We start from the raw sequence: 72089 nt of genomic DNA on the forward strand, positions 1-72089 counted from the left end.
AATTGTATATAAAAAGATCTATATTCTAGAAGATGCATGTTAAAAGCAAAGCTTTGACTTGGTAGTTCAAAGATTTCAACTCTGGTTTTGTTTATTGTGTTGTTTTGGTTTTTTTGCATCAGGAGTTTTTCATGTACACTGGCACACATTCAGTTATAGTGAATATGGCACTGTAGTGGGTTAAGCCTGACTGGATGACAGGCACCCACCAAAGCTGCTCCATCACTCCCTTTCTCAGATGGATAGGGGAGAGAAAATATAACAAAGGTTCAGGGGTTGAGATAAGGACTGAGAGGCATTACTCACCAAATACCATCAAAAGCAAAAAAGACACAAATTGGGGAAATAAGCTGAATTTATTACTAACCAAAATCAGAGAAGGATTATAAGAAGTAAAATAAAACTTAAAAATATTTTTCCTTTACTCCTCCCTCCTTCCCAGGTTCTACCTTCTCCCCCTCAGCAGCTCAGGGAGACAGGGAGTAGGATTACAGTCAGTTCATCACATATTGTTTGTTGTCCTGCTGCTCAGGGAGACCTAATGTGGTGTTCCTCCTACTTTTCTTCCAGGAGTTTCTTCCAGAAACTCCTTTAATGTGAGTCAATCCCACAGGCAACAATTCTCCATGAACTGCTCCAGTGTGGGTCACTTTTCCATGAGGTGTGGTCCTTCAAGCCCAGCCTGCTTCAGTGAGGGTATCCCTGGGGTCACCAGTCCTACCAATAAACCTGGCTCAATGTGGACTCTTCTCTCCACAGGGCTACAGGTCCCCCCAAGAGCCTTCTTCAGCACAGGCTTCCCATGTGTTCACAGCATACTTTCAGGCATGAGTCTCCTCCACAGTCTGCAGGTGAATCTCTGCATTTCCATGAATGTGTCAGGGAGACTGCCTGCTTCTCCATGGGCTTCTCCATGGGCTACAGAGGAATCTCATCTCTGGCAGCTGGAGCACCTCCTCCTCCTCCTGTGCTGACCTTGGTGTCTGCATGGCTGCTCCAGTCATGCATTCTCAGCCTGCTCTTCTCGACTGTAATTAAAAATTATAACAGCAGAATATTTTTTTTTCCTTCTTAAATATCTGTCTTATCTATCACAGAGATGGTACTGTCATTCCTTATTGGCTTGGTATTGGCCAGCAGCGTGTCCGTCCTTGAGCTGGCTGGCATTGGCTCTGCTGGATGTGGGTGAAAGCATCTGGCAACTTCTCACAGAAAACAAACCTTTTCCCTCTCTGCTACCAATACCCAGCCACACAAGACCAATACAGAAACCAAAGAGAAGGGGTTCTGTGTGTGGCCTTAATTAATTTTTAAAACAGATTATTTCATTCTTAACAAAGGTTGTTCTCCATTCAGTCTCAGATTAGTATGCAAATTGCATTACACATTTTTTTTTTAACTGAAACCACAATGCCTTAATTTAACTAAATGTCAGGAAAATAGATTTATTTTCCTGGAAGGAAGATGGATAATTAAATCTTTCATGAAAATGATTAAGTCTTATTGAAAAAAACTAGTGCAAAACATTCAATTGTAATTGATTGAAAGAGTGCTGTACTAAGAGACTATAGATCAAAACATTTGGCATTCACAAGTGAGATGGGCCAAAGAAGAAAAAAATAGTACTTAGACAAGAGGTAGACATCCACATATAGTAAGTCAACTGTACTCTTTTGTGAGTCTTCAAGAGCATGACAGCAAATATCATTAGGAATGACACTGCCAAATCAACATGTCCTTATAATTCCAGTTTTCATCATGCGGGGTTTCTATTACCATTTCCCCTAAAACAGATATAAAAACAGAAGGAAAAAAACCAAAGCTAGTAAAAAATTATAATTGTCATGATCTCACTCATAACTCCTATTAAAAAGCCTTCTTGCTTCTATGGCATAGTAAGAATATACTGATTCGCTTATTCTCCTTTTATCCCCTTCTTTGCCTTTGCTGTTGGGCAGTGTCAGGCTACTGCTGCTCTGGGAGTTAGCTTACAAAGGCTGCTTTATTGCTCTTCACTGAACACCTTCCCACAGGGACCTTTAGTGTCACCTCGGTAATGCAACTAGCTGCCCCCAGTCCAGTGCCTGGAATACAACATTTATTTTCACCTTTGATTTTATTTCATAGTCTCATGATGTCAGAAGACATTTGCAAAAGCTTGGCTTGAATTCTCATTTTTGTTATGTTGTGTATTCTGACTGACATAAATTAAAGTTTAGGTGGTGGAAAGAAGGAAAAGAGAGGGAGTCTGAAAAAAAAAGTACAGATACGTTTTCAAAAAATAACTATGATTACTTTTAAGTTTGACATGTATTTAGTTAAACTAATAGTATTCAGACTGGTTCTAAACAAAGCACAAGTTATAGTGCCCAAGGCAAAAAGCATATCAGTTCCCTCATTATTGCACATTGAGATAGAAGCAGAACTAAGTAAGGGTAGCATAGAGGCATCCTTTTGAATTTAATTCTGAGTACAATCTGTATCGCTTTTAAACCACTGAATTTAAACCACACACAAGGGAACCTAGCATTGGATTGAAACTGGATAAAACACAGATAGGCATAAATATTCTTAGATAAGTCTTTGGATCAGTTGCAATCAGTTCCTTGATCATGCCAGAAGGCAGATATTGGAATTGTTTTTGATTTGGAGGCTGATATTTATAAAGATCTCCAATTGAATTAAAGATGATAGAGTAGTTCTCTTTATCATGCAAGATATTAATTTGAAACTCGCAAAAGGAAGAAGCTTCACTGCAGAGAGAAGTTAGATCAGTCTTGGTGAATACTTAGTGCAGAGAGTCACAGAATATCCTGAGCTGGAAAGGATCCACAGGGACCATTGAATTCCAGCTCCTGGCTCTGCACAGGACAGCCCACGAGTCACACCATGCACCTGAGAACATTGACTGAGTTAGGAGAGATAAAATCTTTGTTAACTCTTTGTTATAAAAACTTTGTTAAGCTTACAGTGTTGATTTTGGGTTCCCAGCACTGCCCTTTAGGTTTTTTGTTTGCTGTTTGGATTCATCTGGTTTCAAAACAATTTTTTAATGGGACTATATTGCATTGTACAGAATAACCAGAGTCCATACATCTATTATTCACTCTTAGTGGTCCATAAAAGTTAGTGACCATGAAATACATCACTGCAACGCTGGCTTCATCCTGACATTTCTGACATTTAGAATATGTGAGATAGTGCAGCACTTTTGTCTGACAAGGGGTCAGACGTTTTTCTCGCTCAATTTGAAAGCACCTTACTTCAGCAAGACTGTGGCATCTGCACAGTCACTTTCCCTATTCCAGTGTCCTTTGTTTCAGAGGGGTCAGGGCGTTCCTTTCCTTTTTGTGGTGGTTTGACAGGAAATATGTTTTCTGGGATGCTGTGGTTAGGCCAATGGATGCTCAGATTTTAGTATTGGCACCTACTGTGGCTATTGGGACATTGGGCCCGCCTCTGAGCACACGGGGTTAAAGCAGGGCTCTCCCCTGGCAGGCTCTCTTGGGTTCCAGTCAGTGAAAGGTTCAGAGCTGCCCTGCCCAGCTGCGGGCTGGGCGGGGCGGGGGCAGCCATGGGGCCGGGTGAGGTAGGCCCAGGGGCAGCCATGGGGCCGGGTGAGGTAGGCCTAGGGGCAGCCATGGGGCCGGGTGAGGTAGGCCGGGGCCTGGACAGAAGGGAGGGAAAGGCCCCTGCAGGATGGAAGGGTGGAGGAGCACTGAGAGGCAGCGGGCAGCCACCCCCCCCTCAGGAGAGACAGAGAGAGCCTGTGCCTGTGCTTGTGCCACCTTGAAATTTAATAGTGGCTGGCCCAGAAGGAGAAGGGGGGGGGCGGTGAGAAGGTGCCCGGCAGGGCAGCCATGGGAGTTCTGGACAGACAGAGCCTCAGATTTTTACCCTTTTCTTGGATGATGGAATCCTTGCGAATGCTAATCCTCCTAGAGCTGAATGAGAAGAGAGATAGAGATGAGATAAGAGGAAATGGGCCACGAGAGAAATAGAGAAGAACTCAGGTGGAAGAGATGATGGAGTAGCTTATGCTGGACTCTTTTTGTGTAGCCATGGACAGAGCCATGTTTCCTTGTGATACAGAGACTGCATTCTAGGGGGAGGCAATGCCTCAGGACCAAGAGGGTTCAGTGTTGGTACCCCTCGGCCCCAGGGGGTGGAAAATATGGGGGGGACAGATGTCCCAAAGTTGAGACTGTGCCTTTTTGGAGTGGGACGAAGTATCCTTAAAAGTCGACCCTAGAAGCAGCTCTGGTCTGTGTTCAGTGGTGAGAGCGCTGGAGATGAAAGGAAGAGGTCACCATAGGCACAAGAAGGACTCCTTCTCCTCTTGATGAACTGAGGATTGAGTATTCTGAAGGGTGGTGCCGGACCTAGAGTCGATGATTTGGGGGATGTATTGTATTGGGAATTTGGTGGGGAGGAGGAGGAGATGTATTTGTGAAGTTTTCATTTTCCTTGTGTGTTTCTTTTGTTTTTTTCTTTCCCTTGCAGTTTAGTTAATAAATTTTTTTCTAAGTGGGAGCCTGCTTTGCTTATTCCTGGTCACATCTCACAGCAGAAACCAGGGAGAGAGTATTCTCATGGAGGCACTGGCATTGTGCCAGTGTCAAACCATGACACTTTTTGATAATTTTCACTCACTCCATTTTCAGGTATGTGGTACAGAAAGTCATGCAATGTCCTGGTTTACTCTCCATTCACTACAGCTGAAATAAGAATTAAGAGAAATTATATTCTTTCACATATCCAGGTCAAGGTAGCGGCAAATTAAGAACCTCTTTTTATTAGAGTAATACTCCCAGAGTAAGCTCTTACTGCTGGTATACATGATGATAGAATTAATGCTGATAAATTTTAGCACCTACTGTATGGAGACTGTATGTGATTATAGAAATGTTCAATCTTCATTTCCAGATCACAGAATATTCTGAGTTAGAAGGGACCCAAAAGGATCATCAAGTCCATCTCTTAAGTGAATGGCCCATACAGGGATTGAACCCACAACCTTGGTGTTCTTAGCACCATGCTCTGACAAACTGAGCAAATCTCTTGATTTTTAGCCTCCTCTTACAATTAATGAAGAGGAACAGGCCATTCTAGGTTGCAGTTCACCTTATTAAAAAATAGTTGGCCAAAATAAAAAAGATAAATGATGCTTTAGGATAATCTATTTGTCTGTAACTTATTTTCTATAAAAAATTAAATTACTATCTCAGACGAAAAGTTCCAAGTCCAAATAATTCCAGTATTAGGGCAGGTGAAACTCACTTTCATCCCCTTGATCTTATTTTTCTTCACTGAAGTAAGAATTTTTCTTAATTTGTCAAATGCATAAATGTTGCATATTTTTGATTTAGTGAGAAATAGTTTACATGCCTTTCCATAATGAAATGATGCTTCTGTAGTAATAGGGTTTTGTTAAGCACATGGTTAATGACAGTTTTAATGTTTGACAAAACCACAATCCATATTTTACCTTTTATTTTTTTTCTGTTGTCATTAATGCAGACACTACAACAATGTAGCCTTAATCTATAAACCAATTTTTAATTCTATTTGTGGTAAAAACAGTTGAATAGTTTAGGGGATGGTCTATTATTCTGTTTTAGTACAGGTAAAAATGGCTATCTTTTATATTTAGCCAGATATATTGCTGAGAAGTTATAGCAAAATGTTAAAAAGGAATCTATAGACACCTGTTGTTCCTGTGTGGTAAAGAACATTCCACTTCAGACTGACGTGCAAAGCATCAGAAGGGCACTTCTTTCCTTATACAGGCAAGCTCCTCATAAAGCCAACATTTTATCTGTATTTCATTAGCTTTTTTTTTATGGATGACCTGCAGGTGTTTTTATGTACCCAACAAAAGATCTATTTAGCAGGTACAGTAGCTACAAACATTAAGAGGGATTGAGGACAAGATTACTGAAGATGCGCTTCAATGCATCCATTTGCTTCAATGTGTTCTATGCTTAACTGTGTATATGATGTTTTTTCAAATTCAGAAGTCTTAATTAACATTCAATGTTAATTAGATAACATCTAATTAGTTAATTAGTTAACATCTAATGAATCTTTCATGTTACATGGAAACCTCATATACACATGTAGAATTTTATTTGCAATACCAAATTTTCATGCAAATTTGGCAATTACTGAAATCTAATTACTCATTTCCACTCAGCCAAGCCACCTTGTGATTAAAGAAGTCCAAGGCTACGGACTTATTTTATAAGATTTATTAATGAGCTATTTATAGTACCAGGGGTGTTCTTAGGAACAGTTTTCCCAGCCTATGAAGTTGGGTCGGCCTGATATTAATGGAATGTTTGTGATTTACTTGGCAAGCCACCAAATGTGTCTGAGTAACATTATCAAGTTACATATTTATGCAAAATTCCAAGACATCTGAACTCAATTTTTTCTCCCTGATTGCTGTCCAGAACACATCAAACAGATTTACTATACATAGGGAGCACATATTATCTAAGCACTTCATAAAGATCAATACCTGAAACATGCCTATTGAGAGACATCTCTTCCTATCAGGCTCATATAAATCTGCTTATTACAGTGGAGTTTTTTCTAATTAACTCCTGAGAAGAATCAAAACCTTAATGTAGACATTAAAAGGAATGCACTAGTAGTGAATTGTTTGCAATCTGTTTAAGCTCTGGTTATCAACTTCATTGCAAAATCATGGGATATTCTCACTTATGTGAGGGGTACACATGTAAAAAATGTGAAAAAAATAGATTTGCAAAAAAAGGAAAGGATGTAGGCTATGAAGGTAATGTAAAAAAAAAGACAAAATATTATTTATTTAAAATATAATTCAGTTAAGTTTAAAACAACTTTTATAAATGCAGATAGCATTTGATTCTATGCTTTATCAAATTTGTCTTTGAAAAAGTTTTTAAACACTATATAATTTACAAGTCTTCATACATTGTGCAGCTAAAAGGACTGGGTAATAAAAAAAATTATTTGATCTTTCTTGTGGCAGGCAGCTTTCCTGCAATAAGTGCAACATGCTTTTTTTTTGAAATATGATCTATCTACTGGACATAGAACTTATGTCTTGTTTCCTCACAATCTGCTGAAATGACTAATTATCCAATTTAAAAATCTACAACTATTGTAATAATTTTGATTTATTTTATTTTCTTCTGCTTCAGCTGCTAATATTGTTTTTCTTTATGCAGTCTCTGTTAATAAAAAAACGTTATTAGATATCATCTTCCTCAAATAATATGTTTAGATCAGTGTTTCATATAATTTTAAAATAGTATATATATTTTTATCACATTTTTGTTGTTTTCAGCATCAATATTTTAGAAACTTGTCTAGATTATCTTAAAAGCTTACAAGAAGTTAGAGGTCACTGCAGAAACAATAGTGCCAAAAATATTGTACCCAATAGTAGATGTCATTTATCTCTAAAAAACTGAATTTGAGATTTTAAATTATTTTTATAATGAATGAGACTTCACCTCAAAAAAATGTTTAGAATTTTTTTTGATAAATTATTTCCTTTGTGCCTCTTAGCAAAAGAAGTAAGAGATTTGGTTTTCAAATTATTTGATTTGTAAATATTTACACTGTCTTTGTTGGATGGCATATTTTTGCATAATTGTTAGGTGCCATATTATCAAAATGAATTCTGTTTCTTAGAAGCACTATTCATCTTTACCAGAGTTTAAGAGGAGATATTTTCAAATGCTTATATGATGAACATGTGTAAACAAAAGTTTGGAAGACAAAAGGACCCGATTCAGGTGAACACATGTCGGTGTTCAAAGCTATTTAAGATGATGAACTTTCTCTGCTGCTCCAGATGGATATCAGCACTCTGTTGAATTTGTGTCATAGATAACTACCTGCATGTAACCAAAGTGTTGAAATTCTTGATGGTTATAGATTGAAAAGAAAACTTGTAATACCTTTGATGCTTATAGCAGCATTTTGTATTTCATGGACTAGAAATCTTAGAAAGCAAGGGAAGGCTCCAAATGTGAATATGACACAATTCTGATATGAAGAAAAACATTGCTTAGATCAGTTATTAATACATTGCATCCTTTCAAATTTTTACATGAAGCACTCACAAAACTGTTGTGAATTACTGTGCCTTGAAATGAGTCAACAGACTAGCAACAATAAAAATACACAGAAATTAACAATTTTTTGTCATTTGGTCCTTAGTTTATGTTTCAAGATATTTTACATGAAAAGATAAACATTAACAAGAGAAAACTTGCTTACTGTGTTAGTTATTACTATTTTTTCTGTCTTGAATAGTGGCATTGTGCAGGTTTGTCAGATTTTAAAAGACATGTATTAACATTGCCTTCATAAAGAAAATAAGTTGGTTGACTTGTTTGTTTTTGATGTGATTATAGAATGATCCATTGTATAGAAAATTTCAGAAAACTAACTTTTCCTCCTGAGGAAAAATATGTAAGAATTCATTATGTAGTTTATGTCATCATTAGACAGTGAAATACAGTGTACAGTTATGCTATCCAACCTATAGGACAGTGGAAACCCCCCCCCAGATTTTCCCATTCCCTAATATGTGGGTGGGAATTAAGACCTTGATCATTTCAAGTGCTTTGGATAAAAGGCTTGATCCCAATCCATCACTGTCTTCTGTGTTATGAAGTGTAAGTCAGTGATTTAATGCTATAGATGTTGATACTGTTCATTGTATGTACTAAGAATGAAGAAACACCTGTCATTTGTGACTGCTTTGCATCCCCAACTGCATTTGTATGTGTGCATATATATTGACATGGAAGGGCAAGGGAAGTAAGGGGAAGTCTGTGCTGTTATGATGCTCTCTGTGTATGCAAATTCAGAATAAAACTTGAGAATATTATTTCCATGAATGTTGCATCAGTGCTCCAGCTTATCTTTCATTGCTATGGGGAAACCTCATATAGTAATAGGGAAATTAATCTTAAACTGAATATTGTTAATATTGTTCAATGCTGCAATTTAGAAAAATAAAGATGACAGAAATCAAATTCATGTTAGAATTCCATTGAGACAAAAATTTGAATATCAGTTTAGAAAACAAAAAAAAGATATAAAGCTTCTTTTTTTTCTCAGGTTTTTATACAAATATAAATGTAATAAATATTTCCACTGAAGGTAACAGTGTAGAAAATTATGGTTTTATTTCTTTGGCTCATACTATACATAAAGGTGAGGAGGGTGCCCAGCCACACTAAGGAATAGATTGCTATGAAGATATGAGCATTAACCAGGTTTGTGAAATCTTGCTTGTGAAGGATACATACTTTTATTTTAAAACAACTTTTAATTTGACAAATACCCCCCCAAAAAAAACCAAACCCATAAATCCTTCAAAACTCAGTTTTTCTTTTCACTTGTCATGAAAAAATATTTAACACAACATCCAAGTAGGCAACTCACCAAAACACAATGTTTTTGAAGTCCAAGGTTGAAAGAGATTGTATTGTAATTAGAACATTCCCAAATTCAACTCCATAGAAGTATTTTGCCACTATATTGATTTTGTTTCCAATTAAAATAACTCAAAAATCACATGTAAGCATCCTAAAGGAGCTTTAAGTAGCCATAGCAAAAACGCTTTTCACAGTTTTCCAATGGTCTTGGACAGGAAACTTCTTGAAAAACAGACAGTTGAGTAAAAGACCCCACAAACAAAAAACAAACAAAAAAACCTACACAGAGAGCAATAGAAATACAATATTTCAGCATGAACATGTATGTACATTAGACTAAATTTTCTGCAATTTCATTTGAATAGAATTTTATATACACAGATTTTAAAGTTTCACTGAATCATGAGTCCACACCAGGAAAAAAGATTTAGGTGATGTTGGCTGGCTGTCACTTTTCAAACTTCTATCACTTTTATAAAAGGAAAAAAGATCCAAGATGGAAAACAGTAACTATTAAAAAAATAATTTTAGTACACCTCACATCCCAAAAAAAAATATTTAGAAAAAATATCCCCAAGAACCATTATGCATGGTAGATGAAGTTCCAAAAATGAAGATCTTATTAACTACCACAGTAACAACTGTCTTGATTGCTTCACAGTATTACTGCTCACTTTTAAAGCACCCACCGATATTTGACCTTGGTTTTCAAATGACCATTTGAGTGTCAAAAGAAACACTTGGAAAAAAGTCAGAAATAATCACCATCATGAGCACATCTTTCCTCAGTGAGAAAAGTGATATAAAATGTGACTAATTAAAAACATTTATCATCTTTCTGTTCTCTCCTTTTTTTGTCCTTAACTACAATACAATCACTTCAGTGATTGATGTCTTTAAATTCATGTGTTTAACTTAGTCATATGACTAAAAATGAGTTAAGTATTTAGTGGATAAGAACACTTCACTGAATGTTAGAATATTATCATGTGATAAATTATATTAATTCTTTTAACTCTTATAACGCTTGTCAAAATTGTATTAAATTTTCTCTTGAAATACCTCTGTCAAGTTCAAATATACTAATCCGTATGGAAAACCCACAAATAGTGTACGTATCACAGTATTTCAAGTTTATATGTATTGAAATTAGTTTTCTTAGTAAATGATACAGAACAAAAGTTGAAATCTTAACTTTGAGCTAAAACCAAAACAAATGTTTGATCTTGATTGAATCTTTATTCTACAGTCTCCACCTTCACTGAGGAGTTAGAAGTAAGGTTAGTACTTTAGGAAGAATCTATTCAGTATGTAAATAAAACTGAGAAGCAAATTATATGGACTAAATTTTTCAAACAGAATACCAGGTTTTTCTGAGTTGGAAGGTCCCCACAAGGACCAACCACCAAGTTCATTTCTTAAGTGACTGGCCCATATGGAGATCAACGCCACCACCTTGGTGGTATTAGCACCGCGCTCTAAGCAACTGAGTTAATCTCAGGGTCTTATTCAGCATTATTTGCAGAAGATATGGGAATTGAAATGGGATGCAACAGAAGACAGAAATTAATTCTCAGAAGTGAAACCATTTATTTAAAAGGACACAAGAAATTTCCCAGATAAATATGTAATTGAAGGATGTGTAGTACACTTTAACAACTCTCTTCACAAAATCTGTGGTCATTGAAATGAACCTATCTAACTGAAGACTTAAACCACAGATTTGATTCCTTTCTAATGGATAGCTCTTACTAAAAAATATTGAAAATTAAAAAAAAAAACTTGCTTTCAAAAAGAAAGTAGAAAAGTTCATAAAAAATAATTCAAGAACATGATTACTTACATAAAAATCATATTAAGAAGTTTTTGAGCCAAAAGCCGTCTGACCTTAGAGAACATTCTGAACATTATCATCATATATTTCTCCTAATCTCACATCTGGGCAGATGTGGTGCATAGGACATGGTTCAGTGTTAGCCTTGGCAGTGCTAGGTTCACAGTTGAACTCCACGGTATTAGAGTTCTTTTTCAACCTAAATGACTTGATCATTTCCCCCAAAAAATTTTGGCCACTGTAATAAACAAGATCTAAACCTATACTTGCTGCTTAACATGGCTTAATTGTAGTGCCTGCAGCAGTGTTAGCAGCATGGCCAAACCAAGTCCATCTATTACTTCTTTTCCAGGTCATATTAGTCAAGTAGTGCTGGGAGGATGTAATCAAGGTCTTTTTTTGGGAGAGTGTTTTACTGCAGGCTTCAGCTATGACACTAATTCAACCTGAATTCATTCATGCTTTCAAAATAATCATTGAAGAAATATTTGGCATGATTTTAAGTCAAGAGTTTAGTTGGTTTTTTTTTAATTTCATTATGTTCATTGATTTGGAGTGCTCATTCTAATAATATGCTTCTTAGACGTCTATTTCTGAAAATAGACTTTTAAGTTGCATATTTGTATTACATTGTATTTATTGTGTAAGAAAACAACTATATTGAGGCACAGGTTGGGGATAGCTATGGAATTTGTAGTACTTCACAGTGTAATCAATTCTATACTCTTATGATTCAGAGATATGTAATAAAAATAGCTCTATTACATAAAAATACTTCTTTTAACCTGTATGGATTTGTGACCTGGAACTAATGAGATTTTAACCTTCAAAAAATGGTGAAGCTCTCGATTCTGTGATGCAGCCTACACACTGCAGTGTCCTGTTTTGATGTGCCTTTTCTTTGCAGTATCCAGTGTCAGTATTTCATCCCATAACTGTGATACCCACACAGTTGAAATAATTTTTTTTATCTTCTAAAGAAGTATAAGAAATATCCTGTGGAAAACTCTGTATTTCATGCATATACTATTGAGTGATCATACTTTTGCCCAAATTAACATAATATACTTGTATATATTATATTAATTATGATTTAACACCATAATTATAAATATCTAATTTTGATTGTTTAATAGACTAGAAATTTTTTTAATCAAGTGATTAATATCTCCTTAAAAAAGTATATTACTAGGTTAAAGTCTCAATCTGTTTTGAATTATTATCAAGCCCTCTGGCAGTTTATTTGTTTGTAGAATAAGAGGAGTGCCTAAACACCAAGCACTGAGTAATAGCAATATCATAGTTGTACTGTGCATCCTTGTACCCCCATAAGATTTTCAAGGTATTCCTCTGGGTCTGTTTTTGGATTTGCCTGTTTGTTTGGCTTGGATTAAGTACTCAGAACCTCAGGAATACATTCCCTCCAATACTTCTGCTTGTTACCTCTGCTCTTCTCTCACAGGCATGAGCAGATTACCACAACTCTGGCTGTAAGATGTTGAGATATAATTGCAGCATGCTGAGAAGGTGGGGGTAAAACTGCTTCTCATACTGTTCTACTGCTTCTGTCCACAAGTTACCCATGTCCATTTTGCCCATGACTGTGTCCAATCTGTGTCTCAAGTTGTCTCAAGTTGCCTTCAAGTACCCAGTAATAACATTGATACAATTAAAATGTGAACTCTCCGCATGGCATTTTATTCAAAGTGTAGGGAAGTCATTCTGGAAGGCTTATGAGCCCTGAAAAGGAGGATCTTTATGAGATAAAAATGTATCTATTTCACTTTTCTTTGTAAAGTGGCTTAGTTCTTCCAATTTTATTCATGCCCAGATATTCATTAATTTGAAATAAATTATAATGTAAGTAGTGAAAACATATAATGGTAAAATGTATTATAAACAAGATGTAAATAATATTGAGGGGTTCTAGAGTTTTTGTCCAAAATCAAACTAGATATTCTTCAGTAAAAAATGTAGCTCTTCCCCTTAGAGAAGGAATCTGACAAAACTATATCCCTCCTAAAATCATTAAAAATATAAAATTTATATACAAAATAGTTCAATTCATACAATAAATCAAATAAGAAATAGTGAAATCAAGCATTTTAAAGTTTAAATGAAATATAAGCTTTTTCCAATTAATTTCTACAAACATTGAAAAATACCTGGAATATATACATGCAAAACAAATATTTTGTCTTTATTGTATAAATCGAGAAAGTGACATTTTATATAATTAAGATTCTCTAAGAGAAAACCTAACTCAAGAAGGAAAAAACAATTAAGCTTCTCTTCTTTTAGTTTGTGTCACATGTTCATGTATACTTAGTGAGTTTTGTGGGGAGGCCATTGTTATTAAGCAGCCTTTTGAAATTCCAGTTTGTACCTGCCTACTTTTTTCATACCTCCGACACTAGAAGGTAAAATTCGTAGCAATTCTTTTGTCTAGCACCATTTCCAGTTAAAACAAGAGAGCACTTGTAACTGTATATATTAATAATAAAGGGTTAACAGCTGTACCCCTGCCAAAAGTTAGACACCAAACCTGATCTCTTCAGTTTTACTTTAATTCCAGGTGACATCTTTATTTGATTTTTTTTTTTTTGGTTGAGGCTTTAGCTTTTGGGTGTTTTGTTTTGCTTAAAAATATTTTATGGTATTCATTGTATGTATGTATTAATTACATTTTCCATAGAATTGTGGAAATAACAGCTCAGGAATTAAAGTAATAAAAATTTTTAAATTTTTGAACTTTCTCACATAGTTTCTAATTTTGTATATAATTTAAAAGATAATATTGCATTTCAGAATAGGTCCATATTTCAGAGTTCAGTACTTTCAGTTCAATATTTTCTTGCAGAAAATTATTTTAAGGATTTTAAGGTGTTCAAAAAACAAAGCTTTGCTTTCACACAACATAAGTTTTATTGAAGATGATAAGTTCAACTGGGACATGAAAAAATTCATTAAATAGAAATCAAAGTCATTGTCGAACAAACTTCTTTGCACAATCCTCTCTCTTGCTCTCTCCTTTCCTCTTGCTCCCTCTGCTTTGAGATTATTTTGATTATTTTTCAAAGAGAGTAATAAAACTTTAAACCGCTCAGTAAAACCACACAATGACACTCAAGTGTGCATGCTTATTTATGTCCATATTCTTCATTCACAACATCCAAAAAAAGTCTTAAAAAATTTCAAAATGTAATTTACATATAATTTATTTTTTCTTTGGTATTTCATTTTTTTCACAAAATCGAAATATTAATTTTTGGAATAAATGTAACTTGAAATGGAATTTTACCATTGCACAGTCAGCTGTGATGCTAATAAATTATTTTTTATATTTCTTATTGATTACACAACTTTGATCACATTATATGTCTCAGGGGAAAAAAACCCCACCTGTTATATTATAATATAATTCATAGCAATTAATTACATTAAACAACTGCATTAATAGTTTGCTAAACTAATTCATAGGGAGTGCAATGAAAAATAGTAAAAGTTTTCTGTGATTACTGACATAACTTGTGATTATTGACATAAACTTAATTAGTAATTTTAACACTGTAAAGTCTAACTTTTTTCTACTTTGTTAATGTTAAAATTACATTTATAATATATCTGTTACTCTCACTCTACCTCTTTACCCAATCATTTTTCCATATATAACTAATGTAAATACTATGTTCACGTGTCACTATTTGTGTATATATACTGTCTTTACAAAAATATGTGTGTGTGTGTGTGTGTGTGTGTGTGCGTGTGTATAAACAAAAAAAATATTCAGTATATTAGGCATAACTCTTGTACAATATAAATAATTATATGATTTTATTTAAAATTAAATTAAAACTTACTTATTCCAAATGATTAAAAAAACCTACTGTGAACTTAAGAGGAATGATTTCATAAGCATTTAATATGCAGTCATATTGTGTAAGTAATTTTGCAAGAAAAAATATTAACAATCTATCTAACATTTTAGAAGGACCAACTCAATGATAATATTGCTATGCACATGTTTAAATCATGAAAAATAAAGATACACAATGGAAATACAGGAAGACCTTTAACACCAAAGTGGTTTGGGTTTAGCTAACATTTACCTCCAAATATAGGAAATATCCTGACTCCCTTCCTGAACAGGTGACATGTTTATCTTACCTCATGCCCTCCTGTTCCTCAGTAGTCTTTGACTTATCATAATGTGACCTTTATAATAGCTTTATAGAGGATCAATCAGGCCAAGACAGAACTGTAATACAAAGAAGTATTCATTATTTTATATTGGCTTAAACTAATAGAGATGACAAGTAAAACACAGGTGATTGATTTCCTGACCTTTGGAGTGTTTTATATTTAAAGTGCATAAGTTCCAGACATACAAGATATTTAATGTTAAAAAATGAATTTTAATGTTTAACTATATTTGTTATATGCTGCCAATGGAACTCAAGTTTCATGACAGCAAGATCTACTGTTTCATCTCTTTGCAAAGAGCCTTCATGAACTTCTCTGGTACTTTTCCAGTTCTTTTGAGCATATATTGGATTTTCAATGAATAAAATCTCTTTTAAGAGCTTTTCATTTTACATGACTATGAACTGAATTGGAATCAAGCCAAAATCAAGTTCAGAAATTTTTCAGAGGCTAATTTTCCAAACACCTACATAAATTACTATTGTGTCTTTGGGACTGAATATAAAATAACAGCATTAAACATTGTGTGGTGACAGGAAAAATTGGTGAAAAATCCATGTTTTCTTGTTTTGACAAAAATTAGAACCCATTTCAGAAAGAAACAAATGATCTAACAATATAAATTCTATAAGGAATTTATTGAATCTTTATGCATTTTTATACTACAAAAGTAATTTTTGAGCACCCGCTCATAACTTGAGACTTTGTATGTAGTTCTTGAACTCCCTCCTATATTCTCTGAATCTTAGCTTTCATGATCTTCAAAAAATCTGTACTTAGGCTAACATCCAACTACACTGATTCTCCCTAGAGACCAAAATATGGATCTCATTATCAAACAAAATCCAAGTGACTATCCTCATCTGCTCCCTAGTAAAAGAATTAATTTTTGGCTTTTTGTTCTACCACTACTGTGAATCTGAATAGAATCATATTGATACATATATATATATATTTTAATGAATGCATTTCAAAGTTTACCATTTTTTCTCTCTACTAGCTAGTGTCATCTGCAATTTATCTTTTTGATGCTTTCAGTAAGCCAAAAGAGTCTTAATTTTGCTAAAAATACAACAGGCTTTAAAAACAGCTTACGTGGGTCATTTAACCATGATAATTTAAACAATATCTTATCAACTCCCTCCACCCAAAACCAAAATCAAAACACCAAATAATTTACATGGCCACAGATTAGAATGGACTCTTCTAACCATGGTCCTTCTTTTTTCTGAATTAAAAATTTCTTGTCACTAAGTTAACTATAGATGCAGAATGAAATTTTATTTATCTCAAAGTAAAAACTGCTGTCATTTATGCAAAAGGAAGAACAAAATTCTGTCCATCAATATTAGGGAGACTAGACTTAAGTGGATTTCCTCAGCTTGCTTATTATTATTTTGTGCTAGTATTCTAATTTGTAGTAGATATATTGCCATCTCAAGCAATATCTATCAACCATACCACATAATTATACAAATTAAACACACATTTAGCAGTTCTGATGTTTAGTTGGTGACTAATACTTAACTAATGAATGTTAAATAATATGGTAAATACGTCCGTTAAATGCTCTTTCCTGGGACAAATTGGAATATTCACGTCCTACACAGTGGTAAAAGAATACACAAATAGCACATGAAGTCTAAGAGTCTCTGTATTCATCCTATGCCTAGATGTCAAAAAAAATAAACCTGCAGGAATGGGGTTGAAATTACCATGATTGTCTGCTGTCTCCATATTCTGAAACTTTCTTCCCCCTTTTCTTTCTTCTTTTTTTTTCCCCCCAGTTTTTTCTTATTAAAGTGTGCTTTAGGAAAACTAAAGAAATAAAATCAATGTGCCTTTCAGAGACTCATACAATCTGTAATGTTAGAAGTGACCACAGTGGGCCACCTGGTCCAACCTCGCTGCTCAAGCAGCATCATCCAGCAGCACATTGCACAGGATTGCATGCAGACAATTCTTGAATACCTCCAGGGATGGAGATTCCACAATGGACACAGGAATCCATCATCCACAGGAGATGTTGTCTCCTTTCTTGAAATCTGGCAGGATTTGATCAGAATTATTATTGAGATAATTATTTCTTAAGCAGTGGAAAAAATTACAAGGATTTCTGATTTCAATAAGCATTTTCTATTGTCTATTTAAAATTTAGACCTCCTGGAATTTTCTCTCATGTCTGTTAAATTAGTATTGACTATCCTTGTCCTCTTTATGATTCTGTTCTCTTTCAGGATATTGTCTCTATCCTCAGAGCAAGCAAATGTTACATTTTCAGACAAGAATTTGCAACTGATATATTTGTGCATTTCCATGTCCTCTAACAGAATGCTGACTTAATATTCCTTAATATCATTAACGGCATATTATAGTTATCTGTAATTTTCATTTTCTTTTTTTTTTCAGAATAGGAAAAGATCAGAGCTTGTAACTGTAAGCAACAGAAGTCTTTCAGTTATCAACATTTTTCTTGGCATCTCAGTCTCACTTAAATTAAATTCTTTAGGCAATTCCTACTTGAGTGTAGGTTACAGAACAGGAGTCTTAGATTTAGTATTCTTTACAGAAATATCATGAAAAGCACTTTAAAAATTACTATAATTATATCACATAATACATGATTGGACATGGAAAATCTGTAGTCCCTCTAAGAGTAAGAAATAATAAAAAGTGTCTCAGAGGACTAATACATGAGGAAAACGTTAAAAAATCCCAATGCAGAAGAAGAGAACCAAAAAAAAATTATAATGGAACATATCTGCTGTTACAAAACATCAGTCTTTAGAAAGGTACTAAATTTTTTTTCATATTCAAACATTCAATAATACTACTATCTGATTGATAGTTCTCCACATACAATATAGTTTCATAAAAGAAAAAATAAAATAGTCATGCAATAATGATAAATATAGTAAATGATTTCTCCACGACCATTAACAATCAAAACTCAAGATCAACCTGACACTACTGATCATTACCAAATATAAAATTCAAATTGTACTGCTAATAAATCTTTAATTTTATGTGTATGTGTATGTTTATGGATTGGTAGCATGTACTTCATCTTTGTCCATAAGAAAATATTTTTATCAAAATTACACCAACAAATTAATTTTTATTGCACATTTATTTGTTTAATCTGAAATATTTACAGAATTCCAGTTTCAGGAAATTATATTGTGGTACTTATTAATCTTTTAGTCTTGTTCAACACAAGGTTTTCTGAAAAGTAAGTACTGACTCAGATTGTTTGTTTTCCCATCTTCCCAGAAGAAATCTAGATCATGCTGTCACGGGTTTAAAAGAAAGATTAGTATTTGTGATATGTACAGGTATGTCGTGTATTATCTGATATGAAATATATTGAGTATCTTAAACTTCTTTTCATCCAAATATACTTTCGTATGAACATATATGTACATATATATGTATATACAGATATATGTGCACATATACATATGTATATATGTATATTTATTTCAATCTATATAAATATATATTTTGCATGTATATACATGAAAGCTGTCCTATACTTTCACACCTAGTCCCCCTTACCACATAAATCTTTTTTATATCCTTCTAAAAATCTTGCTTTGTTCTATTGTCAAAAGCTAGTTGACAAAAAATTCATACAAGGTATTTTCTCAAGATTTTTGTAGTCCAGATTTTTCAGGTTTAAGAGTCTTGTTTGATTCTCACATTTTCTTTTCTTTGTAGCACTGGGGGTTTTAGTTGCATTTCTACAAATCCGAGGCTTGGACTTCTCTCTATAAGAGGTTTATTATTATTTTATTTGAATACATTTTAAGTCACACTAACCATAGTTTGCAAAGCTGGAAAGATGCACTCATTATTAATTAAATATATTAACACCAGGTACTTCAGAGAATATTAATTTTGTGGAAAACCTAGATAACAGCTTCAGCCAGTGATTTTTTAAAAATAATAATTATTATTATTAAAAAGAATTATTTATTTACTATAATTGAAGCATAATTTTAGTTTTCTGTAACAAGACACTTAGTTTTAGTTTCTTGTTTACAAGAGACTTGCTTTACTTTACACTTAGCTTTTGGTATCAAGACTAAGAACACCCTTCTGAATTTTAGGGTGAATAATTAAGATAGACTTTTCAGAAAAAAACTATTACTTATATTTGAAATGCATCCTATCTTGTAACTTTAGAAGTCCACATGCCTGTCGCAGACATCTTTTCATGAAAAATCCTTTCCTTAGGATTTTCCCTCCTGAGAAGCTGAGAGGCCTCAGGAACAAAATGCAAACAATGGTTATCTGCTGCTGTGGAATGCAACAGGTGCATCTGTGATTGGCTCATGTTGGTTTGTTGTAATTAATGGCCAATCACAGACAGCTGGCTCGGACTCTCTGTTATCATTCCTTTCTATTCTTAGCTAGCCTTCCAATGAGAACCTTTTCTTTTATTCTTTTAGTATAGTTTTAATGTAATATATATTATAAAATAATAAATCAAGCCTTCTGAAACATGGAGTCAGATCTTCGTCTCTTACCTCATCCAAGAACCCCTGTGAACACCATCACACATGCCCAAATTGTGTCATTTATGACATCCAAACCACGAGAAATAAATACTGGATTTCTTTAAAATCTTTAATCTCTCTTTCCCTAAACCATTAACTACAATAAATAAATAAGTAAAGAAACTATATCTAAGAAATCACAGATAAAGTTAAATAAAAGTTAGTCTCTGTGCTAACCATATTTCAGTTGAAAAACTGTAAGAGGAATTTTTCATTCAAGAAAGAAATAAGGAAATAATAATGCAATAGTGGAACATAAAAATCTATCCAAAAATCATGTAAAAGGGTGACTCTGATCTGATAAAAAGGAAAAAAAAAAAAAAAAGAATTTTAGTTGGTTGACTAAAAGAATTTTTAGTGGTTTAGACTCTGTTACTTTGCTCACAGTCAATGAAGAGAAGTAAACACTTCCAGAGATGATTTATTTCATCCTAAGATCAGTCAGGTCAACTGTGACCTAAAAGAGTAAGTATTCTTTTTCCCGCTAGTTAGAATAGGCACACACATAAGACTGTCTCATGTCAATGTCTGCAATGTGGATGTTCAATATAACTCATCAAATTTCTATAGTACATTTGCACGCTTTTCCATATATCTAGTCAGATCCTATTTTTAAGAATGTTTAAAAGTAGTAACAAGATGGAAGGATTTCAATGGAGATGAACAGACCTAAATGAACAAATCTTAATGAAGGTAGCAAAGCTGTTTGCCTGTCTCTAGAAAATCTCAAATTAAAAATTGAAAGAAATCACACAAACACATTCACATATACACTCAGACTTTGTCAAAAGGCAAATATGACAATATGATAGTTAAGCAAATTATTTGTTTAACACTTTTACAGTCTCTCAGACTGCATAAAATGGCAGTTTACAGAGTTGAGTCCACTACAATAACATAAGAGTATGTCATATGCTTAGTCACATAAACTAGTTGACATTTACAATGGACAAAATAATACTGATTTCAACAGATACTCTAAGAACACTTTGTATGCCACATTTTCCAAATAATTGTCTTTGATTAACTGGTTAGGTATCAGTGTTTGTTTTTTTTCCCCTTCTGTTATCAGATATGTTTTTTCTCAGAGTCTGTGTTATCTAAAAATTTTCACCATGATATTTGAGTGTACTAGAATAATAAAGAATCATTGATTAACCACTCAGTGTGGATATCAAAAACTTTGAAACATGATTTATAAAGAAGCAATCTTTTAAAGTTTCAAAGAAAAAAAGGAATATAAAACTATCAGTAGAAAATGAAACTTTAATTCAGAGCCTGACTTGCTTGAGAACTTTGTTCATTATATTAGAAAATATATTAGAAAATATAATGTTTGAGAACTTTATTCATTATATTAGAAAATGTTGTGGAAAAAGAGAAAGCCTAGGTGCAGCTTTGTTCATCTTTAAACCCCACAAAAATATTTTTAGCCTAGTTGTCACACTGAATACCAGGTGGGCTGTTTTCAGTCATGTAAACATATTTCTGTAAGGCTATTAATGACTGTTTAGAAATTCTTGTGGCTTCCAGCTGCTGCTTTTGAAATCTGCAGACTTATTTAATTCACACCTTCTATGTTTGCCAGCCCCCTATTATAGGTCTCTGTAAATATCTGTAAATCCAGCTGCATAGGAAACAGTCTATTTTACCCAAAGATTACCATCTACAGTCAGGCACCTGATCTTGGTTGTCCACAGGAAAATAATTTAGCTTTAAAAACTGTTTAGGATCAAAATCTTGTTTACAGGCAAGTAGGAATCACCTTATATACACAATCAATAATTTGTCATTAATATAATTGAAATTTTAGCAGGTTAGCCCAATAATCATTATTAGTTCAGATCTGATTGTTACAGAAAAAGAAGGAATAGTTCTACAGAGGAAAAAGTCATAATAAGTGTGCATGGTTTACAGTTGTGGGGTCTTCAGTGTTAGCTTATATCCCATCCCTTTTCATCCAGAATTATGCATCTCCAGCCCACATACTGTGTCCCCATAGACACAAGGCCTGTACTCTAGTACCACAAACCTCTTTCTCTATGCTATCATTAAGTTCTCATCATAAAATATTGGTGACACTGTTCATAAGTTACTCAAAAGCAAACCAAATTGGCTGGTTAATTAGAAAATTACTATCACAGTTAAACCAAGTGAAACAAAGCTGCAGGCAGGTCAATAGAGGATCAGAGAGAGAAGGTCCAACAAGCCTGAGTCTTGAGGCTTTGTGCAAAACATGTGCCCTGTTACTAGTGGTGTCAATGCCATACTTTGAGCCATAAGATATTGAAATGTAGTGCTGTCCATGTACAAATTGACATCATGCCTTCCTCCAGCTCTTGATATTAGATACTCTAGGATGTCTGAAAATGGAGATTTGGAGGCCTGTTGATGACGCATATGACGCAGTCTGCATAAGTTACATGTTCTGGAGGGGCAGCTGGTGGCCAAGGAGAGCTGCTTTAAGGCACAGAGGATGGCATAAAATGCTTATGTTAAACTTGTTGTATATACAATCAATTAAGAAAGAAAGCTTCTTGAGATGGCAATTCATCCCAACCAGAGACAGACTCAACATGAAGAGGTAACCTGTGACAGGGTTCTTATGACTACAAAGGGTAAATACACAGCTACCTTAGACTTAGAAACCTAAATTTCAGACAGCAAAATAAAAATGAAATAAGTAATCATTCATGCTGTAATAGCAGCAAATATTTTGAGTCATCCTTGATTACATGTTTGCTCAATCACTATTACAACACTTAGGATGAGAGACTTCTCTGTTTCTGAATTCACATGTCCATGCTAAACTGGCAAGGCTCACTAATATGCCCCAACACCATGCTAGTAAGTCTATTCGTCTGTGATCTGTTGCAGAAATAACCTCTATGCTTGTTGAGTATTGTCTGTATAGGCATATTGTCTCTTTTAAAATCTAAAACCCTTTACTTGTTTACATATTTCTTTTAAACATAAACCAGAAGTGTGAAATTGAGAGTTTAACTGTCACACCTCTTAATTAATCTCCCTTTTTCATGCTTTGTGAAACAACTGTTTCAGTCCTAGCTCCCTCCCGTTCCTTACTCCAAAGAGCATCTCTCTTAGAAAATAAAACAAGTTCTTAGACAGTGGGATAGTTAAACCAAAGCACATTATATTGCAGAGAATGACATTCAACGGGTTTTCTTTACAATCACTCCTAAATGGTTGATCAGGGAGTATATATGGAGAGGAACTGATTAAATAATGATAGCTATCCTTCAGCTAGGACAGTTAGCTGAACTGAATCAATCATAAGTTATTCTTTTTGAGTTCAGTAAGCATACTGGTCTAGAGAGCATGCATCAAAGGTCAGCATGCTTTTTGGGTTCTCTGGAGTCCATTTGTTGGCCAATGGCTCTGAGCTGCTTGACTGTAAACTGTCTTTTAGCTCTACTGAGGATAAATTCTGGTTACTCTAAAGTAGGTATTGAATTGGTTTTTAAATTGTTCTTATGGGGTCATGAATTGTCATCAATAGGGATACACCAGAGCTTAAAAAGAAAGACATCTGAATTTCAAGACACTTTGAGTGCCTTGAAAATTCTCACTGCAACAATTAGTTGCATTTGATATAATGAACTAAGTGACTAGTTGTTTTCTTGAACTACTTTTTGTAACTTTATAACCTGAAGGGATTCTGAAAGACTTAACTAATGGATATTTTATCTAGAAGGTTTTCTTTTCTGACAAACTGGTATTATATTCTGACCTTGGTAACACCTCCAGAAAAATGAATTAAGACTCCCTAATTTATTAAACATCTCATACTTATCCTTTGTTTTATTCACCTGATATGTAAAAGATACGCTCCTATATATGCTCACTCTTTCCTGTCTAGCTCTGGATCACGTACACCTATAAGATGGGAATGAAGATTTTAGCAGTGCCCATTGTGATGGAAAAAGGGACAAGGGTTTTAAAAGAGTGATGATTCACACTAGATATATTAAAATAAAAAATCTTTACTGTGAGAGTGGTGAAACATTGGCACAAGCTACTCAGAGAGGTGGTCAATATTCAAGGTCAGGTCAGATGTGGCTCTGAGGAACCTGATCTAGTTGAAGACATCCCTGCTCATTGCAGAGATGTTGGATTGGCTGAACTTCAATGGTCTCTTTCAACCCAAAGCATCCTATGAGTCTATGATTTAAGATTCATGTGATAACATAGGTTTGTCTGCTGTCAAACATTTGAACTGCATTAATTATGCTCTTTGGATTCTTCATTAGCTAAGGCCATTATATAAGTGGTTCATGTCACCATCTACTAGTAGAATATGCAATTTCAATGAGTTTAAGAGTCTTCTCTATGGCTAGCTTTGAAAATTTACATCATATAACTGAGTTAGGATTTTCTACATCCAGATAAGGTTAATAAGCTTGAAATATTTTTATTTTTTTTAGAAAATGAATTCTGAGCTTGAAATCATAAAATATTCACATTTTAGCTGCTATGATGTAGTCCCTCAAATGCAAATGCTAATACTGCTGTAAGCAGTATTAGCTGAAGGATATGAAACAAGGTCTGTACAGAAAGATAATATCCTTTATTAGGAAAATGTTATGAGTGAAAAAAAATTGACTTTTTCATATATTTCTTATTCATGTTTAGTGTTTGTGTTTTCAGTATGTTGATCTTGTCTTGGTACAAAGATTGTTTGTTTTGTTTGTTTTCTTTATTTTTCTTGTTTGTTTTCCTAAAGGCATTATCTCTTCTCACATGCCAAGATACATGAAATAAATGAAATGGGAGATTGTGGTAGAGTTACATGTTGTAGCATGAAAATTTGTAGCATGATGATGGTATAATATACAGTAATGTATCAAGATGAAGGATCCAAAATACTGCTTTTAGATTGCAGAAATCAGCCAGGTTTCATGTCTATCTGTAGTGTTGAACAGGACTGTGTGGGGTCTATCCTGCTCCCTTCTTTGAAGTACAAAGTTATTGGCAAAGTCTTTTACATCAACTAATGATTTTCATTTATGGCCTGACTATTAAGGACATATTGAAAATAACTTTAATGCACTGTCTAGCTACTTCTTTCTTTGTGTAACTAAATGAATTATGAATCAGCCCCAGTGAAACAGACAGCCAAGCTGCCCACTTCAAGGACCATCCATTCATTCGGGGCTCAGATGTAACACTTATGTCTTTAACATAAAAAAAGATATCCAGATTTTAATATTCTAATTGTTCTTTTGTAAGCTGCCTTTGGAAAGTAAAAAGAACAAGAGGCAACTAGTGAAGTAATCATAGGCTTTAATGCTATGAAATGTAACTGTCCCTCATGATAGCCCTAATCTTTCATATATGTGAAGGTTTACTTCCCCTGATATTGCTTGCTATCCAAATATCATATATGTACAATTTCATTTCATGCCAAATTTTTCCTTGATGATTGGATCTTACTGGCTTTTTTAAGTTCGTGGAAGTAGCTTTATTCACTTCAGCAGATCTTCCACAGATTAGATTAAGCACAAGTTTATAAAGGACAAGTTAGTCATCAGGAGTAGTCAAGTCATCACAGATTCAACCAGGGGAAATCATACTTGATTTTCTGGACAGACCACTATGATGAAATAACTGGTAGTGGGGGAAGAGCAGTGGATATTGTTTACCTGGACTTCAGGAAGGCCTTTGGCATTGTCTCCTATAAGATCCTCACAAAGAAGTATGTTCATTTAAGATCAAAGATACGAAGTCTAGTCAGAGTCTGGTTAGTAGCAGTGAACCCATGGGTCAGTTGTGGGTCAAGTCCTGTTTAATATTTTGATTAATGATCCAGATGATGGGGCAGAGTGTACCCCTCAGCAAGTTTCCTGATGACACAAAACTCTGAGGAATGGCTAATATGCCAAATGGTCATGTTTATGTCTGGAAGGGCCTCAACAGACCGGAGAAATTAGCCAGCAGGAAGTTCATGGAGCTCAATAAGGGGAATTGCAAAGTCCTACACCTGGCAAGGAACAACCTCGTGCAATAATATATGCTTAGGACTGTCTAGATGAGAAAGAGCTTGGCAGACGACATCCTGGAGAAAAGTTGGGGAATACCAACTGAAACAGGAACAAGCAATGTGCCCTTACCCCAAAGAATGCAAAAGGAATCCTTGACTGCCGTAGGCAAATGATTGCCAGCAGGTTGAGCAAGGTGGTTCTTCTTTAATCAGCATTTGTCAGGACACATGTGGAGCCTGTCTGTAGTTTTAGGATTTTCAGTACGAGACAGATGGATAAGACATGGATATAGTGGAGAGTGTCCAACAAAGATCATATGGATGGAGGAGGCAAGAACAGGGATAGCTCAGTCTGAAGAAGAGAAGGCTCTGGGGAGATTTTGTTAATATGAGAATATCCAAAGAGAAGTTCTAAAGAAGTAGCCAAGCTTTCTTCCAGTGATACCTGGTGGCAGAACCAGAAGGCACACGGGGAAGGACAGAAGGTCCTGCCTGAACATCAGAAATGTGTTTCCTGTGAAGGTGACACTGGCATAGGGAGCCCAGAGAGATTGTGGAGATATTCATCTCACCTTGGAGATATTCAGAAGCAATTTAGACATGGTCCTGGGCACACAGTTCTAGATAACCTTCCTTGAGCAGGGGAGTTGGGATGAGATGACCTCTAGAGGTCCTTTCTAACCCTACACATAATTTTATTGTGGTAATAATAAATACAAAAATATTGCTATCCACTTGGTGTTAGCATGAGGGAGATTATGTAAATTTACTGTAAAATATTGTTATGAGTAGTACAATTTGGATTTAATGTTTGAGTGCAGACATAAAGGAATGTGTCATTTTATTATTAAAATTTCACCCTTGAAATATATCTGTTCATCTCCTCATCTCAAAATTCTGTCAGATATGTTCATTGAAATGGACAGTAATTAAATTCAGAGTATTGTCAGTCCTTTTTTTATGTGTGGAAAAATTTTTCTCATTTAAAGATCAGGAAAACAAAATACTAAATTCACTCACATAATTCCAGAAGAAGAGCATAATGATATTGCTAGATTTTAACTAATCTTTATTATTTCAGAATTTTGCATATGAAGAAAATAACTGTGCCCTGCTATCAATTCTCATTAGAAGCCTTTCATATGAAATGGATATGATTCCACTTTTGTATAATATTTAAACTAAATTACTATGACCCACAAGCAGACACCATCCCTGGTAACTGGATACATTTTCATTAGCTGGACAATTCCAGCTTATACCTCAGTAACCTGTTGGGGGAAAAACCAAAATTGGCTAAGCAATTAAAATTCAAAATAGCTCACAGTAGTGCAATACATGAACATAGACCTGATTTAACATAATGGACTAGGCATTGAAAAATTCCTATACCTCATTTTTGGACACAGATTTTAATGAGAACAGAAACTGGCACAATATTAATCAGTATGACATGATTCCTTGAACATAAAGGGAATAGGAGAAGTGAAAAATTAAAATCTCAAGAAGTTCTCATTAGTCTGATGACTAAAAACTGTGGATGTATTGGGTCACTATAATGCAATCCAAGAGGAAAGAACCCTCTCAATTTCTCAAGCACTTTGAATAATAAAGTAAAATACTAAATTGCAGAGAAATACAGAGGTTTTTTTTGTGTTATACAAGTGAGACATATTTCATCTTACCAGTTTTCATTTCCAGCGGCCTGATCTGGAATGGGATCTGTGTCCTTGAGCAATGCATCTGGATGTTCTGAGTAATGCACAGAGCAAGGTAACTTAGCAATATTCCTATGTTAGTAGTAAATACTCTTTTTTACTTGAATCTTCTCCACTAAGTAGAGCAAAAGATGAGGAATGCCAATAAAACATTGTCACTGATAAAAAAAAAGACATATAACACACTTTATTCTTACTGATAGGAAAAATGTCTTTTCTTGTGGTTCTACAAAATAACTTATTCTCAAGAATTTTGCTAGAACACATTAAATTTCTCTGAGTAACATTACATTATGGTAATAAAAATTCATATATAGTTTTATTATTTATAGTAATATTCATTAATTAACATAAATAGTTGTATCAGTAGGATTTTGCCTGTTATCTTTCTGGTTTTACTGCCTTAATAGGAGAAAATATAATGCAAGTGAACATAATTTTGAGATCCTTATGACTTCTTATGAGCAGTAATTTTTGATTTTCAGGCAGAGATTATATAGCAGTATTTGACATTTGTTTTATTAACCTTAAGATTCATGTTGCATTGCTAAAGTGGTACCAGACCCTCACTAACATTACCCAGTGTTTCTGAGGAGGATTATCTTTTTGTTATTTCAGTTATTTATACTTCTCAGCTGTTCTCAAGATCTTTCAATTCTATGCACTAAGAGATTCTCAAGAACGTTTTTGAGTTGCTTAATAGTGTTTGTCATTTCCTAACACAGATGACTTCATGCTGTGTGTGGGGTTTTTGTCTGTTTTCTGCAAATTTAAAGACATGTAAAATCCTATGGAATTTGTTGACAAATATATGTTTTGTAGTCTAAATCTTCTATTAAAATCTTGTATATCCAGTGATATTAGGGAAAGTCTAACATGGTAAGTCTAACATTGTTCCTCAGTTTAGGAGCAATGCTGAATTTTTAAACTTAGAGGGAATGAAACCAAAGCCGAAAGCCTCAGATACACATTAAAGTTTTTGTGTTGTAAATAGTTGCTAAGTATTAGCTGAATGATCACACTAAATTTATTTCCTTGGCATTTCAGCAAAATGGTATTAAACTGAATTCTGCTAGTTAGAATTTGAATTGACTATGATAAGACAAATAATTATTATTATAATAATCAGTTCTTATTGGCTTACTGGAACATTATTTAAAGCATAAGGTGCACTGCCTCTGCACTACTTGTGAGGGTAAATAATCTTTTTTTTAAAGTGTAGTTTCTATGTTTATGGGGTTGACTAACAATGAATCCCACAACTGACAGGTAGAAGCTGAAATCTTCAGTGCTCTCAATAATGATCTTCTAACTGGTATGTAGGAGGACCAAGAAGAAGAAAGGGAAAAGTGAGGAGATGAAATTGTTGAGAACACCCCATATAATACTCCTTATATAATCTTTAATGCTAACATAAATTAACATCAAAATAAACATGTTCCAGAATATCCTGAGTTTTTGATTTAGTATTTTGACTTCTAAATTACGAGATTAACCATAAGAGATTATCATATATTCTTATACTTTAAAATGTATTTTTTTATTTTATTTATATAGCCCATTGTTTTCTAATTAAAAGAACAGTCTGAAAAATTAAAACAACTGCTAACAATGAAAATTTAAAAATTACCCTTAACTTTGCCATTCAACTAAATAGGAATAGAATAAAACTAATAAATTTTAAAAATTGCTTCTGATGACACAGCTTTTTATACAGTTGCTATTGACTACACCAAGTTTCATGAGCACATTTCCAAATTGTGACAGACAGATGAAAAATACAAAAATGAAATAATAAGCTGTTATTAATCTTTGCACATGATAGTTTGAAATATGAACTGTAATATTCTAGAATATGAACTGAACTATGAAAGTATATTTTCACTGAGAGTAAGGAACAGAAATAAATTAAGTATGTGTCCTTGGTCTGTTAACTGTTCTAAAAGGATGGCAATATCTTAGAGATCAATGTATTGAAATGCCATGGCTAGATTTATCAGGTGATTTCTGCTAAAGTTCTGAGATATAATGCTTGCACTGCTTTCACATAACAGAAGTTGCCATTACTGACAACTGAAGAACTCCTAGTCTTCTGCATGCCTCTGTTTCCTTTACACTGTTTTCTTGTAAGAATGATACTAAAAGGTTCAAAGTCCTTATTATTCTTTGAGAGTGAGTAAGAAAGGGGAAAAAAGAAAGCAAGAAAAAAGAAAGAAAGGAAGATAAAAGAAAGAAAAAGCCAAATAAGCCAAATAAGAAATAAGCCACTCCTCTCTCCCCCCCGCCCTTGCAGGAAGAAAGGGACAAAAAACAGAGATTGTGGCTTGAAGTATCAATTTACTGAAAGCACAAAGCAAAAATAAGACATCCACAATAAACCCAGCAAAAATACATAAAAAAGAAGGCATTTTCCCTAAAAAAAGTTGTTTACCACCATGAACAAAAATAAGACGGTAGACACTCCCTGTAGGTGTCAAGGTGGCATCCACGTGGCTTCCCGAGCCAAAGGCAATATGGTGTCTGTACCCACACTCCACCCATGGTGACTTTGGGAACAAAGGCAATATGGCAGGGGGAGTTCCAGTGGCTACCATTTCCTGTCCCCCAGCCTGAAAGCAGTGCAAGACAATGACAAATCTCTGGAGACTAGGTCATCCAAGTAAGGGTCAGGTTGCCTCTCTGTCGAGCAGGTGCCAGTGCTGCCACTTCCAATGCTCCTTCGCACTGTGGGGTCTCCCTGCGGCTCGCTGCAATTTTCCTACTGCTCTGCTGTGCTCCTTCTGGCTCTGCTGGGCTCCCCCTTGGTTCAGCTGGCTCAGCTGCTACCAGCACTGCTGGTCCTGGTCACTTCACCTTGCCGGGGAGAGGGGGAAAACAGTCCTGCCAGGGTGCCAACTCCACACTGCCACGGCCCCACTGGGCTCAGCCACACCTTGCCACTACCCCTTCAGCACCACGCCCCAGAGCCACATCGCCACCTCTTCTCTGCAGCACGTCCCACAAAAGGCATCACAGAGAAGGGGACAGGGAGAAAAAAGGACAGGGTGAAGAGGATGGGTCTGCAGATATTATGCCAACAACCTCCAGCTAGAGAGAACCAAGAAAAAAGTCTGATTTTTGGATATTCCGCCTGGCACTCCTGCCCCAGTAGTGACTTGGTGGCATAGAATAAAAATGGCACTAAACTCCTGCCCACCGCTCCGCGAAAACCAAGACACCAGATATTATTCCATACTAAGTAGCCTATGCTCCTGTTAAGTTTCCAGGCATTTAATAAATGTATGCATACATATATGCATGGATATTCATTGACATAGCTTATATGCTTTAAAGAAACAATTGCTGTCTACATAGTAGCTTCAATTCTGAATATTACCTGTGTCTATCACATTGGCCTGTTCCTGAAACAAGGGAGTAAATCAGTTCTCGGTATCTGGGAAGGAATATCACAAGGACTTTGATGCCCACAATTAAAATACCCAGAGGAAACAGATGGTTGATGGTGGAATACTCAGACTCTCTTTGGAAGGAAACAGAAGCATACAAGTGGAGGTTTGACTAGACTGAATTTGATTCACATAAACAGTGAGAGTTATTTCAGACTTTGCATACAGAAAACAAATTAGAGAGAATCCTTTACAAACCAGTAAAATAAATTATCTAAAAGAAAGAAAAGTACATACTCATGAGAATGGCTCCAAAATGTAAATTTCAAGCAATTCAATGCATTGACAAGTAATGACCATTGAGAATTATTTTTAAGTGGAAAAAAGACTTACCAACTCCTAAAAAAATTGGTAAGCACAGGTAGAGTTGTCCTGGCACTTTGTAAGGATTGAAAAAGACAGAAATAGAAGAAAACAACAGTTGGACAACCTTACTAAGTCAGAAGCTAAAAAAAAAAAAATTAAAAGGAGGAACTGTACACAGTAGTAGAAATGACAGAAAGCTTAGATGTAAAATCATAATGATAAAGGCATGAATTACAAATATCAAACAATATAATTGAAAACATAATGGTTCTATAAATATATTGAGGACAACATAGTCAAAATTATAAAATCATTTTCATATGGACACTACATTTTCTTAACCTAAAAATAGTAGTTATGATAGATAATAACATGATTATATTTGCAAAGTATTAAAAAGGAAGACTAATACAGAGTGTGTGCATAAATCAAAAGACACCCAAGGAATTCTCTGGCAGGAAAAATATGATCTAAACAAGCATTAGAAATTTCCTGTAAAAGTTGAGAAAAATTTTCCCAAAAGTATTTAAGAAAAAAAGTAGAAGTGGCATCTAGTGATAAAGTGTGTTGAAGATAGAAGAAGTGACAGAAGAATAAAAACCAAACATAGTACCCATCTATGGAAAGAGTAGGAGAAAGGACTTAGAAGGTTGTGAAACAAAAAGTCTAACTGATTTCCAAACAAATATACAGGAAATTATTAGCAAGAGATTGTTGTAAACATCTATATAGCATCTGATGTGGATTTTTGAAGGACGGCCCATGTAAAACTTGCTTACCATCTTTTCAAGGGCAACTAGTATAATGGATAAGGGAAGAAGTAAATGTGTTATATGGTTTTTTTAAAGTTTTTAAATAGATATTCTCAAATTACTCTTTTATAAGGAAAATAGTAGATATGTATCAGACAGTATTGTGGAAATATTATTATTTAAGAACTGGTTGGAAACTTAGAATATGACTTAGAAAGATTATTTCTGTTCCTCAATTTCCAGAGTTATTTAGTAGAAGAATAAAGTATTTACCTTTTTTTAATATTTTCTTCTTCTCCTCCTTCTCCTTTTCATAACCTGTAATAGCATAAAACACCTTTTCTTTGAAATAAAAACCTCAACCCCCTTACTCATCCTTACAGTTAAACTGAAAGAAAGCAGCTTTGGTTTAGATGTTAGTAAGGTATTATTTTCTGTGAGAGTGGTGAGTCACTGGATTTCCCAGAGAATCTGTGGATGCTCCACCCCTGGCGGTACTCAAGGAGAGGTTGGATGGGACTCTGAGAAACTGAGATGAGTCAGAGGTGTCCCTGTAAATGGCAAGGGTTTGGGAAATGGGCAGTCTTTAAGGTCCCTTCCAGCCCAAATAATTCTATAATTCCATGAAAGTGAAATTAACTAATTTTGAGGCTTTGGTTCCTTTCAGTTATATAAAATAAGATATCTCTTGTTTTTAAAGGCAAACGAAATGTGCCATTTCATATTCAGTGACAACACATGGATTCAGGAAACCACTATATCTATATTTTTTCCTCTTTCTTATTTAAAGGATAATCTGGGCTTTTTGGTAATAAATTTATGCTTTCCCTATATCTTGGTAGCTGTATTACTTGCTGTTTTCAGGGATATAAAACTTTAGTTCATTCATTTTGTGTGTTTTTTCACTATTTTCCACAGTTATCTGTACTGCAACAGGAATACCTGTCACTAATGTTTTGTTCTTTTATTTATCTTAAATCTAGTTTCTGTCCCTTGGTGTTATTTACTTTTTCTTACTGTTTTGCCTCTTTCTTTTTCCTGACAGAAGTCAAAATGCTCAGCTGCTGAGCTGCAGCAAGTTCCAAGAATCTTTAAAATGTCTGATAGGGTCAAAACAGATGGCTGATTTGACTCTAGCCTTGGCCCATCACTTGTTTTGTTTCTCTGGGTACCTTGAAACATCAGGCTCTCACTGAGATTTTTGTCTTCCTTTAGAAAAGAATTGGAGCAGGAACAGTATTGAGATCTTTTTTCTTCCAAATTTCCTTCATATTAGTAAATGCAGCTACCATAAATAACTAAAAATGATTGTATGGATTACAGCACGTAGTTGATGAGTCTGGGTAAAACTCTAACAGTAATATAGATATTTTATATAGATATATACACAGACACACATATATATGTATATACATATATATACAAACAGGCAAGTATGGAAATAAAAAGTTTAATATAGATAACAAAATAAAAAGCCAATGTCTGGATGATTTCCTTATTAAAAAAAAAAAAAAAAAAACAGCTGGTGAAATCTGAGGAACCTTTCTGACCTGAGATATCCCAAAATTAACTGATATGAAGTGCCAACAGGAGAAAAACCAGGCACTGCAGGGCTGCTTAAACACATCTTGAGGCCCAGGGTGGGATAATCAAACCAAGCCTACAGTTACCACAAAAGCCAGACCCAGAATCCAAACTGCTGAGCATTTTTTAGACATCACAAGCCACTGCTGAACAGTCTCTGATACATGCATGGTCGTTCTGAGGTCCAAAGGACAATTATTTGAGCCAGTTCAGTTTGCAATACATTTAGGGTAAATGTAACATCTGAAGTTTTTCTCCTTCCTTCCTTCCTTCCTTCCTTCCTTCCTTCCTTCCTTCCTTCCTTCCTTCCTTCCTTCCTTCCTGTTCTTTCCTCTTAAATGTAAATGAGGAATGAAGCAAAGCATACAATGGATTAAAAAAAGAGTGTTTGTGGTTCAGGGTAACCAGTTTACCATGAGGATAAGTAGCAAAAGAGGTGTTTCATGTGAGTTTTTTTTTCTTTAGCCTCCACATTGGAAAATTAAAAAAAGAAAACCAGAAAAACTGCCTATCTGATTACCCATTTAAACAGGATAAGTGAAGAGGGTGACAGTACAGAGTCACCTATTCAACTCTTCTGTTAACAGAATCTCTACTTATCTACTTTGTTGTTATGGCATCTATTTTTGATGGAAGAGTAATAATTTTTTGGGGGTTTTTGGGGTTTTTTTTTTGTTTGGTTTTTTTTTTTGTTCTGTTGTACTCTGGTTGCAATAAGTGGTTTTAATTGGCTTCCTGCTATGGGAGACCTAAACAGAAGTTAATGTGGCTTATATATTTTTGCTTCTTTAACTTTAACCTAAATGGGTGTGTATAAGACTCAGCAGGAACTTGCAGTGTTTTTACCAGCAGGAAAAAGCTGCTAATTAAATGACATTTTCAAGTCGAATTAGAAATTAAGGTTTTTAGAAGTACGAAAAAGCAGTTAAAAGTAAATTACAGGTAATATTACTGTGGTCATTCAAGAAGTACATTTCTTAGAATGTTACTGTTCTTGCTCACAGCAGGCTGACAGACTGGATGTAGAGAGAATAATAAAAATTTTGTCTATGTTTATGTTCAGTATATGAGATAGCTAGACTGAATAGAAAGAGAAAATGATGTGCCACTAATCCTCAAGAGAAATGCCAGTTCAGATATAAGCTGTCAGGAAATTGTTCCCTTTACAATAGAGAACTTAGGCTTACTCTTCTAATAATCTACCTGTTCTCTATGTAGTACTTACTCAGGAATTGTGGCTGTTCTATCTATTGCATTTCACAATTCGTAAAACACCGGGCTTTCTTTTTTTTTCTCTCTTGCTCTCCTTCTAGCTATATATATTCATACTTTAATTTCTCTTTCTGCTGCAACCCTAAAAGTCTCCTCTTGTTTAAGATTACAGTTACTGAGCAGGATAAGTAACATGCTGAGTAACCAGAGATTCAAAAAGGAATAACATGGCAAGTATTGCTAGGCATCATTTCCTCTCTTTGCAATGATGCATGCTGGAAGAAACATAGTCTCTCTTTCAAGACCTGTATAATGTTGAAATTAATGTCCTTGGATCCCCAAGGACATTAATTTCAACATTGAAATTCTATCAATTGCTGAACCTTATAACTGTAAATACCTTTATCTTTACATCTATCTGCCTAACTACTACCTGCCTATGCATGTATGCATGTATGTGTGTCTATCTCTCTATCATCTATCTTTTCATTATACACTAAGACACAAATTGTGTATGATTTTTTCCCTGTATACATGTTACATGTATGATACTCATATGAACATACACATATGTATGTTCACATGCATTTAAATATTTTACTGACAAATAATCCTACATGATATACCTTTTTTTCTTGGGACATACTCATTTCCAGATTGGTGCTTTCTACAGAACTTTCCAGGACATTCACTGGAAATAATTTTGTTTTCTTACATTCAGTACTTTGACTTTGTTCAAAGTTAAGATGTTTACAAATATATGTCTTGTTATAGGAAGACATAAGGAGTGTTGGCCCTGACTGTAGTTTCATCTAATAATGAACTATAGCTCTCTCTATCTTGCCATGCTACTGAATGTAGCTGTGTAACAAAGTAATTATTTATTATTATCTCAAATTAACATGTATTTATGATATGCATATATTTTATTACAGCTGGTCTTTTGTCTTATTTAGCTGCTGTGCAGGTATTTAGGTAGTAAACTGGAATTCATTTTTCCCAATATCATGATACATTGGTTTGTATTCTCATACCTTCGCATGGGAAATCTATCTGAATTTATTTCAATAATCTAATACCACACACCAATATATGATTCCTCCCTCCATGAACTTCTCTCATATTTATAAAATAAATTATTTCCCTGTTGTCCATGAAATTTCCCAGTACTGTGTTAGAAAACCAAAGTGTTTCTTTTCAGTAGTGGCAATATAGGTTGCAATAGAATTAGAAGTGTTAAGGTAAAATTCTAGCTTAATGACGTCAGATCTTTTATAATGAATGCAAATAAAAGTAGAATTAAAAACAGAATACTGAGCCAATGACTGTGCAAATAAGAGCTGGTCAGATATCTAAAGACATCACATTAACAAGGTTTTAAACCCACTGTCATGTTAGATATGTCTGCCTCAGAGAAACCAAGCATACTGGTGTGCTGATAAATTCATAGTTTTGTGTGAGCAACTTAAAATCTACATTAAGCTGAATGCTATTTAATAAACCTCTTGAGAAGATTTTTAAATATGCCTAGGCTGTATCCAGGATTAATCAATGGGGATCAACCAGAAGATGTTGTCTATAATTTTAAGTGGTTTATGTTCTGGCAGGACTTGTGGGTGTGTGATTTTTTTTACAGCTTGTTTTTGCCTGCAGATTGCTAGTAACATTACACTACATTACACTTAGACTACTTTTTAGTGATACAGCACTATGTCAAATGCTAAATAGCATTATGTCACAGCAGTTTACATTGTCCTACTAAAGGCTGGTACTATGTGTAACCAGAAGTACTACTTCTACACATTTTCTTCAACTTAAAACTTTTCAATCAGGAAACTCAGTAAAACATGTAATAATAAGAAATACAGCATAATAGTATGTTTCTACTATATGTACATATTTAAAATAATTATTTCCTAAATGCTTTTGACACAGTGTAATCACAAATTTAATCTGACAGGTCTTATACTGCAGCTGTAATAAAGTTACTCATTTTCAGAGCCATTAAATTAACCACCTATCTACTATAATGAGAAAGTCAAAGTGACCTTAAGAGAGACAATAGGGGAAGTATATTGACTTTCCATTTTCTACTTTAGGATGTATTCTATAACATTTTCTCAAGTTGTATAAACAGAGTTTTTACTGACAGAAGCAACATGTAACTGGTGATCTGGACAATGGGAAATATATTGCCCCATGATGTGTATGGTAAAGTATTTCAGAAATCCATTTATGCTTGATGGTATTGGACTATTCTTCTATATTTAGGGATAGATTTTTCCTGCCTAGAATAAAATATTTAATTTATACTGTAAGGGTGTATGGAATGTGTGAACCGCAGCTCCAATCAGGTTATCTGATATAGGACATTTTCCATTTAAAGGGAGATAATAAGTAATGGAGCAGGTGATAAATAACACACAAAGACAGACAAATAGTAGACAAGGGCTAATGGAGGCAAAATGTCCCAAGACTTCCCATCTTCCCATCATTATTTGAAAAGTTGTTAAGTAACCATAGACACCGCTTTGGAGAAGGCCAGCCTGATCATGGAAACTGGTACAAATGGGAGAAAGAGGAGGAAAATGAGCAACTGTGATATCACCCAGGTTGTGAAACTATGCAAAATTTATTAAAGAAAGTTTACAGGGAAAAGATTATGGAGAAATGAATAGGAGAAAAGCTGTGTAGAAGGAGCAGGTCAGGTGTTCAACAGGGCTGGTCAGCATGCTTGTGCAGCAGAACCCTGTGCCTGATAATTTCATTCTGTCTTTTTTTCTTATTAAATCTTCTTTTAACAAATTTTCTGAGCAATCTCAGTCCCTATCTCATGTGTGTCAGTGCCAGGTGCTGGGGGGACTGATAAGAGGTGACTGAGTGCCAGACTCTGCAGACAGATACAAGGGATGCCCTTGGCCTGTGGTGTCAACTACTGGAGTCAGTGGGGTCATTAACCTCCAGCCACTGAGGTGGGTGTGATGTGTGTCCCAAAACCATCTCCTGAGGTGGCTATGAGTGAGGAGAGTGGCTTAGCAGTGGCAGCTGTATTGGGATTGTGAGTTACAGCATCTGGCCCAGGTGCCAGCTTTGGGGGCAAGTGTCTATTCCTACCTCAAACTTGCTCTGTGTGGGATTGTGAGTGTGGAATTGCAAACAAATTCCAAGCTGAGACCAGCTGGGGAGTAGGGGCCTTAGGTGTAGGCAGGACCATCAGGAAGTGGAAAGTCTCTGCAGGCATTCAGGAGGACCTACAGACACAGTGTCCAGGGAACAAATGTGTGGGTTCTGTGTGTGGTGAGCACCCAGAGAGACCAGCCCATGAGTCAGGGACCCATGGGATGAGTGAGGAGGGCCAGGACCTCGACAGGGCTGCAGGGTGGGCAGAGGGACCATGCTGGTGCTCAGGGGATCCGCCAGTGTGTGTGTGTGCTTGTGAACCCAGGGAGAGTGGGGTGTGTGCTGCACTTGTCACCCTCTGCCTCTGCAGTGCAAAAGGAGGAGGGGACGTGTCCCTGTGTGCCTGTGCCTGCTGTGATCCTGAATGGGGGGGCTGCTGGGGGCTGTGCCTCATCTGTGGCTCTCTGTGTCCTCTGTATGTTTGGGTGAAGCTCACCACTGGTTGACATGATAACAGCAGCCCCTGGTCTGACCAGAGTCTAGAAGTCTCCAGGCAGCAAGAGGGCAGAGGAGTGTGGAGGAGGAGTTCTTGGCCTGAATCTACTGGTGGTGGTAGCCAAAAATCCTTTAGCATTAAGATGGTAGTTTGTGAAAGATAATCTGGTATGGGGGCATCCTGGTTAAATTTAACTGCTAACTTTTGCACTGAAATCTCCTATGAGAAAAGACAGGATTCCAGAGGTTGCTCCAAACACCTGAATCAATCAAGGTAAGCTGAACCAAAAGGTGAATTAAATATTATGATTACAGCAGTTGCTAACATTACTGGTGATAGAGACTGAGATCTTATTTATGCAAATAGCTGCAATGTAGTAATTGATCAATTAATGAATTAATAGCATAAATTGCATATTAATATTTGAATAGAAATGTTTGTAAACACGTAAATTAATCAGATCTTGAGCCTGAGTGTTCTTATAGGCTTTGTTTGCAAATATACCTCTATAGAACTGCATATTTTTCCAATACCTAATATAGAAAAAGTCATTATGTAAAGTAGTAAAACTAGTTACAATACAGAGACAAAAAAATGAGAAACATTTAAAGGTAACTGCAGGGACATATTTTCTTCAAATGAAAGTGGAATATAAATCTGCAAAGATTTTGTCACTAGGTTTTCTGAAAAGACTCAGTGTGGAAAATATGAACATGTTAACTGGTGATATAAAAGATTTTTCCCTCACAATCAGGCAAAATAAGCAGACTGCATGGCTGATAACTCAATGCATTCAGTTTGGTCTCATCCAATTGCTTATTTAATTCCTATACATGGCAAGGAGTTTAAAAGCAAATTAACGTTGTGTCATTTCTGTTTCACAAAACTTGAGTCAAGCAAATTGCCCTCCAGGTGTGTCCTGAATAACATATTGGCTGATTCTCTTCCAAAGGAAATTAGTGATCTACACTGCTTGAAAAATGATTTACAATACATTCAAATATTTTTAGACAGATACTGATTTGAACACCAAAATGAGCAGTCACCACTCACAATAGTTATTGCATTTACCCACATGCAAGAAAATTGTAAAATGACTCTATTAATTTTCAGAGTACAAAAGAGAAAAGTGTTCTAAACAAAAACCTAATTTTGTTTATTTTCCTCAACTTTTCACTGCTCTTCATGGTTGAACCTTTGAGGTATTTTTTTACAGTTCTGTGCTTAACAAACTACATGAGAGTAATGGATAATTCTGCTATGTTGTAAAGGATTTGGTATGAGCAAAGGATATTCTGATATGTTGTAAAGGATTTGGCACTGCCAGCAGGGGTACAACACACACAGCAGAGCAACTTGAGGTAACCAGTTTCTCTTTAGCTGACAGCTAAACAACCCTATACTTTTTACCATGCCACATTTGCAATGAGGTAAACACCAGTGCCTGGATCAGAACCTGTGTATGAGTGATTGCAGCATAATAAATATCATATCATTCCAAGTGGATCATTTATCAAAGAAAAATATATATCTGGGTATGATTAATTGCCATTTCTGCTTGCCAGTATCCCTCCACTGATGATAAAGGGAATTAAAATGCTTTCCTAAGATTCATTGCTTAACTCTCCCTTAAAAGGTGAGAGTTAAGCAATGAAATTTCAACCAATAAAGGAAAAAAAGGAAAAATATTTTAGATTCAGGTAAAATCAATTGTACAGGCACCACAAAACATAACTCTATATCTTTCTGAGTATGTATAGACAGCTTTTCAAATTACAAATCAAAACTGAAAAATTAATTCACTAGTTATTAAATTTATCTTAAGGTTATTTATATAAGTCCATTCATGGATGTGCTCGTAGCATAAAATCAATTACATAAGATGAAGTTTATCTGCACTCATGTAAAGAGCTGGGTAGGAATTTAGGAAGGTGAAGGATGCAAGTGCTGTGTTGGCAAAGAAATGTGCCCTTTGCAAATGCCATTTTAATAGCATGAGTATGTATCAAGAGGGTTCCTCTTGGGAAGGATACAATTCATGATAACCAGTGCAGGTCCAGCAGGACACTGTCCTTCTTGTACAAACCAAGAATAGTCCTTAGTTCTGCTTCCCATGATAGTGTGAATTCAACACCAGTGTCTGGCAAATGTTTGCACCTCAGAAAGTAAAATGTTATTTTCTTCACAAGCAACATATGTGATTTACCTCTGAAAATAGCTAAGGTAATTTCAGGGTGGGTACATTATTTAAATTTAATTTTTGAGTTTATTTATGCACTCTATAATTAGAAAAAAATATTTTCAGGTAATGAACAATGCTTATCACGTGTTAAATAATTTGAGTTTTGAAAGAGTTTTGAATTTTTATCAATATAGAAGTGCCTGTATCAAGTGCCTACACAGACAGAGGAGAAAGAGCTAAATTATTTTACCCTCCTTAGATTGAACCTAATATAACTCAATTAGCCTACTGTAGTAAAGTAGTCAAATCTATTTGCTATTTTTTTAGACTTGTGGCAATAAATAGTTGACTGGTAGAGAAAGTGATTGGTACTTAGCAAAGTCTCACAAAGAAATAAATACTCTCTCTTGTGGAGATGAGTATCAATATGACAGATTTGCTTTATACAAAAATATTTGATTCCAGTTAACCAAACAGACCAAAAAGCTGTCTGTTTTAGATTGTGGAATGATAGTGTATATTTCAGATGAACACAAAACAAGAGAAAAAGAATATTAACATTGAAATTGTTAACAATAGCTTAGAAAGGAGATGAAAGTCATGATTTATAATCTCTCTTTTAACTCTCTGTAAGACAGATAACATTGCATTTCCTATCAAATTATTGTGTAATAAAAATCTTCTGATCAGTTCAAATGGAATTTTCTATTAAGTACAATCTAAAAAAAATCTTTTGGTTTGCAATAATCTATAATTGCATATAATCTTTATTAAATTTTTAATCTATTTTTGCATGGGTAGAATGTTTTCTGAAGTTTTCAATACGCAGTATACATATCCTACAACTTCTAGGTGCAATCAGCAAACATATAACCAATGTAACAAAAAATAACATTAACACACAGTATGTGTCAAACCAAGAAAAGGTAATAATAGATATAAATGTTGTATTTTCAATTTGCATGTGTTAATGAATGCTAGAAGCATCTGCTGCCTCCAGCAGCTCTCATTCTTGGGATTTCTCCTGCCCCTGTGTACAGCCTAGAGACCTCAAGGTCTCCATCCAGGGCCAGTGGATGCAGCTGATACTTTCCTGCTTGTAAGGTCAGCCAGCAGTGAGGCTGAATGTGTGTCTCACACGCACACAGAGGACACAGAGGGCCACAGACAAAGCCCCAGGAGAGTCACAGGCAAGGCTCTGCCCTCCCATTCAGACTCAGAGCAGACACAAGCACACAGGGACACGTCCCCTCCTCTTCTTGGGCTGCAGAGGCAGAAGGTGCCATGTGCAGCACACACCCCACACTCCTGGGTTCACAAACACATGTGTATTCATGGATCCCAAACACTGGCACAGCATCACTGCCTGCTTGGCACCTCTGCACACACAAAACACCAGCTGAACAGAAACATACCAGCTCATATCACAGCAGGGAAACATTTTCTGCTGAATTCGCTGTATTATTTCATGTACAGTTTTCATGCATGGACTTACTCTATACTTCTGGATGACAGATATCTGATGAGCAAATGGAGTAATTGAGAGAAGGAGGAAGAGTCCTGTACCTAAAAGCTATATAAGGTCCAGGACCAGGTCAGGATGTGTTCATCAATCTGGCAGAGAGGATGGGTCATGATTTGAGACTATTTGTCCAGGGACAAACCCAGGATCTTTCTTATGTCTTTATTAAAATTAAATATAGCCACTTGATACAACAATGGCCCCTCTAGGACATCAGGTTCTTGGTGGGAGACAGGATAGAGTAAATTCATTTGCAAACTAAACAACAGCAATTGAGTAACAAGGTATTTCCTGGGGCTCACTGATCACAAGGAAGGAAATAAATGCAGCTAGTCCTTATTATCAGGAAAGTGTTCTGATGATTTTATTCTTTTCTACATACTTGTAAATGCTTTATGACAAGGTCGGATAACAAGTACATGCATATCAGGATGATAAGCATCTTAGAAATGCCTGAAGGTTGTTATTACTACTGTGAGGTGAGAGTGAAAAAATAATCTCTAAGATATCTACCTTTGTCATGGCTATTACTATTTCATTGGTATGTATAAAGCCTTTCTGGAAAATTAATGTATGATTTACTAAGCAACCAGTTTCCATCTCTCTACATTCCATTCAGCATGTAATTAATATTTAAACATTTTTTCCTTCTCTTTATTTTTTGTGTTGTTTCTCAATGACAAATATTTTTACAGCTTGAATAAACATTAGCCAGGATCCTTAAATTAATGTTTGCATATATTTTCTATTTAGTTTACGTACTGAATGTATGACTATATCTGTTTCTACCTTAGGTGCATGCCAAGTACCACATATTACTTTTCCTGCTTTCAGAGACATGATTTATTCATTGATTGTTGAATAACCCAAAATTATCAGTAGTAGCAGATAAGAACTGAAAGATCATTTCATGATTCTGGGATTCTGAAAACAAAATTAATAATTAAAAAAAAATTCTTGCACTCTTAGTAAGTTCTTTATAGAAAGCCATTGAATGTTACAGAAAATATTCATTGCTGTTAATAAGCAAGACAGCAAACTCAAAATGCATTACAGGCAAAACTGTACAAAAGGAAGGAAGTCAGTGTAGTCTACCAAAAATAAAAAAAAAAGGGAAAAAGTAAGGAATTTTAAAAAAGAGAAAAATGTTAAAGAAAGAAAAACTAAACCAAAATGGAGTCTCTTTTTTAAAACCTAGACATATTGCAATTCTTTAAAAATAATCAGTTATGTCGTTTTGTATATACAAATTATATTGGAGCTTGTGGTGGGCCAGTTCCTTTGAAATTCACCTTCTTCTGTCCTGCATTTATCTGAACCACCCTTGGGAAACACACTGTTAATGAATAGGCTACAGGAGGGGTCATATTTAGGCATCTCTGAACATAACATTAAAACTGGTTTTTCTTCAGCAGCTCTGGGAGATTGGGTTCAGATAACCATATTTAACCAACATTAATATAACTCTTTTTTATCAATTTTCTTTTCAAATCTATCAATCTTAAACATTGGAATACTCTGGAAGAAGGGTCCATAATTTAATCATGCATTATTTAAAATATTTTGACTATTCCTATGACTAGATATTCTCTAGTCCCCCTTTTTTTTATGAAAAATACTGAAAAATCATCCCTTATTCATAATCTGTACCATTCCAATCATGATTCTATAAGCCCTTCTCACAGATCTCCTTAGTCTTTTAGTCTTTATTCTTCTTTACTTTTTTCAAAAGAGTTCCCAGGCTGCTTAATGTTTCTCCATACAGAGACCAATATCTAAAAATGGGGGGGAAGAGATCAGGATGGATATCATTCATGGTTTAAATGAAGATTGAAACCATAAGTGCCACAAAGGCAGTCAATATGAGAGGAGTGACCTTATTGCAAAGAACCACAGAGAAATCACAACATTTGTGGATTCTGAAATACTGATTTACTTACTCTGAGACTTTTGTAATCCAGCTAAGTACATTTAAGTTGGGATGATCAGAATAAAATGTATTATTAAAGTTTTGGGTTTATAATGCAGTGCAATGAAGTTTCCTACTTGTTCCAGAGCCTTGTTTAATAATTTTGATATAATTTTTCCTTTTTTTTATCTGAGTACAGAACAGACTTCTGGAGGATGATCCATAGATCATGCTCATCATTTCACATCTATGTGGACTCCAGTATTGCCAATATTCCTGAGGGGATAACAGCTATTTTAAAGTTTGTTGCTCAATAGGAATGAATCTACATTGCACAAAACAAGACATTAGATTGTCAGGCTAAAGGAAATCTAACACAGGAAATAACGGTACTGTGACACCATAAAGAGCAGTTGCCCAGTGTTATATGCAGCACATTTGTATACCCTAGCTTGGTCACTGGAGTGATACTTGAGCAGGAATTGAAGTAGGGCTGAGAAACAGACTCAAAACTTTGAAGTTGAAAGTTTTGCTGTGTTTTGAGATTATTTGAAGCCTCTGAACAACACTATCCTTGACTTAGATGAAGTTAGCAGCTAAATATTCTGTAGTCTTGGCTGTGGAGGTCACTCCCAATTAGACCTTTTTATCTATAATTCCACTGAACTCTTTTTTCACAGAACCAAGAACACCCCTTGCTTTGGGGTTAGCTTATGCGTTTCTAAATAGATCAAGCTGAGGAGGAAATGGACCACCAACTTTTTGAACAGGCAAAGAAAAAGCATCACCAAGAAGGAAGGAAAAAAAGAAAATGTTTGTAAAATTAGCAAAAGTTTATTGACTGAATTAAAAAAAATGTACTTGCAATGAAGGGCTTTTAATTTGTTAGAATTTTGCTTATTTATTTGTTTTGCATTTTTTCATTAAATAGGAAGTTTCATTAGAGCAGTGATGCCTCCTCTGTTGGCAACTTGCTCTACAAATGCTGTCAAAACAAATTTTTCTGGCAGTCAGGGCGGATTTAGGAAATATCAAGCTCACCTAAATTTCCCACAGGTTTTTACAATGAGACAAAGTAACTCTAAAAGGAACGGTTTGGTCCTGCTCTTACTTTTGGTTCTATATTTTGAATGGAGAAAAGTGATCCTACAGAACTAAGGAATTGCTTAGTCAAAAATGTAAACTAAAGGAATATTTTTCAATTCAGGGAAAACTTCCTATGGAATACTGAGATGCAAGTAATTAAAAATTATTTGGTTTATGTAAAATCTTTACTTATATTTATGCACATTCACAATTATTTACAATTATAGAATAAAGATATGTTTATAATTATATTGAATATAGTATATAATAAATATCTTTATATTATGTAATTATAAATGTGAACATTGCATTTTTTGAAAAAAAGTCAAAATATTCACAAATTTTTCAGCATTTAAATAATGTGCTTTACTCCTATATTTAAATAAAATACTTCACTAGATCTTATTTATTAATCTGAATATATGTTAAGAAACCTCTATATTCTTGGCCAAAATGTGTTTTAAAAGATACATTTAGAGGGCAATATTAGTTCTGTCACAGTAAGAACTGCAGGATTTTGGTTTTACTGAGTGCACTGTAAAAAGCTCTTGGATTTCCATAGTATATACTGCCAATGATTTTCACCCTGAGGATTTAATAGCCCTGTGTGGCATTTATGGTCTTTTTACATCAATTTCTTGATACATAGGCTTTATTCTGTGCATTGCAGACTCAGTGGTAGAGTTTATTGCAGCCATCATTTTACACGTCCTTGAAATGTTTCAGCTCCTTCTTAAGTACCATAAGAAATGTATATTTCATGTATATATCTAGCTCCTGCCATGGGTTTGCTTAACACAGCCAGATGTAAAAGATGTCCTGCAATAGTATATTTGAGTTGTACAATTAAATTAATTTGTGTCAATGATGATAACAGAAATATGTATAATATAGGAAGTCACTCTTTCTTACTCTTGAGAGTAAATTACCTATTAAATTACTAACTGTTGAGACAATACATTGATGTGAAATGCTGATTACTAATGTATCTCAACAGTAATGTTGACACATTGGTCCATAGTCACAACTTCTGCAAAACCACCTACTTTCCTCAAGCAAATTCAAATACGAAAGTTCTCCTGGCTGTTTTGGTGATTATAGCCCATAATTAATATTCAGTGTCTTCTTTAAAATGAAATAGCTCATATGTTCCAGGGTGTATTTTTTTCTCCTTTTTCCAAGATAACAAAGTCATTAGACTGGCTATCATTCTTAAAAAATTACCTGTCAAAATTTAATTTTAAAATCAAATAATTTAAAATCATGCATTTCTTACATACCTTAAATTTTCTAACATCTATTTTTTAATCTTGGGTGATTTTTTAATAAAAAAGTGGCAATATTTTCCTAATGTACATTTTTAGACGTGTATGCAAGGTGTTGAATTGCACAATTAAGAGATTTGATCTTGAGGAGTTAAGATATTTAAAATATATCACTTCATAATCTCATGTAATCTCCTGTTCTTTCTGTAGAACAATCTTTCTGGAGCCATGCTGGAAGCGTTTTTCCTAAGATTGGAAGAGTGAAGCACAACAGTATAATTCATTGAATATTGTCCCTCAGAACGCTGTCAGTTTGAGACAGCTCATAGGACATATCCACAATCTGTACAATAGAGACCTGTCCAAACACTTTTCCAGAAATAATGGGTTTATGTCTGTGAACTGCTTTAGCACAAGGAATGAGAACACTATCAATCTGCCATATGGCTGTGTTGCAATGTTGCTACACAAAAATGTTTTCAATTCCTTTTATTCTTTTAAGAATTACCATGTGTTAATGTATTTTGAGTGCAGTTGAATGTTATTTATGCTCTTCTCCATCTTCATTCTAGTAAGAAAAAAAACCCATCAAAACAGATTTTCAATGATTAACAATGGTAGAATTTGACTTCCACATTTTCTTCTTGAGTATGAATCTTCATTAATTATCTGGAGAACTGTTGGAGAAAAAAGAGCAATGCATAGAAATACGTGGGTGCTGTGACATGTATCTCAAAATGTGGCAGAATTTGTTCTCTGGGGATGTGCACCTTCTCCTTAACCAAAAATCTTTTACTGACATGTTGTCTGTATTTCCACAACTATTGCTCAATGTAGCATGTATGCTAAAAGTGTTAAAACTGAGAGTAAAATGAACCCTCTCCTTTCAGGTACTTCAGAAGTCTCTTCTCCAAGAACAACTTCTCAGAAATTCATTACATCCATGCATTATGAGTTTTAGGAAATACTATTACAAATTAATTGCTTAAACATCTTCTTAGTGATTTTCAATTTGTTGATGGATTGTGTCGTGAAGCATGTAATTCCTTGAGCAAATAACTTCAAAAATGTTTTCATTCTCTCTCCCTAGGTATCCACACTATCTGTGTGTGGGCAGTTGAGCCCAACCAACATCTAAGCACCCACCTGGTAACTTGCTCAGACTGCTGCCCCCAGAGAGATGGAAGAGAGGAATGGAAGAGCAAAAGCTGAAAAACACATGGGTCGAGATTAAGGCAGTTAAATAGGTGAAGAAAAGTTCCTCATGCAAACAAGGCAAAATAAGGAATTAATTTGCTACTTCCCTTAGCAGGCAGAAGTTTGCCACTTGCTGCAATGCTTGGCTTCAGTATGCACAGAAGTTCTTGGGAAGACAAACACGGTAATCACAAATATCCCTCCTCTCTCCACCTTTACCTGAGCTTTTATTTCTCAGCACTCCATCATATGCTGGGGCTTATCCCTCTGGCCAGCTGGGGGCTGCTGCCCTGGCTGTGTCACCTAGCAATTTCTTATGTACTCCCAGCCTGCTGTCTTAGTGCTGGGATCAGAGTGAGAAAAACATAAAAACATAAAACCTTGACACAAATTTAAAACACAGCACCATAATAACACCTCAGACAAAGCAAACTACCCACGTTAATGACTCACTCTTCTTGGAGTCCCGTTACACTGCTGACCTAGGTTCCTGCCTGGGAAAATCCTACTTTAAAAAAAAGTATAGCTAACACAAATGTAAATATTTTAAGCTTTTCTTGTTTATTGTCTCTAATGCATTTTATCCATCATGAAGGTATTTGCACAGAAAGAAAATCTGGGCCAGCATATCTGTGCCTGTCTTAACACCAAACTCTGTTTCCTTAGAAAGACTCCTAGCAGATTACTTGTAAATGTATATATTCATACACACACATATACACATAAATGTGAATAAATGTACAATTATATATACACAATATATGTTTATTTTTATATAACAAAGGTTGTTTGCTTTTAGTTGGGGTTTTGGGGGATTTCCATTAGGTAAATTATACCAGAAGGAGAACAGAAAGCAACTAATGACCAAAATGGCACACAAAATTTTTCATTATTTTCAATATTTTATACTTTGTAGAGGGAAAAATTTATACGAATTGAACAATTTTGAAGCACACAGACTATCCCAGCTTAATTGCTTCTCAATATATTTCTTTTCCTCCCTGTTTTTAGAGTTAACTCCAGTGTGGATAAATAAAACTTCTTACTTTTATTAGGTAATATAACTAAGCTTTGCAAAATCATCTGACCTAAAGTATCCATGGTATTACTGCTAGTTGATTTTTCTGCCTCTTGCAATAGTGTGTAGTATCTCTACTTGGGTTAGAATTTGGAATCCACACCTTATTTTGGAAGGAGATGTACAGAGGCTGCCAGGTAAACTATGCAGAATATGATGTAATATACATTAATATTGTAAGTTCAGTTATTATTCAGATACATTAATATTGTAAGTTCAAGGAAACCCAAATTATATTAAAGGTGTATATTTTTCAAGTAGGTTTCAGTGATTAACTGCAACAATTTATAGCTACTGCATAATCTTAAAAATGTTGCAGGTTTTTGTTGTACAATTGGCTTTTTGTTTCTCAGCAGAGGGGCTATAAAGCAGTTGAGATCTAGAATATGTATGTACACAGACTATACATGGCCAGCAGATTTACACAAAGTGATCTGCACTGCAGAATATACAGTTGATACATATTTACAGCTGAATCTTTATGCTACTAGTCATAAGAATACAGACATGCTGATTACTGTCAAATGTATAAGCTGTAAAGGTTCTGGTTTTGATACAGAATATATGATGTCTTTCATTAGCAATAGGGATCTCCTTGTGTTTGATTCAAGCCCTTTGACAGTAAAAGAGATATTGAATTTTTAGGCGTATTTCAACCATAAAAGGGAGACTTGATCTCTCTGAAAACTGGCTATCTTCAGTGCTTACATTTCTTACAGATTTCTTACAGATTTCAAATTTTTTTCTTTTCTTTCTGTGTTGTTTTTATTTTATTCCTTGTTATTTTTTAAAATAAGTTGTTGACTTGAGGAAAGAAATCTGCCATATTTTTCAGAGTCTGGACAATCTAAAATCACAGACTGGTTGTGTGTTATGAGCAAATAAATACAATGTTGTTTGTCTAGTTTGATATGTAAGACAGTTAAGCAAGATTCACAAACCATTTTACATTAATTTTGCATCCACACACATGCACTTATATACATATTACTTTGTAGATTAGGAACATTTTGAGGATCATTATTTCTTTACAGTAAAAGTGCACAAGCTTTCCGTCACATTAGTTTAACATAAAAATACAAGAACACATTTGTGAGAATATGAGCATGAGTCTGTTCTTTCTGTGCTCTCTCTGTCTTCCTCAAAGGCTTGTCTTTGTGAACAAGCCTTCTAGGAAGTAATGATTTGGAGTCAATAATATCTTATTTGCAGTTTTAAAGTAAGGCCCATAATACTAAATTCACAAAAATTTATAAACTGAGAGACCTAAATGGATTACAAGCAGCCATGTAGCTGTATTTATAGCAAGTTGAAAATAGCTCCTTCCAATAAATTTGGTTATGTTAAATAAATTATGGATCTACAAATAATGATGAAACTAGTAAAAATTTGCAGTAGTCAACAAGTGACAATTGTGTTTTGAGCTCTGAATTTATAACGAACTTCTTAAAAAGTGCACATGTTATGTATCTTAACTGTCTTTTTATAGAAAACTTCATTTGATTATTGAAAATAGCACTTTTTGAATGCTGCATTTGTCCATAATTAATATAATTAGACTCAGACAATGAAATAATTTGTGTGGCCTGCAATTGATTCCCTGTTCATTCCACTTACATCTGTAATTCTTTAAACTTTAGCACAGCCATACGAGAGATAATAGCTGTGTGCTTGTTCTAAGGCAGTCTGTCTCAAAGTACAAATCTGAGCTGATTCATTGAAATCATCATAGGAATTTCCAAAATTATTCACTTGGAACATAACATTAGGATATGTAACAGCAAACTAGGCTGCTCACATATTAACTATGCTTATGCTTTAGAGATGAGTGAAGAGGCGGATCCAAAACAGGTTTATATTACTGTTTGAGATTCTTTGATGGCAAATCTTTTGAGCTTCTCTAATCAGATTTTGCCACCATATGGAAAGCATCAGTTTTAACCTGTGGTAATCTGACCTTTTTTCACCAAATCTCTGGAGAATATAAATAGAAATTGAACAAGTGTTATCCAGTTTTACATCCAAAATAGAACAGAGTCAGACTCATGCTGAAATTTTACTTTTTTGCTAATATGCACTGCATGGCAATTGTTACAGAAAAAAAAAAACAATGGAGGAAAGTTTACTTTAATTCCAGTTTAAGAAATCTAACAGCTCTTATTTCCCAGAATAGAACACAAAGTGTCTTGGCTGTCAGGAGATTTCTTATGAGGAAAAAGTACTAATCTGCACTGATTCCTTTCCAGGTACAAAATCTGGGCTTACATAGAGGTGTGAGAGTCTTACCCAAATGCCTGACAGTTTTCCTGCTGTTTTCCCATGAGGATATTGGCAATTCACCATGTACTGCCGTGGTCTGATCAGAAGATGCCATAACACTCAGGGTAATAAGGGAAAGACAATCAGTTCTTGGCTGTTCTCACATCTCTCAGCTGAAAGTTTAGGCTCACCCAGGTACTAATGAACAGGGAACAAATGTACTGCAGTAAAAGACAGCACTAACAATTTCAGATTTCTTGGTCAGAACCATATTCTATTAAAAGTTCCTTTTTCTTTGTAAAGCTGGTAGGGAATATGCTATTTAAGAATTTGTTCTGAGCCATACAGAAATACTGACTCAGATACTACAGGTATAACGTGAGTTGAATAAAAAGCACTTAAAGGTGAATACTGATTAATTCTCTAAGGAATTGATGATAGAAGAAAAGGAGTAAAGATAATACAGTTCAGAAAATCTAACATGGGCAACTCTGGAAACTAAGAGACAAGGTGCTTCAGAGAGAGGGAGAGAGTGTAATGTACGAAGAAATGTGACGGATCTGGCAGTAATGGAAAAGCTGAGATTATACTCATAATGGAATATATACAATCCTACAGCTAAAATAAGAAGAAAATTATTAAGAAAGCAATACAGGGCCAGAAATTCTTCAATGACGTGAAAATAAATAATAGATAAATAAATCAAAAATAGATACAAAGATAGATTTCTAAGAATAAGGAAAAAATGTGAAAAGATCAAAGAAACTGAGGTCCACAAAAGACTTTCCATTAGCAGAGAACAGAAGAACCCCAGGAGAAAGAAATTTAAAAAAAGAAAAAAAGAAGCAAGGATATATAGCAAATTTTGGATTAGGTAAATATCAAGACAAAGGCTACCTTCTTTGCTTTAAAAAAACACAAATAAAAATACAAACCCTATCTTTTTTTAACTATATATCTTTATATATATATAACTACATATATAAAGAAATAAAATTTACAAATTTTTATAAAGAAAAAAAAAGAAAGAACATGCTATCTTTTATAAAGTAGAGCAGTAAAATTTGATTTGTGCATCTTAACTATTAATCTTAAATTAATCTTTTCACATAAGGAATTAATTTTTAGAAATATCCAAACTCCTGGAAAATAATGTTTTGGAGTTCTGGTATCCAGAGTTCTAATAGGAATGAGCTTAACATTGAAAAATAATGTTGAATAAAAATAAGGAAAAGGGAAGGGAAAAAAAAAAAAAGAACCCAGAGCATTACATTTATGTTAGTCTAACTCAAATTTCTGGCAGGATTCTGTAAAAAAATCATTAAGAAATCAATTTATAAGTACCTCAAAGATAATAAGGTGATAAAAAAGGACAGCATGAGTTTGTCTAGAACTGATCATGTCAAACTAATCTAATTTCTTTCCCTGACAGTCTAACAGGCCAAGTGAATAAAGAAGAAGGAGGTTAGGTACAGCTTGACTTTATGATTTTTTTTTGACACTGCAATGCATGACATTCTTATAAGCAAGCTAAGAAAATGCAGTTAAGCTATAATCACCCACTTAAAATTTACTCTGGAGAAGTAGTTATTAAAGGCTTACCTATCCTAGGAAGATGTTTCAAGTGTCATTCCTCATGGATCTACCTATGCCTGCCTTGTTTTCATTAATAGTTGTAATGGATGAAATATGTAAAGAGATTCACAGAATCACAGAATCAATTAAGCTGAAAAAGACTTCTGAGATTACCAAATTCACCCAATGATCCAACACCAACCTGTCAACTAGACCATGGCACTGAGTGTCACACCAATTTTTCCTTAAACACCTCCATCACCTCCCTGGGCAGCCTGCTCCAGTATCTAATCATGCCTTTTGTGAAGAAATTCTTTCTAATATCCAACCTAAACCTCTCCTGATTCACTTTAAAACATCTTCTTGCCCTGGAGGGGCAACATCACTTGTTGCCTAGGAGAAGAGACTGACTCTCACCTGGCTACAACCTCCTTTCAGGCAGTTTTAGGGAGCCATAAGGCCATTCCCGACCCTCATTTTCTTCCCAGCTTCCTCAGCTGCTCCTCATTGGATTTCTGCGCCAGACTCTTCACCAGCTCCATTGCCCTTCTCTGGGCATGTTCCAGCACTTCAGTGTCCTTCCTGAAGTGATTACATTATAGTAGAAGAGATGGCTGGCATTTTCAAGGACAGATCAAGACTATAATATGATTTGAAAAATTCCTACAAAATTCAACAAATTTAAATTCAGAGAATTTCAAGTTTCATTTTACTTTTCAATATGCACAAAACTCATTGTTTCAGTGTCTACTATGAGTGAGTTGACATTCAGATAGTTTCAATCAGGGAATACAGAGAAATTCAGTGGTTACATCAAAATTAAGTGCTAATGAGGGCTAGTTGACTAGATATATTTTTTATTTTTAAAGGTAAACATGGATCCTGGCCTTATCATAGATTTGAAACCAATTGTGAGTCAGTTATGTGAAACAGAAAGAACCCTTGTTTTGGAACACATTAAGATAGTATTTAATGTTAAGACATTATGATGGTAACAATTCTTGCTCTTTGTCGCACAGGGGTAGCACTGGCCAGAATCCTTCCTCTTCTTAAGACCCACAGACAGTAGTCCTCAAAATAGCATTCATAGAGGAGACCTTTGATCTCCTGTTAATTTGTTGTCTAGAGATTTTTTTTTTATAATATGTATCCTAATAAATTTAAGAATATCAGTTCTAGTAAGATATTTGTAAAAATTTTGTCTAGACAATAATATTGGTGTATTTCTGTAAGCTAGAAAACCTTTCTCCCAGTTAGGGTAACTAATCTGAGATTCCACAAACTCACAGTAGTCAGTGAGACAATGTGGTTTGTGTATATTGAAAAATAAAGCTGCATACAGGACACATTCTGATTCAGAAAGAAATCCAGCTTATGAGGACAGAGAAAATGAAATCTAACTTCTACCATTCCTTGGTGGTGTTATTAATATTCTCACTTACAACTTAAATTGCAGATTTAAGTTGCAGATGAAATAGGAGAGTAAGAACATTATTTTAGAGAATTAAGAATCTGTACTTCACAGACATACTTATTTCACTCCAGCTGTTTAAAGGACTGGCTAAGCCTTTACATGACATACTTTGCTAAAATAACTATATGCACTGTACTTGGTAATAGCGCATTTGCCATGTTGCACTCATATTCCTATAAAGAAGTTTATAGATTTCCGAGCAATTCTACAGCATTTTAAACATTAGTCCATCTTGGGAATTGAAAAGCCACTCAACTTCTAGAGCTCAGCTGACAAGACAAATCCGAGGCATGCAGTTATTTGAATGGCTTATTAAACTTAAATCATAACCAATTAGTAAGGATTGTGCTGTTCCCCTCCCTCATTGGTAAATACTCATTTATTTTCTTGTCTCATTTACTTTCTTGTATATCATTATTAATAAGCTTTCTCTCCTGCATAAAGCAACATGCTTGCAAAACCAGATGAAAGGAAACAATGAAGATCTTGCAGATTACACATGCTGACATTTAAGGTACTGTAAAATTTTATTCTCTGGGGCTCTGGCCTTGCATTGTGTTGTTCAAAGCACTTTCTGCTATGAAAAAGTAAAAAAAACTATGCTTTTTTCAGTAAGTACTGGAAGGAAGATGGAGGATGGAGAAAAATCCTACAGAGACCACAATCATGCCTACTTTCTGGAAAGCTTAAAGTTTTGTCCTCTCACACAGCTAGAAAAAGTAAAGGGCATGCATGCTGAGAATTGAAAGAGCAAATGGTATCTGACAGGGAGAAAAAACAGGGGAAAAAAATTGCAGCTTGTTTAAATTGGTAGTCTGTGTTCCACACTGCAGAAAAAAAGAGACACTCTATTTCTTCTTTGAAGACATCTGCTGCTGCATGTTGAGAATAATCATTGCAGTGGTATGAGGAGAGAGGTGGTATAGGTGAGAGCTATCCTTTAAGGAAGACATGCATTAATTCTGATATTCCTTCTTAGCATGTCCTGAATCTGGAGCAAAAACACAGACTCTGACATTTTTTATTTGTCTTGAAGACTGGCTCCCAAAAACTACTTCAGACGTGGGGTTCCTCCAAGGCTTGACAGACGTGTATGAACAAGTGTCTGAGGCATCAAGGTTGTTGGAAATGGTGCTGGATGCCTATTCATATGCCTATGCTTTAGTAACTGAATCAGGGAAAAGTTTTTGTGGGAGGATTCGCCTTCCTTGTACCAACAAGGGAAAAGGTTTCCTGGATGAGGCAATGCAATCAAGCATGTAGTGTTGTAACCATAGTGGTCCTGTGCAGGCCCAGGAGTTGGACTCTTTGTGGGTCCCTTCCAGCTCAGTGTGTGATATGATTAATTTCATATCATTGTCTGAACTTTTGTGACAAATTAGGCTCTTGTATAAAAGCTAATTAGAAAAATTTTGCCAAGAACGCTGTCTTTTGAAAACATGGATTATTGAGTATAGAATAGAATATTACAGGATTTGCAAGTTTGTCTATTATCTTCATTAAGAAAATACTCTGCTTTGACAGGAAGGTATTCCATTAAAATTCCATTCATGTATAATTATTTTAAAAACAGATCCCCTTCAGTTTAAAAACTTTTTTCTTCTGTGCTTCTGATTTTCAATATAAATTGCTTCATTTTCTGGCACCACTTACATCACAATATTAATTCTTCCTGAGTGTTATAAATACTGTGAACCACAGGGAAATGATGATAAATGTTAGCTTACTGTTTAGCTTAACTAATGTAGAATAAACTTCCGTCAGCGTCTCACTATGGGTAATAGCTAATGAGATTTCTATCTTATGTTGCAGCTTAATTGCATAGAGTTGTTCTCTTCGAAAGCTTGCTATCTAATGCAGTTATGTGGGAAAAAAAAAGAAAATAAAAAAGATTAAATGTCTAAGCAGCCTGCAAGTTATTTGCAAAGGTTATAATTATAACATTGCAAAAAATTTTAAAAGCAAAAAGAACCCAAGAAGAATAAAAAAACCCTAATATTCTACTATATTTTCCGTAGAAATCACTGTTTTGATTTAAAGGTATCTTATCCATTCAATAATATTGGGGTAATATTTTGAGTGTACAATAATATTCCAACCACCAGGTCTGGTGAATTGCACAATTTTGATTTGAGTTTAGAAGCCTGTTATCAATTTTATGTACTGAATTTAACATTATTGCCACTTTAATTTCATTTGCTCAGGTTCCAATTCTGCCCTCACATAGTATGTGCAAGGTACACTTAAAGATGAAGAGAATTAAAAGTTCACTGCTCATATGAGACATGTGGATAATTTAAAAAAAAGAGATGGATGTTAGGTGTATTAGGAGGTTTTTAGCTCTCTTCAGTTAATCTTAAACAGAAATCTTTACTTTGTGTATGCTGAAACAAAGTCAAACACTTCTTATGTATGTGAAAAAATCTGAGACTATTTTTTCTGCAGAAGAGGAAACACTCCAGTAATCTAACTGAAGTTATCTGCAATATTAAGAGCCTATTTCTGACTATCAGAATTCATTTGTACATGGGAGGTAAGTGTTCACTATTCTGCACTAAGGGATCAAAGATGTCGGGAAAATAAGCCTTCCTTCCTATTACAAATGTGGGACTGAAAACTTCTTGTTCCAGAGTATTTTTCTATAAGGAAAAATGGAAGAAAATTGATATTGTCTCAGTTTCTTAAAAGTGTATACCTTTTTACAGTATAGCCTCAAAACAATCTTGAAGAACAGCTTGTCTGCATCACTTCATTCTTGCAGTGCCCTTCTCTCCCTCTGTACTACTTCTTAAAGAACCCCTAGTGTGTGATCTAGCTGGGAAGAGGGAGTAAAGGGGAGTAGCTATTGTCACATGAAGCAAAGTTTAAAAACTCCTTCAACAACAGCCTCAGCCTGAGAAATCTGAGAAAATGTCTGATATTTTTCATGGCACATCAGCAAGGACATGTCATTACAGTTTTTGTGGATGTGTGCACAGGAGGGGCTGGCTGAAACGCAGCCAGCTTGATCAGGGAGTAAGGGTATCAAACTGGCAGAAGACCCTATCCTGTGTAAACTCTGCACATGCCATGACTGACGCAGCTTCCCAGACAGAGCTGTGATGGGAACACGCTGCCACCCAGGTACTGGGCTGCAGGATGTGCCCTCCTCCTATGCCAGTACCAGAAAGCATTAGTGAGCAGCCCCTGGGAGCTGGACCCAGGGAGAACTGCTCCACATAGTGACAAAGCAGAGGTGAGTAGGTGAGGGTTACCAGGGAGATACACTAAGGGAATTGCTCCCTAACTTCCCTGAGTCAGGAAGACAGGACATGGTCTATGGAGGATTCTCTATCCTCTCTCCACCTAGCAGAATGTGTTGACTTAAGGGATAGGGGGCAACGATGATGAGATACCACCAGGTGCAGCAAGCACATCTCTGTGACAACCTCACCTTACTACAAATTGAGAAGGCTCTGCAAGTGTAACTGAGCAGTGACAAGGATGAATGTTGATCTAGGTTGGAAGTATCGCTGAATCTAAGTTTGAAGGCCTATGACCTTCATCAAAACTACTTGCATTCAGGGAGTAAAAAAAAAAAAAAAGCTATTATCATAAGACACACTCTGCTGAGGGGAAAAGGAGATCCAACTTACTGACCAAATCTACTTCTTTGGGAATTCTGCTGTCTCCATGGGGTTCAGGTTAAAGAGATGATGAGGATAAGGAGGAAACTTCCCACCCTGGTATGTCCCTCCAACTGTTATCCATTATTCATCTTTCCTGTAGGCAGAAATTAAGTTTCAAAAAGAAGTCTGACATCAATCAAGACCTCAGGGCCTTGGGACTACAGAGTATAGGATCAGGAGCACAAGCACTGATCTTCTGAAATCTTTCAGTCACTGGGAATGATGAGGGAAGAAACAGATTTCTCACCTGGTGTCACTTGTAGAATTTGGGAGGTTTTGGTCATAGGTTTTGTACAAGGGGAGGTTTAAATTCAATATTTGAAAAATTTTATTTGTTTAAAGGGCTATTAAGTGCTGAAGTCCTGTTGTAGTGCGTTTTTATACTTTGTAATACTTTGAAGTAGTTTTGTTTTGTATTCCCATATTTTTCCCAAATGGTTTATCCCAGACTGTACCCCCCTCCCTTTACCTGTGTAATTCCTCTCCCGGGATGAGATCATCCCCAATCCCCCACCCTGGCTCTCTGTCAATCACTCAGATCCCATCCCCTCCATCCAGAAGTTTCGGTCCAGGTCGTCGAGTGATCAGCCAGAGGCCAGGGGTCAGCCCCCCAAGCCTTGCCCCATATGCTGTCCTATATGTCTATCCCCCAGCATCCATCCCTTAGGGTCACTCATTGGTTGGTAAAATGTTATCTACTTTTGGTTTCCACCTCCCTTTAAATGTGACCTTGGCACATCTCCCGGGGCTCTCGGCAGGAGGCCCCTGAGGTGCAGGAGCTCCTTTGGGATCCTAATAAAACCTTGGATTAACCCCTGCTAAGAGTCGGCCCTTTCTCTTCTACCGATGTCTCTGGTGTCTCTTGTGCTGCACAGGCGCCCAGCCCAGGTGCCCTCAGTACCCTCGGGGCACACACAGACAGTGTCTCCCTGTCAGCCCAGGTGCCCTCAGCACCCTCGGGGCACAGAGAGTGTCTCCCTGCCAGCCCAGGTGCCCTCAGTACCCTCGGGGCACACACAGACAGTGTCTCCCTGCTGTCAGCCCAGGTGCCCTCAGCACCCTCGGGGCACACACAGACAGTGTCTCCCTGTCAGCCCAGGTGCCCTCAGCACCCTCGGGGCACAGAGAGTGTCTCCCTGCCAGCCCAGGTGCCCTCAGCACCCTCGGGGCACACACAGACAGTGTCTCCCTGCCAGCCCAGGTGCCCTCAGCACCCTCGGGGCACACACAGACAGTGTCTCCCTGCTGCCAGCCCAGGTGCCCTCAGCACCCTCGGGGCACACACAGACAGTGTCTCCCTGCTGCCAGCCCAGGTGCCCTCAGTACCCTCGGGGCACACACAGACAGTGTCTCCCTGCCAGCCCAGGTGCCCTCAGTACCCTCGGGGCACACACAGACAGTGTCTCCCCCCAGCCCAGGTGCCCTCAGCACCCTCGGGGCACACACAGACAGTGTCTCCCTGCCAGCCCAGGTGCCCTCAGCACCCTCGGGGCACACACAGACAGTGTCTCCCTGCTGCCAGCCCAGGTGCCCTCAGCACCCTCGGGGCACACACAGACAGTGTCTCCCTGCTGTCGGCCGTGTCGGGGCTGCTCCCCCCGGTGTCTGCCGACTCGGGACTGGCCCAGGGCTCCTGAGAGGCTCGCAGAGAGACAGAGACAAAGTCCCATCTCTGGAGTTTTTAAAAAATGTAGCACTTGGGGACAGAGTTTAGTGGCAGACTTTTTAGTTAGGTTAGTAGTTGGATTCAATAATCTTAAAGGTTTTTCCAACCTATATGATTCTATGCTTCCATGATTCTGTTTGTGTGATTCTGCATGTGTATGCCAAGTCAGTTAAAATTTCTGAATCTATTCTGAAAATATTGTTAAAATTTTCTTTTCAGAAATAAATTAATAGCTAACATAATTTTTCATTAAATTTGGTTTAAAAAATGGAGTTTAATATGCCCATTTATTTATCTCAGTCTCACTAGGTTCTTTGGTATCAAAAAAATAGTTTCTGTAAAATTGTGAAATCTTTGATAATCATAACCTCATTTTTTGAAATTATCCATCTCAATTCCTGTCTGAAATTATTACCCTGCTCACAGAAAAAATTCTCCTCTACCTTATCCCTGTCACACAAGGTTAGGGTGCCTCTGTCTCACCAAGGGCCCATTAACATACAATATTAGGCTCTGTAGGAGGTGGATATGACTTTTGTTTACAGGATTCTGGACATGGAGAGAATGTTTCTCACATTTATCTCTTGAAACAATAAAGCTTTCCCATTTCAAAGTCCTGGTCAGTGAGCTCTTGCTGTCCAGTTGAAATCTGCTGAGGTATCCATGGCTGATATATCAAACACAGTAGTTTTTTTCAAGATCTGAAAAAATTGTGCATGTGCTCAGAAGTCTTATGGCCTTGCAACCTTCAGAGAACATTTAGAAAAGATGTAAAACAAAGTTAAACCTCTTGATAATGACACTTAGAAACAACAGGTCCCATCAGAAAGTGGGGTGGGGCTTTGAAAAAATGTGTAAAAAATCTTATTATTCTGTGATAGAAGAATGAAGAAGTTTGATAGGATGTGCTCCTCTGAAAAAAATGCCCTCTTTACATGAACTAATAAGAGTTCCTGTGCTTTCTTTAAGACACTAAGGCACTAACATTTAAGATAAACTGTTCTTGCCAGGGAACCTAGAGATTTCACAGGTTGATTTCCACTAGAATGCTAAAATTTCTTATAATTTTTCCATAAATATTATGAAGCCAATATAGCAAGAGAAATACACAATTCTAAGTGAATAAACACCACTAAAGCTACTGTGCATGACTTGCATCTTCAGCAATGGACCAGTAGACGATTCATTATTATTTTATAGCAATATCTCAAATAAACTATTGCACATTTTTACTGGTAATATTTTTAAATATAGCCCCAAATATTTTTTTCAAAATACATCTTTTTCAATTAAGTAATATAACAGAATATGAAAAGGAAATTATTTTGTAATATAAGGAGAAAAATTGCATATAAATAATCAATGTTTTAATTTTGTTTCTGAAAGAGAAAAAATTAGTTCAAAACATAATTTGAACTAATAACTAATTGAATAAATAATTCAGGAAAAAGCTTTTTAAGTACAACTTCTATACCAGATACCATCAGTAGTATCATATGAATTGTAAATTACTGAGTAAAAGATTTTCTTTTATAATTTTCATGTGATAAAGAGTCCTTCTTTTTAGTCTTACTGATGATTCATTATTCAATGGGTGTCCTAATTTATTGACTTATTCCCCACTGGGGATTAAAGTTTCAGAAAGGACCTACCATTTCAAATAACGTGTTTTACCTTTTACACTATATTTTACATTTTTTTCTGTGCGGTTTTTTTGGGTTTTTTTATTTTTTTATTTGGTGTTATAAATAAAAATTTAAATAGATGAGTTTTGGGAAAATAAAAAATAGACAATTACTTCAACTGCATTCTTCTCTCACCTGTGATGTAAGGGGGAAGAAATCTCACATGCTAAATTCACAGTTAAATGCTGAGCTTACGCTAGTAGAAATTGAATTGACCAATTTGGCCCTACAACTCTACTCATAAGAGATTAATGCTCTTACTACCTTCTATCCTTGAACTTTGCAATGAAAGAAAAAATGCCCCAAAACTATGAAAGAAAGCAAGGACAAAGATGAACAGCATGAAGAAAAAGTGTCGGGTTTTTGTTTGTTTATTTGTTTGTTTTTATAGAGAAAATAGCAACAAAACAGATATTTGAAATCTTTACCTTTTGTACTTCACTCACAATCATAACTTTCTATTTGAATTACTTCAGTTTCCAGAAAATCTTCCGTGCTAGGCAAAAATGCTGTCATATTAGTATTAAGTTGATACATACACTCTCAGAAAGATACTAGCACATACAGAGGAGCTAATCTTAAACCACAGATTGTTGCTGATTTCTCTCTTTTAGAGATACTTTTATTTGTGGGTAATTTTCATGATGTAATGGTTTTTTGCATAGCTGGAAGCCATCAGAAATATCCAAACTCTGAGTCACACATCTAGCAGGCAATATTTTCTGGTTTTCAGTTGTAGCAACAGAGTTTCATCATGGAGATATCATTGGTGTTTGAATGGCCTTTTCATCTATATTACAGAAAACATTTGGGAAGGTGTCAAATAGAGGGATGAACAAAATTTAATTTTGTTTTTACATGTTTACTAAATGGCTAAACAAGGAAGAATGCTCTACCCTCTTTATTAGAGCAATTCCTGAGTCTGGGGTACTGTGCAGTGAAGATCATCAGGTTTCCATGGTCACCTTAAACCCCCTCTCCTTTTGCCAGTCCTGAAAATAAGATACTGGAGGGGAAAGGCCAAGGGGCTGTAGGGTATGCAGTAAGGTACATCTTGTAGCTTTAAGCCCTAAGGGTCCTCAAAAATCACTGAGGAAGAAAAACCCATGAGTGGTTAATTGTGAAAACCTGATAAGAAAATCATCATGAGCAGGAAGCACAGAATCACCAAGGGCAAGATCTGCTTGAAAACTTAAAATAAAGCCATTGACTTTGTCTCTCCTGAGGTCCTCTGTAGAAAAGCTGATGTATGGGCTAAGTGGGCAGACAGTGAACTGGGCTGAAAACTGGTTGAATGGCCAGGCCCAGAGGGTGGTGCTCAGTGGCACAGAGGCTGGCTGGAGATCAGTAACCTGCAGGGCAGTGCATGGGACATTACTGGGTCCAGTCCTGCTCAGCATGCTCATTAATGAGCCAGATGATGGTGCAGAGTGCACTTCCAGCAAGTCGGCTGATGACTTAAAAATGAGAGAACTCTGCAGGGTTGTGCTGCCACCCAGAGCAGCATCAAAAGGAAGGAGAAATTGGCTGATGGAAAGCTGATGAAGGTCACCAAGAGGAAATAAAAAGTCTTGTATGTGGGAAGGAAGAGTTACATACACCAGTGTATAGTGGGAATTCTCCTACTGGAAAATTGTTTGGCAGAAGACCTGTAGGGTCTAGTATACTTAAAGGCGATCAGGAGCAAAAAAGTGCTGTTGCTGTAAAGCCTGAAAATGGTGTCCTGGGCTGCATTAGGCAATGTGCTGCCAGCATGTCACTCATTATTATCTGTTTTCAAAATTTTTTCAGAGAAAATAAACAAAGCGGGGAAAACAAACAAAAAACCCCACTCCTTTGTTTCTAATTGCAATGCAAAAATTTATTGTCAATCTAAACAAAATTCACATATGTGAGAATGTCATTCATGTGAATTCCTTCAAATTGCCTCCTATGTTATAGCAGCATGTTGTCTGTGTGAAATAATGGAAGCTGTTTGGGCTATCAGCATCAGAGCAGCGTTTGAAAGTAATAAGAAGCAGTGAGAAAATTTGTGGCATCATTTTGATATCTCTGGCATGAACTAGATAGAAATGATTTCAGTACTACTATAGCTGTAATAATAAGCTACAAGTCAAACTCTAACTGAAACTGAAACTGGTTTCCTTGATTTGGGACACAGAAAGGATCAATTACAAAAACAGCTTCATTAAAAATCCAGGTCATCTACAATCTCCAATAGTTTTGCAACTCCAGAAATAAAGAGATCTGTGAAGACTATTTTATACAATAATATAAGCAGTGGACAGCCACGTCTGGAATGTATTAGAGATATAACACTAATACACTAATATAACATTAAAATCTGATACCAAACTGTGACTCTCTCTGTCATAGGCAATTCAGTGAGAAAGAGAGGGAGAAAGGTGTTGCAGATTACAATGATAATTTCCCAAGCACTAAAGATCGCCCATTTTAAACCAAAAGTTGCATTCTAGCTTTTATAAAATACATTCATGTGAAACCATAAAGAACGTAATGTAAGAAAAAAAGGATGTCAGGAAAGTAAAGCCCACAAAAGAACTTACAAATCCAAAGAAATTACATTCACTGAATCACCCCTAACATGATAATTCTTTTTATTTGGAAATAAAATCCAAACATTGTGAAATACAACATAAGCATGAGAATTTATTAGATCATTATGACACGTTTGCAAAGACAAGCAATCTCATAACATAGCAGTTCAATTACATTAGAGAAATTTTTAATTTGAACTAAGACCAGTACTACAGGAAGAAGATGAGTGTGCTACTGACCTAAGTAAATCAAATATTCTTAATCCAAGGGAAAAATGAGGTCTGTGTATCACCAGTGAAAAACAGAATGGCAGGGAGGAGGAGAAAGAACTGACAGTTATGAGGTTCATTTCACTATGAATTATACATATGAGAAAATATATGTGTATGACATAATGTGTCAATATTAGATTATTTTGTCATTAAAATACTTCTTTTTATGAAATGAAAATTTCTTGTTCTCTGTGCCTAATCAAGAGTAAATTCTTCACAAAACTCAGGTAACTTCACATCTGAAAACCTCTCTGAATAGATCCTCTAAAACCTGAGAAATAACAAAATTTAGAAAATTTGTGAAGAAGGCTAAAGGTCTCCCATTTCATTGCTGCAGTTCCACTATGTAAAGTTAGAATGAGAATATTACTCCTGAAATCACTGTATATCAATCTATTAGAGTTCATATAGTCACTGGCCATTGTAGGAAAATTGTCAGAATTGACGTTTTGACAGACTTGTCAGCTTGTAAACACACCTCCCCGCCCCCAAAATTAACTTAGTTTGCTAATATTTTCTTCTTCTTTCAAAGGGGAGGTGTTCAGGAGGTGATGGATGATACCAAGTTTGTTTATTTTTTATGCTTCATGCATCACCAGGGTTATGCTAGCTGCCCTTAGTAAAACAGAGGATGTATTTGTGCTCATTCAACAGCCCCTTTGGGAAACACCATTTCTCAAACTGCCATTTGGGCTGTGTTCAGTACACAGTGTTTTATGAAAAAAATGCAACACATTTTTGATGTCATATAGGTTACCGATTTCTGCTCAGATGACATTTTGATCTGAGGAAAAAAACTGGGGAAGAGCATTGCCAAAAGACCATTTGAATGAAGAAAACAAATAAAAAAAACACAAAGCAAAAGGAAGAAAACATCTTAGGAAGATGAATTATCAGAATAAACAGATATAAAACAGTAAACAGCAGCTGCTGAAAAAAATATGATTCAAAAAACAGGAAAGAAATATAAGAATGCTTTGGATTCTGAACTATGAAAAAGAAAGCTCTGTCCCATACATTTGTTCCAGAAAGAAAAACAAAATAGGAATACTAAGGTATCGGAGGCAATCATAGGTTTTGAAAGAAATCAGGAAACAAAATATATTTAAAGGGCTCGAACAGTGGTGTCCTATGAAGTTTTTTCCCAAAACTTCTTTCATCACTGATATATACAAGAAATGAAATAATACAGTCAAAATTAGTGGCGTTTCTGTAAAAGGCTGAAAATTACAATCTTTCACTCAACACATCTAGCATAAGCAAGTTCCATAATAAATTGAACATGCTTAATTACTTCAGATGCTGGACTGACATTACATTTAATAATTTAATTTGATTTAATAATTCAATGTAATTAAGTTCAATACAAAAGAGTGTTTATTGTTAATTTATTATAACTAGCTTTACCAAGAACTAACATGTCGGGAATCATGTTCTGCACTAAGTTTTCTTATGAGCTTTTGGCAACTAACCAACCAAGCTAGGTAAGTACAAATTATGCACGAGTGTTCAGCTGGACTGTAGACAGTCAATGACACAGACCTTTATTTGTCTCTTTGACACTGACAGATTGGTGAACGAGAAGATATCTGAGCAAACTGCATTGCTTGCCTTTACCACAGAGTAGTTTTTATTAATTTCATTGCTCTGGAAAACAGCTGACATTCAATCTGGCTGAGAGAACGAAGATATTTCTGAACTGACTTCAGCAATCCTTCTTTTTGACAGCTAGCTTGCAATGAATGAAACTGAGTAATCAGCCACTCATGTTTGAAATAGGAACACTACACCTGAAACACATCTTGAACTTGCATTTCAGACATTTTTGGAGCTATGAGTGTGTTAAGATTTTCCATAATTTTAGAGACACTTCTCAAAACTTGATTGAATACTGAACTTTGTACTATCAATTACATTGAGTAAGATATATTTATAACATTTTCTTACTGATAATGAATGCTGTTCAAGTATTTTAATTTATATTTTCTTGAGAACATCTCTTCCTCTGGACTCTGTGCGCATCAACTTTATCATCCTTGTGATCAATTACATCAGGAGTTCAGGTTTTATAATTTTGGGTGACTTTGTGAATAGAATTTTTTTGTACTTTTTATATTGCTGAAGAACCAACTACTGCCATTACTAATTATTTTGATAATTTCTGTAGATCATGGATCTAAGCCAGAGACTATAACTACTGTGGGTTTTGGTTTTTGGGGTTTTTTTGGGGTTTTTTTTGTTAAACAAACTAATTTTAAAAGGAATTTCATTACCTTAGAGTGAGTTTTCTGTGCAGTGCAAAATATAATGGTCTGCAGCCTAAAAATGTTTCAAAACTGCTTGTCTTTCCTGTGTCAATCCTTATATGTGATAAAGCAACAAAGGAGAAATGAAACTTTATGTTTCTAGAATATACAGTACTGCTAGAACTGTGTGGTGTTTTCCTTATTATTTTGAATTGTTTACTTAATATTGTAAGGTTTCACTCTGTTTCAAAAGACTGTAAAAAAGCATAACCCGAGAGGGAAAAAAATAACAGATTTTATTCTTATTGTTGCACTTACTAGCTATATCTGACATAAACCAATATGCTTCAGTCATCATCATAAAATTAGTGAGAGTTGTTTAAATTCTGCGATTGCCAATAAAAGAACATTACCACCATAAGGTGATACATTATAGGAACTAGTGAAATCTTCTTGAATGCTCTTGTCAGGGCCCAGCTCAAAGGCATAAAATCATTTACTGTGGCAAAGTCAATATCATGATTTTTATTAGCTACTCTCCTACAATTTAATTATTTTTGTTAAAATTAATGGATTTCTAAATTTACTTTGTTTTGTTCCCATTTTCTTCTCATATCTCAAATGTGAAAAAATGCAAAAAATAGGTAGTAGTCATTTCTAGTTAAGAGCACTGTGGCAAAGCATCTGCCTGTTTTTATTTATTTTGCTGCACGTTTACTGCATGGATTCTGTAAATGTTAGTGAGAAAATGACAAGAAAAAACATACCTGGTTGTTTGCCTGACAGAATCTCTTTGGATCATGTGAAATCCCAGAAGAGAGAAGAAATATTCTCTCCCCTGACATCATATGAGACTACTCATCCAGGAGGTGGTTGTAGGGAAGGAGAGCAATGAAGGTGGGGAGACGAGGGTGGGGGGGAAGGGATTGGGAATAGGAAACTTGATGGAAAAATAAAAGACCTGATCAGAAGAAGTGTAGACATCTGTGATACAGACCTAATAATAATAAGGACTCATTTTACAGAAAAAAAGGAAAAAGACAGTCATAATGTCTTAAGGTAGACATCAAAATAGTTTTATGAGTCACTCTGTTAATATCTGTTTCTTTCCATTGACTGAATACAGAGTTCAGGGTGACTAATTGAGATATATACAAGACTTTACAGATATATACGGGTAGTTTGTATGACTAAGAGTCTAAGAGATATCTAAGAATAGAAGAAAAAACACATGATCAAATCTAATGTGACAAAATTATTTTCTCCAAGACCAAGAGGTGTTAGTGTAGAGTATGTTGGTTGAAGCACCCACAATTTTGTTTCAGGGTAAAAGACTGCAGAAAAGTTTCCACATGTAAATATTCCATAAGATAAACTGATTATCAACCTCTTTCTTTTCTTCATCTGTCTCAACCAACAGATTTTTTTGTAAAAATATTGTAATAAAACAAAGCAATAAATATAGAAGATGCTCTAGGAAATTTACAGGCTCAGTTTCACATTGCTCAATATCATAGACTTGCAACATAAGATTTTCTTTATCTAACTAATCTAACTAATATGTGTTTTTTATATTTTCATCATTAGATATTCTTCTTTATTATTCTTTTCCTTTTTCCCTGAGAAGACAGAAAGATTATTATGTTACTTTGAGTTTTGTGGCCTCTGAAGAACACCTGGTTTCAGGTAACAGAAGAAACCTTGATAGCTTTCAGATATGCATCTAACCTTTTCCAATTCGTAAATCCACATCAAGTATATGCTTTGTCTGTGTACTTTGTTCTGGCATGAAAGCCTGAAAGAGCAATACTAATAAAGCATTCCTTCCCTAGTTTCAAAATAATGATAAATAATGACACCCTAATGAACATGGTACTAAAGTATCCAATGTTTCAGTAATGACCTTTCTGATAAACTAGAGAGTAGGATTTTATTGCAGATGACATGAAACGTGGATAGACAGTTAAGATGTTGAAAGACAGGACTGAATTTCAAATTATTGCAATAAATTGGAGAAAACTGGGATAAAAGTATATGGGGACATCTACATTTTTATAAGCTTAGACAGGATAATTATCTATTCACATGCTAGGCTTTTGATTAGGTAGCTAGCAGAAAGAGGCAAACATTCTAGGGCATCTCTTAGGAAGTATGAACAGTGTTTTAACACGTAAAACATTGGAGCAAAACTTCCAACATGTTATGAGAGATGTAAAGAAAATGCAAACCCCTAAGAAGCACAGGAAGGATATAGAAAATATGAGGCACAAAAAAAAGTGGAAAGGACTGTCATCATCTTCCCTAGAAAATCAAGAAAGGACATGCTGAACCATGTTCATATCCATAGAAAGCTAATATGGAGAGGAAGGGAATAATCTGTTTCTCAAGTTTAGGATTTCAGAAAAGAAGATAGAAACTGGAATTGCTGGAAGAAAGAGTCTGGTTAGGCACAAACATTTTAATGTAGTGATACTCCTTCACGTGCAGCTGGAACAGTTTGAGGTTATAGAAACAGGCTTGATTAATTGTGTGTGTTTTACATGTACGTGTGCTGTACAGTAAATAACTAGAGTTTCCACTGAGTAGATAAATTATTCTAGTGGCCAAAGCTTTGTCATCAATAACCATTTTCTCCTGGAAGATATTTTAATTTGTTTGTTTGTTTTCTGCTTATTGGGGGATGTATTTTCAATGCTGTCAATACTAATTCAAAATGATTGGCAATTTTTATTCTTTCAGTTCTGTATGCCAAAATTTAGATAACTTAAGGGAGTTTTAGTTTTTCATTGTGATGTATATTTCCTAATATTTTGACAGTATTCAGACTTGCAAATTTAGCACCTCAGTGTGCAATAAGTAACAAAGTTCTCCAAAACTGCTGAGGGCAGACAATCCCAAAATACAATTCTTCAGCCAACTTATTTTCATGTTCATATTCTAAATTGAGTCAGTATGTTCCTGTGGAAGTTGTGGAGTTTTCCTCAATGGGAGTCTTTAAAAACAGGTTGAAGAAACATCCATCAACTGTGATGAATTGTCTGGTGTTTGAAATACAGGTTCATTCTTTTGGTTTGCTCTAATTAGTAAATTTATTATAAAATTGTCTAATACAGGAGGGAAAGATGAAACAGAAGAACCTATATACAATATATTAAGTGTATAGAAAATCTTTTTTTTTTGTATAATATGTTGCAGAGAGAATAGCAATGATTATGGGATTCTCTTTTGCGATAAAAGTCCCAGAAAAAAGTGTGAAGTGGTCATGCTCAGAGAAAGGCTTGAATGATCATCAGTTTCATGAGTAGGTAAGGGAAAGAACCAATTTGATTGATGAAAGAATGAATAAGAAACTCAGACAGTTGTGCCAAATTTTTCTTTAGAATCTAGGTCAACAAATTTGTTGAGAAATACAAAACAGAAATAATAATGGAGAAACATCTTTACCAGATCCTAAGTATTAAATGTCATTTGATAGCTTGGGGATATGAGACTTCAAGCAAAAGAGCTGATCAGAGACGAAAAGGTGAATGCCTTAAATGCAGTAATAGATGATGTAGAGACTATATTCAACATTTTCCTAATTTATACTCCTATATTTTTTCGATGTTATTTTGAAAGAAATGTCAAATTTTTCTCACAATTATTCCCATACATGTTTCTTATTCCCTTTTTATCTGTGCTGATTTTTCTGTTAAACTTTTTCTTAACTTTCATCTGCTTCCTGTATTTTTTTCTCTCATATGCAGAATATTTAATTTTATGAATTTGGTGTTGAACCTCTTCAGATATTAGTTTTGCTGTTATTTTTTTTCCTTAACTTTTGTCTAAATATTCTTCTAAAATCCATTTCTCCGTTCTCCTCATCCTTTTTTTAATCCTTTATTTCTCAGACTCAGTTGATCAGTAGTAAGTTTTTAATATTCTTACTTACACAATACACTCCAAAGAGCTCTTTGTCCTTTTTATTTTCCAGTCATCACTCTGTTTCATTCTTGTTACTCAAATGCTTTTCCTCATATCATTACCTTGTCTATTGACACTTTATTTGTTGCTTGTATTTCAGGATTTTTTTTACTGCTCCCTTATCTGCTTTTCCTTGAATATTTGAGGTATTTTCCAAAGTTGTTACAGCAGGTTAGGACCTCAGAACTTTATGTCTATATATGCTTAAAAAGAAAAAACAGGACACTTTAAACTAAAATATTTAGTTCCCACAGGTAACGATATTTTGCGTATTCTCCGACATCTCTGCTTTCTTCTTTCTCTACTACACAAACTGATGCATTGGTTTGATTGAGATTATACATTCTTTGGTAGAGGGATAATAAAAGATCATAATCTGTCTCATGTTCAGTCACAGATGCTATTTTTGCTCCAGCCCAGATATCTATGACAGTAGGACAGAAACTAATTCAAGTGGAGGCTTGAGCACCTGCTAGTTAGTCTAGTGCAGCTGCTTAGAACTGTGTCTCTCAAAAACTTTAATTATAAAAAATACTAAAAAAACAAGTGACTCAGAAAATCACTGGAGCTTACTTAGTATGTCTGACTCAGAAAATTCTTGGCACAGAAAATATGAAATCCAACCTGTGTTTTAATTTTAGACTATAATTTGGGTTTAGAACAGAAAACCCATCTCAAAAATCACCCACAGAGTGAATACTACTGTGAATCCTCCAGAACTACTCACAGCCAACAAAGAAAGAAATAAAGCTGGAGTATTTTTTTTAGATTACTGAACTTTAATTTTTCACACCTCCTTCACATACAGCTGGAGTGGCTTGAAGAGTTCGTAATAGACTTGATTAATTGCTTGGCTTTTTGATGAAGGAATTCATACTGTATAATTAGAGATTTCGCTGAAGTGGGTACATTATTTCAAATCTTACATAGACGGGGGAGGTTTTCACTTCAAAGATTTCTCACCAAGAAATATTTTTCATTGGGTAGACATTTTCTAATTCAATAATATAATGTTTTACAGTTCACAATAGCAAATCACATTTCATACTTTGGTTTTATGCTTCCAAATTTGATACATATTACACAGTCCTGATTTCCTGATCTTCTAGGACTCTATCTGTAAAGATTTACAGAGCACCAAACCTTACACACTAAAATCACGCAGGTGAAAATAATAAATGTCTTCCTCAATGTCAGAAGGGAAAAAGCTAGATTTGATACTTTCACAGAGCAATTGTTCGAGGTTTGAAGATACTTCTGGAGATCATCTGCTCTAACTCCTCTGCCAAAGCAGAGCTGAATGCTCAGGACAATGTCTAAACAGGTTTTGTACATTTCCAAGGTGTGAATTTGTTCAGCCTCTCTGGACACCCTATGCCAGTGATCAGTCACCCTCACAATGTTTCCCAACATCCAGAAGGAGCTTTCTGTGTCTCAGTCTGTGCTCAGTGCCTCTGGGCCTGTCACAGGACACCACCGTAAAGGGCCTGGCTCTATCTTTGCACACTACCTGAGGGTATTCATGTGGATGAAATCCTTGCTGAACCTTCTCTCCTTCAGGTTAAACCAGTCCCAGTGTACTGTCTGCCTTCCTATATATGTCAGCTGTTCCAAACCTTCAACCATCCTTGTGGCACTTCTTTGAGCTGCATCCAGGATGTCCATGTCTGTCTTGTATTGAGGAACCCAGGACAGGACACAGCCCTCCAGATGTAATTCCCATCTTCTTTGCATTCTGTCACAAAATATGCATTTCTTAGTATTTCTCGCTGAATACCTTTGATCAGTTACGATGAATCCCAA

Source organism: Agelaius tricolor, unplaced genomic scaffold (genome assembly GCF_023055355.1).
Source record: "Agelaius tricolor isolate 1412-34295 unplaced genomic scaffold, bAgeTri1.0.p SCAF_26, whole genome shotgun sequence".
NCBI lineage: Eukaryota > Metazoa > Chordata > Aves > Passeriformes > Icteridae > Agelaius > Agelaius tricolor.